Raw genomic sequence first — 72,089 nt, 5'->3', positions numbered from 1 at the left:
ATTTTAATCTTTGGAAAAATAGTTACAGAATCGACAGAAATAAACAATATTGTTTCCTTCCTTGGGAGCCAACAGTGCATCAGAGAGACAGGCATATCCATAACTAAATTATATTATAGGAGAGATTTGGGGCAATATTCTAATAGGTCCCCCAAAAGCACTTTAGGAGCATTAAGAGGGAGTGATGTATTCCAACTAATGTCACCGTTGAGGTTCCATGTTCAGTTATTCTCACCTTCTATAAAACATGTCTGCCTTCCCAGTTCATTTCCGTTGGATCAGTCCAAAACTCTTTCAGACCCATAAGGTTTTTTTTTTTTTTTAAGATTTATTTATTTATTTAAAGTCAGAATTACACAAGGAGAGAAGGAGAGGCAGAGAGAGAGAGAGAGATGCCTTCCATCTGCTGGTTCATACCCCAATTGGCCAAAATGACCAGAGCTGAGCCAGGAGCTTCTTCTGGGTTGCCCAGGCAGGTGCAGGGGCCCAAGGACTTGGGCCACCTTCTACTGCTTTCCCAGGCCATAGCAGAGAGCTCGTTCGGAAGTGGAGCAGCCGAGACTCAAATCGGCACCCATATGGGATACTGGCACTGCAGGCGGTGGATTTACCACTATGCCACAGTGCGGGCCCCAGGCCCATCAGATTTTTTGAAGTCTATTAAGACTAGTAAGGAAATTTTGATTATTTTTCCCCAATTTTTTGTGGAATCAACATTTATTGGACCTAAACATTGTAAAAATCTTACAGAACCAAAGACTGCCTGCAAGCAAATTCCTCCAAGAACTTCCAAGTTTTGTATTTTAGGGGCTTTCAAGTGTTCTTAAAGGCCAAATACTAATGCACATCTTTAAATCAATTGTACAAGCTTTTATCACAACACTAGTACAGTTCTGTTCAAACTGTAAGTGTTAAGAACCGGGTGATCTTTGATGCTTGAATTCTCAAAGTGCTCTGCATTTCCTTATGTACCTTTTCATACATAATTTATTTATTGAAGGGATGGTTTGTAAGTATTCAGAAAAGTGAAGAATGATGAAATTAGTTTCAAAAAGTTTATCTTCATACAAAATATTTTCAATTCTTGATAATTTTTAAAATTATTTTTATTTATCATTTCTGTTAATATAGAGAATAAATTTCATAAATTTCATAGATACAATTGTAAGAATGGAATGATATTTCCCTCCCTCCTGTTCTCTCCCATGATTTTTTGACGTAAAGTTTTACTGTGCCTCAATATGCATTAACTGTAGCCGTTATAACCTGCGAAGTTAAGATTCTGTGAACTAACAACACGAATAGGATAAGTAGAGGATTCACACTGGATTCTGAGCAAATCGCACACACACACACACACAATCAGTAAATATGCACATACATAAAAGCACTACGTGCTAAACAGTGGATGGTATTTACTTACTATCTCCAAAGGGTCATGACCGATAGGTAAACAAGTATAGATTCCAATCAAAAATAAGGGTTTGTTTTTATAGAGAAATGTCTTTATCAGTAGAAAACCATGTATCGTGAAGGTTCAGTGCCACTTCCAAGTTCCTGCTGGCCCTCATGCTTTGGAATGCCTCCTGTTAAGTGTCATGCTCCCACTAGAGCCTTGTAGAACGCTGGGCTTAGAAAGCACCTTAGAGGCCATCTGAGTTGGTCGTCACATCTGTCCATATGCCCACTTTTCTTTTACACAAACTCTTTCTTCCTTCTCTTGGGGAGGATGTTGCTGTGGCTCACCACATAAGCTCGGTTATAAGGCTGTACTTCTTCAACGGACTGCCCCAAGTGGGTCAAAGGGAAACCCAACTCAAAGGAGGTGGCGTCTTGCCTCACTGTGATCCTGTGGAAGAACATGCACTCTGCTCTGAGGAGCCAGAGAGCAGGGGAAGGCAAGCACTGAGGACTGTTTGCTCAGCCTCTGCCCAAGCAAGCCTCCTTTTTCCATTTGCTTTTCAGGATCTGGTAGTCAGCTCAGGGAACAGAGGCATCTGCTCCTATTTAAAAATAAGTTAGAGAGCATTAGACTCATCTTTAAAAAAATACAACTTTAAATTTGGAGAAAAACCCTTGTTTAATCACATTGTGTCTGTGTCACAAGCTGGAAAATGTCAGGAAATTCCAAGCTAAAGGCAGATACTTCGTCCATAACTCATGCCACGAGACTTATTTTTATTCTCTCATATGCCTGCTAACAGAGGATGAAGCATTAGGAAAACTGACTTTTTGTTTTGTTTTGGTCTTGTTAGTTCATGTCATAACCTTGGCATTACTCTCTCATTTTTTAAAATTTAATAAGAATATGAGATTATACTGTTCTCCTATTTTTTGTTAGTGCTGAACAAGCGCTTTTGGCACTCACAATTCAAATTACTGCCATGGTGCTCTGTGCCTCAGTATGTTTGGCTATGAAGTAACATGTCCTGACCTATCATCTATCTTTAAGCCTTGAGAAAGAAATTATTGTAGCATTCCTGCTCTTTGCTTATATATATAAATCTGTGATCAATGACATGTCTTCAGCTCTGAAGTTAGCACAAAACTATGAAGAATAAAAAGAGCAGAGGAGATGGGGTGGGAAAGGGGTGAGGAGTGAGGGGAAGGAGAGAAAAAACAACAAAGATTCCCAAGCAGAAGAGTATTAAATCCTGCTTTGTGCCCAGCAGCCATGAGTTCTGGATTTTATAAATGGGATGATGAATGTATGTAACTCCAAAAATATGTAGCTCTTTCTCTTTTGAATGTGGAAAGTGTTCATTTTTCAATCTGAGTGCCCTGAATTTCTGTATTGTTTTAGAGTTGTGTACTATGTAATAAAAAAAATGGATTCTTCCCCAGACATAGCATAGTTCACATCTCTAAAGATTTGAAAGCTTGATCACTCAATCATCTAGGAATAAAGGAGAAAAAATGCAACATTAACACTAGGGGTAACCTTTCCTGATTATGATTGTCAGTCATTATCACAAGAGCTAAACATATAGAGAATAGAAACAGGAATATGGCTTTGGTGAGTAGAGAATACTCTACGATGCATTACACTTTGCTTAAATGTTTGGTTTTTATTTGAGAGGCAGAATTACAGAGAGCGGAAGAGACAGAGAGAGAAAGGTCTTTCATCTGATCCTCCATTGCTTTCTCAAGCCACAACAGAGAGCTCGATCAGAAGAGGAGCAACCAGGACATGAACCTGCACCCATAGGGGATGCTGCTGCCACAGGTGAAGGCTTAGCCTACTCCGCCATAGTGCCAGCACCTGTAATGGATTATACTTTAAGATCAGTTCTCCACAGTTAGTAAGTATTTACTGAAGACCAACCATGTATTTTTCCTATTGCTTACTATAAGCATAAAGCATAGGACTTGCTTTTTATGAGTTTCTAATCTAATTGAAATATGGGAGAATCAGCTGTAGAAAATACTATGTAGGATATAGGACATAAGATATAGGGCAGTGCTCATATAGCCAACAATGCTTGGAAATCTATTTGTAGGAACTGGTCCTGGGATCCCTGAAACCACTACTGCAGTGGCTTAATTCATGATTCCAGGATCATGCAGATTTGATTTTGAAACATGTAAACTTGTGTTTCAACAATATTTACTGAGTGCCTACTCTGTCAGTTTCTGTGGTGGACACGAGTGATGCAATAGGAGTAGGAAGCATATACAATCCTTTCCTTTATGTAGCTTACAGGATTGTGTGTACCACGAATATTAGCAATCACATAAGCATACAATTCCAAATTGATTTAAACTCTGAAGGAATTGTGAAAGATGAAGAGGAGAATAGGACAAGGACTCAATTTAGACAGGAAAGTCGGGGAAGACGTCTCTAAGGCAGAAACCAGTGAGCACATCACCAGGCCTCCTGGATGTAAATGGGGCAAAGGAGGATCAGAGTCATGGAACACAGCTTAGAGACCAACATTTTCTTTAAAGTGACATGAATGGGATTGAAATGATTTCTGAAATTCAATCTTCTCATGAATGGAGTTGATATACTGATACTTACCACAGGTTTATATTAGAAAATAGATAACAACTGCTTCTTTACAGAGATAGCAGATTATCCTCGGAAAACTTACTGAAACCTTATCAAAATTAGGAAAATGCATTTTGAGGAACTCCAAAACGTTATAGAGGAAAATGTATAAAATATTTATTGTACCATATGGAGGAAACAATAAGGGGAAGATGTTATGCCAGTAGTGGGAGATAATTAATGATAGATTCTTTAGGAGGCTAGTACTTTTTTTAAGTTCAACAAAGTATTAGATTTATGAGGCAGTATGTTCAAAAGTTCACATAACTAAATACACAAACCGGCTTGTTTGTTTTGGATCACTCAGTATCTGAGAATGAATTATTCATTCAAGCATTAATAAATTAGAATTTTTCTGTTTGGCAGTTGAGAAAATTTACTTAAGGAAATAAAAGAGATATCCACCAAGTTTGGCCTGGCTGGTGCATTTTTTTTTTAAACTGGCTCAAATCTCCAGTCTTCAAAAGTAAAGAAAGTTCAAGTTATATATTAATATGTATCTTTTACTCAACTGATTTACAGTACATGTAAAAACAAATCCTGAGATTGGTTGGAATTAAAGTATGAAAGCAGCAAGAAGTCACCTGTATATTATCCAACTCATGATAACACTGCCTAAGGTCTGAGAGACTCTACTGTAAGAATCAAAACCGATGGAATTTTCCTCTATCATGGAATAACCCAACTCCCTTTCAATGTGTCATTCTATAACTCCTCCCCTCCCAAGCTTAAATATAAGTTTTCTTTTACATTCTCTGCTGTACTATGTTTTTGGTGACTTCATACTTCTGAAAACCATTACAGTTTGAGCCTATTCTTATACAGAGACAATAGGAAACGTACTTCAAACAGTCACCTTCAACAGGGGATATGTAGACAATGAATCATTAGAATCTAAAGTGTTCTTAAAAGAAAAATAAAAGATTGTTTATGTGGTACTCACCCAGCAAATCAAGACTTTTAAGTTCTTTTTTAAGATTCATTTGTTGATTGGAAAGTCAGTGTTACAGAGAGAGAGAGAGAGAGAGAGAGAGAGAGAGAAGTATCTACCATCCACTAGTTCACACTCCAAATGGCTGTAACAGTCAGTTCTGTGCCAGAGCCAGGAGACAGGAACTCCATCCTGGTCTCTGATGTGGGTGTCAAGGGCCCAAGTACTTAGACCATCTTTTTCTGGCTTCTCAAACACATTAGCAGAAAGTTGGATCAGAATCAGAGTAGACAGAACTTGAACTGGCACTAGTACATGGGATGCAGAGGTTGCATATAGGGGCTTAACCTTGTTGTGCCGCAACACTGGCCATTATTTCTTAGGTTGTAAGAGGAAAGATTTTCCACAGTGGCTGTAGCAATCCCACTACTGGGTATATATATATATATATATATATACACACACACATACACACACACAATGTGTATATATATATATATAATTAACTCAACCCTCTAGGAATTGTACTTTATTTTTCCTTTTCTAAAATATGGAAGTCAAACATGTAATTAATGAATTAAAGATGTCCTTAAAACAGGTACTTTAAAATGTCTAATTAGAATTACCTATCATCTTTTTAAACAACAAACCTGCACATTCCATTGGACAGGATATTCAATTTAAACAATTAAACCTTTTCCAAATGAGTGTTTATTAATTGAGCCATAACCTTACAGTGGAGTCCCTTTCTACTTCCTCTTGTCAAATGTACTGAGGATACAATGCGAGCTATTTGGCAGGTGGCCACACCATAAAGCAGCAGGATGTTTTCAGCAGACTACATGATGAGTTGCCAGAGTTTTGCCATTTGGCTTCCTAGCAGGTTTCTTCCTTTTCTTCTTTTTTTTATTCTTCCTATAAAAATTTATGTTTTCTTAGAATTATGATTCTTACCTATAATTAGCATTATGCTATTTATAAACAGTTAAATGGAAACATGACTTAGAAAATGTTTTTCAAAACACATGGAATACATTCAGGAGGATTTTCTCAAGATCATATAGATTGTTTCTAATGAAGTGATTAATTGTTATTGGTTATAATAATTGATTGTCAATGTCTGTTGTCTTGCAGAAGCCCCATTTATACTTCACATTAGTGCAAATTATATGATGTGTACTTACCAAGCAGACTAAAATTTTATTACTTAGTACTTTGCTTTCATTTTCTGAAAATATTTGTATTTACAATACTTTTAAAAGACATTTTTTGGTTTCCATTTGTACATATGTACATATTTATGGGGTACAATGAGATATTTTAATACATATATACAATGTGTACTGATCAAGCCAAGGTAATTAATATTTCCCTATTTTTTCATTACCTTATGATGGAAGTCTTGGATCCTTCTCCTCTGCTTGCTCAGAAAATATATAATAGGTTGTTATGATCTACAGTCATCCCGCAACAGTATGTAACACTAGGAACTTATTCTTTCTACCTTTGACTTGCTACCCACTATCCCTTTCACCCCTCCCAATCTCTAGTAACTACCATTCTGTTTTCAGATTGAGTTTTTTTTAAGCTTCCATATTTGAGATGGAACATGCAATATTTGTCTTTCTGTGTCTGATTATTTTACTTAACATAATGTCAAACAGATTCATCCATTTTGCTACAAATGACAGAATTTTATTCATTTTATAGCTGAATAATATTCTGCTGTGTATATATACTGCATTGTCTTTGTCCATTTTTCTGTTGATGGACACCATGTTTGATTCCACATCTTGGCTATTTTGAATAGTACTGTAATAAATATGATGGTGCATGTGTCTGGTATACTTATTTCATTTCTTCTGAGTATATAAATGGCAGTGGGATTGCTAGATCGTATGACAATTCCATTTCTAGTTTTTAAAGGGATTTCCATATGTTTTCCATAGTAGCTATATTAATTTACATTCTCACCATTAGTGTGTAAGAGTTCACCCTTCCTACAACCTTGCAAACATTTGTTACTTTTTGTCTTTTTTATAACAGCCATTCTAACAGCAATGAGTTAATGTCTCATTGTAGCTTTTATTTACATTTTCCTGATGGTTAATGATATTGAGAATCTTTCATTTTTGAGGTCACTCATATTTGCTCTTCTGAGAAATGTCTTTTCAGACCTTTTGCCTATTTCTTATCTGTATTTTAGTTGTTGTTGTTGTTGTTATTGTTGTTTTGAGGTTCTTACATATTCTGGATCATTTTCCTTTGCTATCTAAATACCTTGCAAATATTTTCTCCCATTCTGTCAGTTGTCTCTTCACTCTATTGATTATTTCTTTTGCTATGCAAAAGCTACTGCATTTTATATAATCCTATTTGTTTAGTTTTGCTCTTGTTAGTGCTTTGGGGGTCTTATCCAAAAGTTTAGGGGATATCTTCAGCTATTTCTCCTATATTTTCTCCCAGAAATTTCACGGTGTCAGGACTTATATTTAGGTCTTTTTATATCTTGAGTTGATTTTGAGAATGATGACAAGTAGGTATCTAATTACATTTTTAAGGATTTATTTATTTATTTGAAAGTCGGAGTTAGAGAGAGAGAGAGAGAGAGGAAAGAGACAGAGAGAGAAAGTTCTTCCATACACTAATTCACTCCCCAATTGGCTGCAACGGCCGGAGCTAGGCTGATCCACAGCCAGGTTCCAGGAGCTTCCTCCAGTCTTCCAAGCGGTACAGGGGCCTATAGCAGAGAGCTGGATCATAAGTGGAACCGGTGCCCATATGGGATGCCAGCATTGCAGGTGGCAGCTTTACCTGCTACTCCACAGCACCAGATATATTTTTCTTACATATATTTTGTTCTTGGGGCATGTCATGCTTCATTGCTTCTTCCTGTTTCTTGTGCTCTTATATTGAATATCTGTGCATGTGATACTACTTCTTTTAGAAGCAGTTTTCATTGTAAAGACTTTTTAATTAATATGGGATATGGGGTTTCAGTTGGGTAGTTTCTTTGGTTTTTATTCTAGGTGAGCTCATAAATGTAGGCTTCGTATGATTTCTCCAGCTATAACTAACGTCAGCAGTGTCTAAAAGTGTTGCAGTTGTGTAATCTACAGCAATTCATAGACAGTAGCGTGACATGGGCTTCCAGTGGTATGTTTCCTCAGTCCCCAAAGAATTGAGTGCCAATCACACTGGTGCAGTGAGACATGGAGAGGATTGTTTACAGAACCCAACAGGCGAGCATCAATGATGCTGGAGAATGAGCCACCAATAGCTGTAGAAGTGGATGCAAGCTTCCTCAGGTCCTGCAGGCATGAGTGATGCCAAGGTATATGGCACTACCAGCCGCAGTCCCAGCACTGGAGGATGCGGAGGGACATTACCCAGGGTCAGCACAGGTTACACTGGTATTTGTCCTCTGGAAGGCATGGCCCAGGGATGGAAGAGTGCAGATAGGGCCATACCCAGGTCCCACGGAGTGATCTCAGCTCATTCTGAGGAATATAGCAAAAACAATCACAGTCAGAGTGCTATTGAAGTTCAGCTGGGACCCACAGGGAGATAACAGGTTGTGCCCTGAGAGTCCTGGGGCTGGAACAGTGCAATGTAGATGGGGCTTCCCCAGGTCTCATGACATGGGTTCAGGTAACTATGGGACAAATACAATCCCAGAGTCACAGTGTATGGGGGTTATCATCGTAGTTCCCAGGGAATTAGCACAAGTCATGCTGAGAATTATTCACTAGTAGCTACAGGACTCCAATAGTGGGATGCAGACAGGACTTTCCTTCGTTCCCACAAAGCAAATGCAGGTTGCTCGGATTGTAGCTCCAATTTCCCAGCTGCAAGATAACTGCAAGTCCCACAGGGCATGCAAGGATGATGATACTTCCTTTGTTGTCCTGGTTCTTCTCTAGGGTAAAGGGCAGTGCAGGGCACCTATGTTCAATCATCCTGAATCCGTTAGCCTCTGAAATTACTTTTCTTCCTTTCTTTAAGGACATCCAAGTTTTAGTGAGTTTTATCTTTCATTTACATATATATACATAAAATATATATATAATACATAGTATATATACACAGTATATATACAATATATACTATGTAATATATATTATATAATGTGTATTATATAATATGTAATGTGTGTGTGTATATATATATATATACACACACACACAGAGGGAGATAGTGAGAGAGAGCGAGCCTGCTTTGATATCTGACCAAGAAAACCCTCACTTCTCTTGAGCTTTATATTTTAAAGAACCCTATATATCATAAATATAAAAGATAATTTATGAAAGAAAATGTGGGTGCCTATGTTATTCAGGATACAGAACTAAGGTCTATGGGTTCTAGTCCCGGTGGGGGCGCCGGATTCTGTCCCGGTTGCCCCTCTTCCAGGCTAGCTCTCTGCTGTGGCCAGGGAGTGCAGTGGAGGATGGCCCAAGTGCTTGGGCCCTGCACCCCATGGGAGACCAGGAGAAGTACCTGGCTCCTGCCATCGGATCAGCGCAGTGCGCGGGTGCAGCGCACTGGCCGCGGCGGCCTTTGGAGGGTGAACCAATGGCAAAAGGAAGACCTTTCTCTCTCTGTCTTTCTCACTGTCCACTCTGCCTGTCAAAAAAAAAAAAAAAAAAAAAAAAAAAAAAAAAACCCTAAGGTCTAGAGAGCCACACCTAACCCCCAAACTATCTGCTTTCTAGCTAACACTACCAGGGCCCAGGGAAATCTTTTCTGTAAGTATCTTTTTCATGGCAATTGTAACACATGAGGCACTTCAAAAAATAGGAATGGTATTTTAAGCTTGGATTGAAAAAAAGGGTAGGACTGGCACCACAGCTCACTAGGCTAATCCTCTGCCTGTGGCGTCGGCATCCCAGGTTCTAGTCCTGGTTGGGGCGCTGGATTCTGTCCCGGCTGCTCCTCTTCCAGTCCAGCTCTCTGCTGTGGCCCGGGAGTGCAGGGGAGGATGGTCCAGGTCCTTGGGCCCTGCCCCCACATCGGAGACCAGGAGGAAGCACCTGGCTCCTGGCTTCGGATTGAAGCAGTGCGCTGGCTGCAGCGTACAGGCCGTAGCAGCCATTTGGGGGGTGAACCAACGGAAAAGGAAAACGTTTCTCTCTGTCTCTCTCTCTCTCTCTCTCTCTCTCTCACTGTCTAACTGCCTGTCAAAAAAAAGGGTTAAAAGATAATATCTTTTTTGACAGCACAATGATATTCATACAAAGACATTCATCATTTCCTAAAGAATAGAAAAAAATGACTGCAGGTGGAATGACTTAACAATCAAACAGTGGATTCCAAAAGATAAAAAATTGTGCAAGAATGACAACATGATTTGGACCACTACAATGGAGAGAAGTTCTTTCTAGAAATTAAGACTAAATCCAAATAAAGATAGAAATTGCCGAACACTGTATTTTAATATTAAATTACAAAAATAGCTACCTAAAAACAAAGAATGGGAAAACACACACAGGGGATAAGGTATGCAGTTTGGTTATATCAAAATAACCTTCTATGAATTTTCACTTAACCCAGTAAATTATTCTTTTCTTCAGGTTTTATAAAAAGTCAAAATATATTCTAATAACCATGGAGTTTTATCTTGCTTTGTATGTTCTGGTCATTATGCAAGTAAAATTTTTGAGATATATTATCTTCATCTATTCAAAACTCTAATTTCTTCTGGCCTCTTGTATTTCAAAACACCCCATGAAAAATAGCTGATTTAGTTAGAGTGGTTGTTTTGTTTACTTTATTTGCTAACTTTGCCTGTTCCCTAATTCCCAGTGTGAATCTGCAACAACTGGCTGCCAGAAAGCAATCTAACACTTTTGCTAATAAGCAGATTTCACTGATTTACTGTTGGAAAGACTAAGAACTGATGTAGACGAAAAAGAAATTTCAATTTGAAAATTTTCAAAAAAAAAAAAAAGTTAAACTTCACATGACATTTTGGAAGAGCTAGGAAATGATTTCATCTATCCATCTTGTAAACATTAGTGTGCTGCATTGTTAAATGGGGATTCTTGATGTACTTTCATGTTACCTAATAAATAAAAGTACTATGAGGTTTTTGTTATTGTATGGTCATCATCATCAATATTGTTATCATCATCATCATGAATATTTTAAAAGTAACTGGACTGGAGTTGTGATACAACAGGTTAAGCCATTGATTGCAATGCAGGCATCCTATATGAGCACCAGTTCAATTCCTGTGTGTTCCACTTCAGATCCAGCTCTCTGCTAAAATGTCTGGGAAAGCAGCAGAAGGCGGCCAAAGTGCTTGGCCCCTGCTACCCACAGATGGAGATCCTGGCTCCTAGCTTCAGCCTTGTCCATCCATTTTTTAATTTTGTTTTTTTTACAGGCAGAGTGGACAGTGAGAGAGAGAGACAGAGAGAAAGGTCTTCCTTTGCTGTTGGTTCACCCTCCAATGGCCGCCGCGGCCAGTGCGCTGCAGCCGGCGCACCGCGATGATCCGATGGCAGGAGCCAGGTACTTCTCCTGGTCTCCCATGGGGTGCAGGGCTCAAGCACTTGGGCCATCCTCCACTGCACTCCCTGGCCACAGCAGAGAGCTGGCCTGGAAGAGGGGCAACCAGGACAGAATCCGGCACCCCGACCGGGACTAGAACCCGGTGTGCCAGTGCCGCAAGGCGGAGGATTAGCCTAGTGAGCTGCAGCGCCAGCCGGTCCATCCATTGCCATTGCTGCCATTTTGGGAGTGTATCAGTGGATGGAATCTCTCTCTCTCTCTCTCTCCTCCTGTATCTCTGTCTTTCAAATAAATGAATAAATAAATCTTTTCTAAAAGATTCCTAATGACAGTATAATTTATATGTCAAGTAATTTTGTTCACTATGTATGCATATGTATGTGAGTTATTATGACATAATTTATTCTTAAATTTGCTTTGAGAGCTGGTAATTATTCTAATGTACCACAATTCATTAATAGGGCCATTTAAGTTTAGCTTCATTATGTATATAAGTGTGAGGAACCTCTTTGGAAAATGTAAAGAAAAACGTTTTTACTTCACGGTATCAACATTTTATACAAATATTTCAATGCTATTCAGAATAGAAACTGATAAATATTTTCCCATACATATCTATATTTGTTTGGGGTTTGCCAGTTCTTCTAAAATAAACACTCTCACAAATCAATGTAAAGGAAGAATAATAATCATTTTTTATTATTTGACAGGAGGGTGGTGAGGGAGGAGAAGAAAGAACTCCCTTCTATTGGTTCACTCTCAAAATGCCAGGAGCTGGGAACCAAATCCAGGTCATTCATGCACTTGTCAGGAACTCAACTGCTTGAGTCATCATCACTGCCTCCCATCCTCCCTTTGTCAGGAGGATGCTGGGCCCTGGAGTTGGAGCTAGAAATTGAACCCAGGTGTTCTGAAGTGGGATGTGGGCAACTTAACCACACGGTTAAGCATCCATTCAAATAAAGATGTATTTCACAGAATAAAAAGCATACAGAAATTGTCATAACATTGAGAAATTATGTTTCCTTGGAAGAATCTGAATTATACTATGTTAGGATAATGTGTTTTTTTTTATTATTTTATTTTTTTTTTTATTTTTGACAGGCAGAGTGGACAGTGAGAGAGAGAGACAGAGAGAAAGGTCTTCCTTTGCCGTTGGTTCACCCTCCAATGGCCGCCGCGGCCGGCGCGCTGCGGCCGGCGCACCGCGCTGATCCGATGGCAGGAGCCAGGAGCCAGGTGCTTTTCCTGGTCTCCCATGGGGTGCAGGGCCCAAGCACCTGGGCCATCCTCCACTGCACTCCCTGGCCACAGCAGAGAGCTGGCCTGGAAGAGGGGCAACCGGGACAGAATCCGGCGCCCCAACCGGGACTAGAACCCGGTGTGCCGGCGCCGCTAGGCGGAGGATTAGCCTAGTGAGCCGCAGCGCCGGCTAGGATAATGTTTTTACATTTGTATCCCTTCTTCTTTCATACTCAAACTGTGATCTATCCATAGTCTGCTTATATTGCATTGTGTTTGTGATCAGTAAACACTGTTACTCAAACTATTAATTTGTAGACTTTGTAGACTTCTGATTTCATTTCTTATTACTTCTAAATCTCTTTGTTGTATGTCTACATTTAACTAAACACTGCAAATATGGACACAGCATAGACTGTGAACCATTTAGAATTTCAACTATGTATTTATAGTATTTCAACACCATAGCTTCACCCATACTCATTAGCTAAAACGTCATTCAAAGAAATTCAGTTAAACTCAGTGCATGGGGGATCATAAGTTCAAGTAAAAATACAATAACCTCTTTTAATCTTTATTTACTGGGAATAACAGTCATCATCATCATCATTTCATTTAGTTCCACCTTCATATTTAGGGAGATGCTTCTTTTATTGACAAAAATAAACCATCAAGGCTTGGGTTTCCATATATTACAAATATAAAGAAATAATATAATTTACATCCATTTCTTAAGTAATAATGCTAAATTCTAAATTTTATTTGATTAAAATGTAATTATTTGAAAATGTTAGTGATTATAAGAATAACAAGTGCTTGTGTTTCCTCTTATTTCTTCCAGGCACTTCAGGGTTACGATTGTCTAATCTGAAGCTATCGTATGGTATAATGTGTTCTCACTGTGCATAATAGTTATGCAGCTCATATCACATACGACCTTTCATAAAAGGCCAACAGTAGTCAAAATAACATACACCCTCTCTAGCATGGTAAGACATAAGCTCAGATATCATGATAAAGTTAAATTGCAGTAAAAGCTGCCACATGCCTACTCTGTCTCTGTATGTATTGCAGAACAACAGACAAAAAACTTTGCTGCCTGGCACCACTTCATTGACCACACTTTGACTAGTACTGATTTAGCCTGGCTTTCAGATCTGTTGAGTTCCTGAAGAGGGACGTGCAAGGCAGGACATGACAGAAAATGGAGCTGGAGAAGAAGAAGTCCTTCTTCCAGAGGCAGGCAAGGAATTGCAGCCATCATTCCCCTAACAGGAAAAGCAATTTGTTTCCTTTTTTGTGCTTTGCTTCATTTATGAACATATGTGAGTCAGGCGCAAAACCACCCATTTCACTATTACCCAGTCTGCTCTTAAACACCCAGCTGTTGTGACTCAGCTTCTCCTATGGTCCTTCACATTTCTGTTCTTCCTATCATTCGAAATCCTCTTTTGCATCTATGCATTTGTATACTTCAATTTACAAGTACAGATCATCCAGTTCATTGTCCTTCCAGAATGTGGTTTCTCTTCCTCAAACTCAATCCTCTCTGAAGTCCTGCTAAAGTCATTGGACTAGAAAGAGGAGAACAGGTTCTACTTTATCTAAGCAATTTTATTATCTGTAGGCAAGTAAGATTTCTTTAAAACATGGTGGGAAAATTTAAGTTAAAAGTTAGTAGAAAAATAAATGTTGGCTTTTTTCTATATTTTTAATGTCTACATAGCCTTCCCTACTGTACCTCCCACTATCATAAATAATCAAATGCCATAACTTTGTTGTTTGGTTGAATTCTGATACTAACTTCCCATCAAAAGCCTACTGACCTGAAATAGCTGTCTGCTTTCCTCTATGCTGATTTTCCTTTTAAAATCCACTTTATCAATGAATCCATCCACTCACTGTGGAAATAATTTGATCACTCTAAAGTGCTATTGATTTGTTTCTACTTTATGTCCTTTTCCATTTCATCAAGGTAGAAAGCTGGATGTTACCCTTTCTAATTAATTAATGTATTTATCTGTGAAGTTATACTACTTAAAGGCACAAGCATACATTTTATCAGGATGTACTTCTGGAAACTATGTCACAAAAAACAGACTATTTTTTAATGTCTGCTGTTACTAAATCTATCTACTCACAATAAGTTAATCAAAAAATAATTTAATCTTTTGAGACTTAACTAGGGATATGAATTTTTAAAAGCAAGCTTTGGAATCATTTTACCTAAAAAGCAATACTTTTCATTTAATAAAATTGGTGTAAATGGCCACCATCAAAAAGAAATTCAGCACATAAAAATATAATTTTATTGACTCATATAATCAGCTAATTCATATATTCATTTTCTGATTTACAATTCGAAACAGGTTTTGGATTTCAGTTGTGAGAACACACCATCTGAGATAATGGCCTTGCGGTTTTAACTACAGCCTTCTTTATCTTTGCACAAATGTCCTTAAAAGGAAAAGACTTTTGGGGCAACACTGTGACATAATAGGTAAAACCAGCGCCTGAAGTGTCCACATCCCACATGGGCACTGGTTCGAGTCCCGGCTGCCCCACTTCCAATCTCTGCTAGGAAGAGATGGCCTAAGTTCCTGGGCCCCTGTGCCCGTGGTAGGAGACCCTGAGGGGGCTCTTGGCTCCCGGCTTCAGATCCACATAACTGTGGCTGTTGCAGCCATCTGGGGCATGAACCAGCAGGTGGAAGACCTCTCTCTCTTTCTCTCTGCCTCTGCCTCTTTGTAACTCTGCATTTCAAATAAATAAATCTTCAAAAAATCCAAACTACACCCCCAAAGAACTATGAAAGCTGGAATAATTAGCACTAATTTGTTTTTACTTGAGGCTGAGAAAGCCAAAGAGAAAATAAAAGGCATTTTAACTGGTGATGTGAATGATAATTGGTCGGTAAGAAACAAGGGATGTGGTCAAATTCAAAGCCATAGTCAGAAACTAAGAAGTAATCCAACAAAATGCTGAAAATCACAGGCTCTACGTGCATTCTCAGTGGCCTCCACTGCTTCCACAGAACTGCTTCAGACTCTCCAGTACACGAGTAGAGTATGTCATAACGTTAGCAATTGTGTTGTTTCAATTTGTATGGAATGGCCAACCATTGCTCAGATTATTATTTAATTATGAAAAAAACACACATTTCTTGAAAAGGATGCCAAGCATTTTTATCAACATATAGAATGAACGATTTGACTTTGTTTCCTCTGACTTTTCGTGTTTCTCTCATATAACAGTTATTCTGGATTTCAGATTCTCCACTGAACCCCAGGCATCTCCAGGCGAAGATCATGGATCACAGCGTGGAATTGTACTCCCTGTGGCTTCAGCACCTCACCAGTGCCAACATGAATGAAGCGCTCAGAAATGTGTGTGGACTTGCTCTTTTCAAGTTCATTCCATTCCACAAATAGAACTCTTTCTACTCCATAATTGCCCACTCCTTCCTTTATTTTGTTTTCCAGTGTTATTTCCTCCTCCACCCAAAAGATAGCATTGATGAAAGTTTAAAATAACAAAAACCTGCTTATTTTGTTTCGAAGACACCCTGTGGATGGAGTTCACATCTTTGATCTATTTTGTTTTGTTGCTGTTGTTGTTGTTGTTCACATCTGTTCTCCACTTTCATAGAACGGCTCTTACAGGGCTTGATCTGCAACATAGATTCACCATTGTGCTGTTGTCTAAAGGTCCCCAACATGGAGCAGTGGCATCTGAGGTTTTCAAGGAACAAGTAAAGAGAAAATGAATTTCAAGTGACCTCCTAAAGAATGGATTAAATATTTTGATCATTTTTACTTTAGGGTAGGAGGATAGCTTTAGCAATAGCACAAAATTGTGTTTTGCAGGGCTGCATTGTGCATTCATTCACACTCAAGAATAGGTAAGAGTTACATCAGAAATTAAATGTCTGGTTACACAAATCCCTCGGTTGGGGGCTGGCGCTGTGGCATAGCAGGTAAAGTCACCTCCTGCAGTGCCAGCATCCCTTATGGGTGCTTGCTGGAGTCCTGGTGGCTCCACTTCCAACCCAGCTCTCTGCTGTGGCCTGGCAAAACAGTAGAGGATGGCCCAAGTCCTTGGACCCCTGCACCCACATGGAAGACCTGGGAGAAGCTCCTGGCTCCTGACTTCAGATCGGCACAGCTCCGGCTGTTACGGTCAATTGGGGAGTGAACTGGTGGATGGAAAACCTCTCTCTCTGCATCTCCTTCTCTGTCTATGAAACTCTGACTTTCAAATAAAATAAATAGATCTTTAAAAAAAATCTCTAGGTTAAGACACCATTCATCATCAAATTGTAAAATGATTGTCAAAAGTAGCTATTTGGCAGTCAAGTATGACATCAATACCATACCAATTTGTTGGTGTCACATGGGTTTATTTTTGCATGTTTATGAAAGCATAAGTTATGAAGAAAGAGAAATTAGTCAATTAGACATCCACTTGAGCAATCTATTATATATCTGAGTAAGTAATCTATTTGTGATTTCATAAAGAAAATAAAGACTCATAGCCAGTAATTGCTATAGCATTGCAAAAATATATCTTTTGAAGAGACTGGGTGTGTGCTTTCAAAAATTATTTACACTTGGCCTTCCTAGTCTTCAAGGTTACTGCTCACTTTGAATTCTCTGTTATGTGGACTCTACTAGAGACTTGGTATTTTAATAGATGATATGCTTATATAATATTATTTCCAGAACAAGAAGAAATGGTGTCCTCATTAGTCTCTGAGATTTTCTTTCTCATCCATCAAGGACTATCAACTAATTTAAATGATATATCATTGTCTTCATTCATTAACAAGACACTGTTGTAACACTGTAGCATTTGTGAGAAATGAGACAGGGGAAGAAAGGGGACTTTTTTACCTAGATTCAAGGGGTGATTTCACAGATCACTTTTCTTTGGGAAAGTGTTTAGAGCTCATCTCTAGAGAAACCTCCAAGAAAGACTATCTGTTGGTATGGTCCTATTCCCCTGCTAATTGTTATGTAAAGATACCCTAGTGAGATAACAAACTTAGGTCTGTAACATCAAGCTAGATGGAAAAGAACCAAGCTGTAGCCTAGCTTAAGGAGCAAAGAAATGTAGCCTACATGGTATCATCACCATTACCTCCTTTGACTCTTTGTATTCCTGGACAAGGGCAAATTGACCTCTACCTAGAACATGATGAGTAGTCATTTTTGCAAAACAGAAAATTCAGGGTGAAAGGAAAGATTTTTCTGGATTTCATCTCAAAAGAACTTTGGGAAAAATCCAGACAAACACTCAGATTCAGATTTGTTCATATGGCTGATTAAAACATGATTCTAGTGTGAACTTGTTGTAAGTTCATTATCACATGAACATGTTCCCTTTGCATAAATAAAAATTTTGCTTACCCTGGACAGCTGTCTCTCCAATGTGTGCTATTGTTCCTGGAACCATTAGGCACAAATATTGAGGAAAACTCATCTTCACTATCAGAAAATTAACTCAAAACACACATCTTATTTTCAAAACAATGAGTCATATTATTTTATAAAATGAATAACAAAAACATTAAAGCATCACTGTAGAGTTCATTTCTCTCTCTCTTTCTCTTTTTTTTTTTTTTTTTACTTTTTATCACCCTGAAAATTGCATAAACACACTTAGTTGCATCCAGGAAATTTTGAACTCAAGAATTTTGAACTCAATTTAGTAGTAATATCACGCAGTCCACATGTTTAGATTTAAGTGGAGAATGGTATGCTTCTTGCAGCTGTTATGTATGAATACTTCAAAGTACTTGCCTCTTGAATGATGAAGATTCCATGTCTTATTGATTTTGTTTCTAGAAAACTAGGAGATTTGTTATTTTCTATGAACTAGTGGCATTTGAGAAACACATGTGTAAAAGACTTGGAAAATTTATATGCACGTGCACATGAGGGCACTTTTATTGATCTCATATGAAGTAAAATACCCAGGTTGCTTTTTTTCTCCTGTGGAATTGCCATATTATAACTTTTTCATTCACGGCTTACAACATAGTAGAGAACTAAGTCAGTTATATTTATTTTTAAAAACAGCTGAAAATTATGCTGGCTAGATAATATAATATCTTCTAGGGACAGAAAAATGTGCAGTAAGAACTTTCTTCTTTTTTTTAAATCCTTTTAGAAAAGAAATTGGCTTTGAGGACTTGGGATTATTGTGCATGTGTATTTTTTTTTCTTTGCCTTTTCGCAATGGTGTGGGGGAGGCTTGCTTATAAAGATGAGAAACAGGACTTTAAGGTGCTAAATTGTGACTGTTGAAGGCCCACAATGCAATGCGGTCTAAGCAAAGTTCAAAGACAGGAAAAACATCCCTATATGCGAGGTGAGTGTAGTTTATATCACCAATGCAATGCCCCATGTGTTATTCTGAGGGTTGCAGTTCTTTTCTGGATTTTGAGTTTCTGTTTTTATAAAACAAAAACCCTCAATATAATAATAGGAGAAATTCCTGAAACCACTCTGTGTTATTCAGAGTCAGTAAAAATCAGTCTCATTGGCATTGCTTCCCTCACTGTTTGTGCTTCCACACTCACTCCCTCAAATCTGTAGGCTTTTAAATGTTTTCCTACTTGTCTACATTGAAAACAGAAGTTTCATCATCAAACAATTTAGCACTTGTTTCCAGAAAACAGATTTTCCAAAACAGGATAGATTGTCAATCATTTAAGAAGGTAAGAGTTGTCCTTCTTGGAATCAGGCAATTTAATTCATTGTATTTGAGTATCTTTAACTTTTTGAGTCTGTGTTATGAATCTAGAAGTTTAGTAGACCTACCTATTCAAACTTCACAAGAAAACTCAACCTTTGTGTTTGTTATTGCAAGCAATTTGGATGACTAGAGCAGAGATTACAATGAAAGTCGAAATGCACAGAAAGCTTACTCTGTACCCAAGGGTCTTCTGTGCTTCATATTCATTTAATTTTCTTTGAGTTAGGTACTTTCGTTATACTCTGATTGTGGATGAAGAAATTCGGGGGTCCAGTGCTGTGGTGTAGCAGGTAAAGCCGCTACCTGCAGGGCCAGGATCCCGTATGGGTGTTGGCTCAAGTCTTGGCTTCTCCAGCTCTCTGCTATGGCTTGGCAAAGCAGCAGAAGATGGCCCAAGTCCTTTGGCCCTGCACCCACATGGGAGACTCGGAAAAAGCTCCTGGCTCCTGGGTTCAGATCAGCACAGTTCCAGCCATTGCAGCTACATGGAGAGGGAACCAACAGATGGAAGACTCCCTCTCTCTCTCTCTCTCTCTATCTCTGTGTGTGTGTGTGTGTGTGTCTGTCTGTCTCTTTCTGCTTCTGCCTTTCTGTAACTCTGGCTTTTAAATAAATAAATAACTTTAGGCCGGCGCCGCGGCTCACTAGGCTAATCCTCCGCCTAGCGGCGCCGGCACACCGGGTTCTAGTCCCGGTCGGGGCACCGGATTCTGTCCCAGTTGTCCCCCTTCCAGGCCAGCCCTCTGCTGTGGCCAGGAAGTGCAGTGGAGGATGGCCCAGGTGCTTGGGCCCTGCACCCCATGGGAGACCAGGAAAAGCACCTGGCTCCTGGCTCCTGCCATCGGATCAGCGCGGTGCGCCGGCCGCAGCGCGCCAGCCGCGGCGGCCATTGGAGGGTGAACCGATGGCAAAAGGAAGACCTTTCTCTCTGTCTCTCTCTCTCACTGTCCACTCTGCCTGTCAAAAAATAAATAAATAAATAAATAAATAACTTTTAAAAAATCAGGCAAAAATACCTTAGTTAAGCAACCTGTAAAGCAGTAGGGTCAGAATTCCAACCCAGACAGTGTGGCTTCAGTACTATGACAATTAACTAAGATCCACCAATGTTCATATAAGCTCATCACTCAGGTGCTTCTGACCTTCTCAAATGATGGAAGGGCATAATGAAGCCATCCTAGTTCAATGTTTGGTGGACAATGCTTACTGGTGGGTGCTATATATGCTAGAAAATATAGAGATCTAGAAGACAAGGAGTAAATGTGTTGGTCGCATTTTTTATTTCTGGAAAAGTAGCTCCTGAAAAACTTTTGGTTGACAATCCTAAGACAATAGTCTCTGATACATTAGCATTGTGTTGTCAGATACGATAAGCAATAGCAATGTGTGGCTATTTCAGCTCATTTTAATTAAGATCAAATTGATTTTTTTTAAGATTTATTTATTTATCTGAAAGTCAGAGTTACACAGAGAGAGGAGAGGCAGAGAGAGAGAGAGGTCTTCCATCTGATGGTTCACTACCCAGTTGGCCACAACGGCCAGAGCTGTGCCGATCCGAAGCCAGGAGCCAAGATCTTCCTCCAGGTCTGTCACGCAGGTGCAGGGGCCCAAGGAGTTGGACCAACTTCTACTGCTTTCCCAGGCCATAGCAGAGAGCTGGATCGGAAGTGGAGCAGCCGGGACTCAAACCGGCACCCATATGGGATGCCAGCACTTCAAGCCAGGGCGTTAATGCGCTGCGCCACAGCGCCAGCCCCTCAAATTGAATTTTAAACTTGGTTCTTCAGACACACTGGAAACATTTCAAGTGCTTGGTAGTTACATGTGGCTAGTGGCTACTGTGTTGGAAGGTGAAGATGCACTTGCATTATGATGAAGATGTCTGTTGGATGGCATTTGTGTAGGGTCTGAGAGTAAGGGGAATAGAGAATCTGTGTGATGGTTGTGATGAGTAAACAAAGGGCCAACAGTGGCTGTGTTGGGGACGGCTTCTAACAAGACAATGCTGCAACCTGCAGCAAAACCCCTACATGTCACTGTCTGTTCTCTGAGCCTGATTCTGGAAGTTACCAATAAATTTCTTTCTTATTTAGTCAGCCCTCATTGTTTTTTGATAGTTGAAAAACAAAAACAACAAAACTGTCCTGATAGGATATCCTTTTTTTAGCATTACAGAAAACTCAACAACCCACAATTGAAGAAATTATCGATGTTACATATTAATATAATTGCCCTTGAATCTTATAGGATACTTAGGAAAAAGAAGATTTGCGATTAGAAGTATGTCAGCCTGACATTAATGGGGAGGGTAAATAGTTCTCTCTGGCGCCCTCTCGTCCTCCCCCTGCCCCCACTTTCTGTGACCTAGCAGTTTTGGAACTCAAGGGCACTCTGGCTGGTGGAGGTGAATTAACTCTGCCACAATAAAAAAGCCAGGGATTATAAAGGAGGTGCCTCCAGAGAGTTCCATGTCCTGCAGGCTTCAAAGGAATCCATATTTCGTAATAAATAATCTCATGCTTTTGCTAACCAAGGGCCTAATTTTTTCCTTAAACCAGGGAAAACCAAGAATATCCATTAAAATATTTGGGATTCTGTGGCTTGTGCTCTAGAGAATTTCTTGAAGATTTTGTTCTACACTTAAAATGCATAGCCAAATGAGTAACAGTAGCTTCACAATTGTAGCCATCAGTAACAGCCAGCTGCATCCGTCATCTCATATAGACCGTCAGAGTTAGAAGCAGTAACACGCCAACTTGATAAAAGAGCCAGAGTGAAGAATGCGTTGGATTTGTTTGAAAGCACATGTGAAAAAGAGGAACATAGAAAGTATGTGAGAAATGTTATGAAAAGACACACTTGCTTACAGTGGCCTATAAGGACTGAAAGTCATCATATTTGGCGTTGTTTAAAATGGTTGTTATTTTTTAAATTTATTTTCCTCTTCATAAAATATAGAGAGACACAGAGAGAGGGAAATAGAGAGATATCTTCCTTACACTGGTTCACTGGCTGTATGTTTATAGCTTAAGGAGTTGGGCTAGGCTGAAGCCAGGAACCATTTGGTAGAACTCCATTTGGGTCTTCCACATGGTTAACAGGGACCCAAGTATTGGCGTCATCATATGCTGTCTCCCGTGATGCATTGACAGAGCTGGGTTGGAATCAGGGTAGCCAGGACTGGAACCAGTGCTCTAATACAAAATACGGTCTCCCGAGCAGCATCTTCCTGCCCTGCGCCACAACTCCAGACCTGTAGGTTGGGTTTTAATGAAAACACAATCTTTTTTTAAACTTTTATTTAGCAAATATAAGTTTTCAAAGTACAGTTTATGGATTACAATGGCTTTTTCCCCCATAACCTCCCTCCCGCCCGCAACCCTCACAACTCCCGCTCCCTCTCCCATTCCATTCACATCAAGATTCATTTTCAATTCTCTTTATATACAGAAGATCAATTTAGTATATATTAAGTAAAGATTTGCATCAGTTTGCACCCAGTTTGCATTATCATCAGATAATGACAGAACATAAAGTGTAAAATACTGTTTGAGTACTGGTTATAGCATTAATTCACATCGAAAAACACATTAAGGACAGAGATCCTGCATGAGGAGTAAGTGCACAGTGACTCCTGTTGTTGACTTAACAAATTGACACTCTGTTTATGGCATCAGTAATCTCCCTAGGCTCTAGTCATGAGTTGCCAAGGCTATGGAAGCCTTTTGAGTTCACCAGCTCTGATCTTATTTAGACAAGGTCATAGTCAAAGTGGAGGGTCATTCCTTCCTTTAGAGAAAGGTAAGAAATGTACCTCCTTCTTTGATGGCCCATTCCCGTTCTTTCTACTGGGATCTCACTTGCAGAGATCTTGCATTTAGGTCCTTTTTTTTTTTTCCCAGAGTGTCTTGGCTTTCCATGCCTATAATACTCTCATGGGCTCTTCAGCCAGATCTGAATGCCTTAAGGGCTGATTCTGAGGCCAGAGTGCTGTTTAGGACATCTGCCACTCTATGAGTCTGCTGTGTATCCCGTTTCCCATGTCGGATTGTTTTCTCCCTTTTTTATTCTATCAGTTAGTATTAGAAGACACTAGTCTTGTTTATGTGATCCCTTTGACTCTTAGACCTATCAGTGTGATCAATTGTGAACTGAAATTGATCACTTGAACTAGTGAGATGGCATTGGTACATGCCATCTTGATGGGATTGAATTAGAATCCCCTAGCACATTTCTTGAAAACACAATCTTAACAAATATTCACAGGCTGAAATGCAAACAGTATTGGAATTATCTAAGAAAGAGCTTTCTTTACCATTAGAAGTTTTCAACAGGGAATGGGCTGACTTGTCCAGTCACTTGTCACTGGAAGGCTTTGGTTAGAGAGTGGATGAACAACAAATAGCCACACTACGGAAAAGATTTCAGAGTATGTGGGATTTCAAAAGCTTCCTTTTACCTAAAGACTTTATGAACCTATGATTATAAATATAATACACTTTACAAACAATGCAGTTTTAGACTGCAAAGATGGCAAATTTTTCCTTAAGACCCAGGGAGAACCCCAAGAAAATCCATTAAAATATTTGAAATTTTGTGGCTGAATTCTCCAACTCAATTGCAATGATTCCCAACTCTTACCATTTTCTTTCTGTTTCCTTTACATATAAAATAAACTGTGGTTTTGACTAAGGTGGAAACTATTAAAATGCTTTAGAGGAAAGGTAAATGATTCTTAAAACTGTTAGAATCTTAATCAGAATATAGCAAACAATTCTTGGGGAATACTAATCCTATAGGCTACAAAGTTTAAAACCTTTCCCTCTAAAAAAAACAATCATATAAATTGTTTTGATTTCCACAGTGTTCCACAGTGTTTCCAAGAATGTTTCAGTCAGAGGCTGAGTACTTGGGGAAATAGAATTATGGCTGGATTTTCCAGGACAGCCACATGTGTGACCAGCTCTGTGCCTATGCCTGGAATCTGTTCCTGGCTCAGGATCAGATGCATGTACAAACTCATACCACATTTCCCTCCTATCAGTTTCCAAGAGTAATTCTTCACAAATGGTGGAAGCCTGCTGTATGTTCTACTCATTTATTAATGACTCAAATAGTCTGTAATTTTTCATACCTTTGAGACTCTAGGTCTAACTTAATCTCTGCCGGTGCTGCTTTTCTCATTTGGTTTCTCTTTTAAGTTGTCTTCTCTCCTATCAAGTACTATAAAGAAATAACAAAATAAAACATTCTTAAATTTTACCATGCTTCCCACAGACTTGCTCAACATTTATTTTAAAAACTGAAAAAGAGAGATGGAGATGCAGACTGAGATAATGACAGAGAGAGAAAAAATCTTCCCCAAAATATGAGATCTTCAAAAAGTTCATGAGATGTGCACATTATGAGAAAAAAAATTGCATGGATTTCACAATTTTGCTAAAAGAAACCCATATTTTAATGACATTTTTCCACAAACTTTTTGAGTACCCCCGTAAGTTACCACTATGTGGGATTGCTTGAATCATTGTATGTGTGCCTATTTTTTTTTCAGAGTTATACTTCGCCTCCACAACCAAAACCTCTTTGAGAGGGAAAAAAACATCTTGTGTCAAAGTCAAATGTTTTCAGATACTGTAATTGCTCCTGTATTCATTCTGTCACTTAATCAACAAACATCTATAAGGAATATGAAATTCACGGGTGCTCTGATATTGGCTATTATCCATTGTAAATTATGGTCCCCAGAACTGAACAGACCATCCCAGACATGATGACCACCATAGAATAGAACAGGATTTGGAATGCATCTGGCTTTAAACCCAGAAGATGCCTTCTTCTCCATATTATGCCATCATCCTCTACTGAGAGTTTTTTTTTTTTTTTTTTTTTGACAGGCAGAGTGGACAGTGAGAGAGAGAGACAGAGAGAAAGGTCTTCCTTTTGCCGTTGGTTCACCCTCCAATGGCCGCCATGGCCAGTGCGCTGCAGCCGGTGCACCGTGCTGATCAGATGGCAGGAGCCAGGTACTTATCCTGGTCTCCCATGGGGTGCAGGGCCCAAGCACCTGGGCCATCCTCCACTGCACTCCCTGGCCACAGCAGAGAGCTGGCCTGGAAGAGGGGCAACCGGGACAGAATCCGGCGCCCCGACCGGGACTAGAACCCGGCGTGCCGGCGCCACTAGGTGGAGGATTAGCCTATTGAGCCACGGCGCCGGCCCTGAGAGCTTTTATGAGAAATATTTCTATAAATCCTGTTCCAAGATTCACTGTAAATGCATTTACATACAAGTCTTTCTGACAAGGCCAAAGAAAAACCACCCTCTGGTTGCACATCAGAAAGAGCTATACTTCTTGTGGATGTTCTACTCACTTTTACTGCATGGACATTTTTGAACATTGCAAAGGATTCTATTCCAAGTTATCCTCTGGTAACCCCTTCTCTCCATATCATAATACAACTATACCCACTGTCCCACCCAATCGGTCATGCAGAGATGACCGATTTTGTGCTAGGCACATGTTGTGCTTAGCTCCTCTTATTGTCCTATGTTGCCTTTCTCTGTGCTTCAATTTCTATTTGTTTTTCACTTACTTATCTTCTTATAATCTGTATTTCTTCATGAATTACTTATATCCTGTCAAAGGCAAGATTTGGAGGATATTGAGATTACCTTAATATCCAACAAGATAGGGTATGTTTATGTATATATATACACACACACATACATACACATATATGTATATATACATATATACACACATGTATGTATATATACACATATATGTATATATACACATACCTATGCACACATATATATACACATATACACACAGACAGAGATACAGAAATAGCCAGTACTTTAAAATTCCTTTACTGCGGGGCCTGCATTGTGGCACAATGGGTTAAGTCGCCAACTGCAACATCAGCAACCAATATGGGCATTGGTTCAAGTCCCTGCTGCTCCACTTCAATCCAGCTCCACACAAACGCCCCAAGGAAAGCAGCAGAGAATAGCCCAAGTACATGGTCCCCTTCCACCCATGTGGGAAACTCAGAGAGAATATCAAGCCCCTGCCTTCAGCCTGGCCTGGTCATGCAGCCTTTTGGGGAGTGGGGAGTAACCAATGGATGGTCTCTCTCTTTCTCTGTAACTCTCCCTCTCAAATAAATAAATATATTTTTAAAAATTCCATGAGTTTGATACTACATATCTATTATTATTGACTAAAATTTCACCTACTTACAGTTATAGCCATTACTGTCATCTTCATTGGTATGATCCTCAGCCTTGTGTCACTATGCACCTAAAATAAAGTCACTTTTATTTTCCTTCTTGAATGATTCTCATAAACTCTTTTTTTCTTTCCAGCTTCATTGTCACTGTTCTTTTCTAAAACTCAGGGCTGGGCTAAGGCAATGAGTCTTCCAAATGTCTTTGTAGGGAATTCAAATTAAGTTTTCTTCTCTACTTACAGTGATTCCCACAGTGACTACCTCTATATCATACACACTTTTTTTGAAAGAAACTTCTCTTCCCCCATCCTGGTGGGCATGTGTTCTCAGTCATAGCTGTCAATTTTTTTTGCTTGACCTCACCTCCACGACACATTAGTTTAACTTGAGATAACAAAATGTTTACGGAGATATTTGGCTGCAAGTAACCAAAAACCGTCTAACAGCGGTTTGATCCAAAAGAAAAAAATAAAAAAGAAATGTATGTGATTCTCATATAACAGGAAGGTTGTAGGTAGATAGCTGTGTCCATTGGTTATAGCAACTCAGAACATTAGAGTCCTTGTCTTCACAAGTCCCTTGGAATTCCCAACATGTGCCTTAATGCATGGTTACCAGTTGGATACTTCAGCTCAAAGCATTTTATCTGCACCAATAGTAAAAGAAAAGCAGCAGAAAGAAAGAGGTACCTCACCAAGTCCAACTCTTCCTTTATCAAGAGACAAAGTTATCTTTTGAAAGTCCTGAAGCACTCTTTCCCTTTTTTTATAGAAAGCTTTTATTTAATAAATATAAATTTCATAAGTACAACTTTTGGATTATAGCGATTCTTCTCCCCAATACCCGCCCTCCTATTCCCAAATCATCCCACCTCCTACTCCCTCTCCCATCGCATTCTTCATTAAGATTCATTTTTGGCCAGCACCGTGGCTCACTAGGCTAATCCTCTGCCTGAGGTGCTGGCACTCCGGGTTCTGGTCCCGGTTGCTCCTCTTCCAGTCCAGCTCTCTGCTGTAGCCTGGGAAGGCAGTGGAGGATGGCCCAGGTCCTTGGGCCCTGCACCCACATGGGAGACCAGGAAGAAGCACCTGGCTCCTGGCTTCGGATCAGCGCAGCGCGCTGGCTGCAACACGGGACCATAGCGGCCACTTGGTGAGGGGAACCAACGGAAAAAAGGAAGACCTCTCTCTCTCTCTCTCTCTCTCTCTCACTGCCTAACTCTGCCTGTCAAAAAGTATTCATTTCAATTATCTTTATATACACTGCTCTAAGCTCTGCTTAGTAAGAGCACTTTATATACAAGAGTGCTCTATACTACGTACTCTTCCTTTATGATCTCAATGGCATTAAATGGGTTTTGAGAATTACTTGAGTTACCAAAAAGATATTTGGAAATATAAAGAGCAACATTATAAGGCTTAGCTTGAATTAATAATTTTAAACAGCATGGGCTTGGGCCACAATGTCTCTACTGAAACTCATGGTTCTGTTATCAATTAAAAAGTTAGAAATAGAGACTGGAAAGACAGGTGAGCCCCAATCCTATGGAAACACGTTATGTCCCATGACCTCAGCGATGTGTCAATGGATTGGCACAGGATCCAGGCTGGACAACAGAGCTAGGACACAACATTATTTAAAACTTCTGGCTATCGTGTTGTCTGTGCTTACAGATTAGCCTAATAAAGAATCTTGCATCATAGAAGGGAGCTGGCATAGAACAATGTAAAAGCAAGAAATGAAAAAAAAAAAAAAAAAAAGAAAATCCTTATAGCACTGGTTCTTATGGAGTCATTGTTAAGGGAAGTTTCACTCTTGCTTTTGGCTAGAGGATACAATCAATTCTCTATTTCACTCAAACTAGATTAAGTTAGACTTGGCCATCTGCAACCAGAAACTCCTATCTAATCTGTTTAACACATTTCCCTGCTTACAGCATCTTCCAATTTCAATCAATTTCTCAAACACAAATCAGGTGATGCAACAATTAAAAATCCATGATATTTTCTTTATAATCAGTAAGATGAAGTACAAACAATTGATTTTATTAATACTGTTGCTCGGACACCATACACAAATCCGTATGAAAATTTTCAATACCTCTAAAACATGCCATGCACTTCCATGCCATGAGTTATCTGGGATGTACTTTTCCATCTTGTTCTAGTAAATAGTCCCAATTTGTTCTTTAGGACCCATCTGCATAACTTTGTCTCTATAGCTCACTGGTCCATACAGGTACCCTCATACCAACACATATTCATACCTGAAAAAAGAATTACTCGTTGTGTCCTTTTCTCAACTACAATAGTCCCTCTTACACACCTTTATCACATCAAGGTCATATCATAATAGAGCTACTCCTTGTTAGATATGAGACCCTCAAGGACAGACTGAGAAAACATAATGAATATTGTTTAAAAGAAATATTTGTGCAAGAGAAGGAAGTAAGGAACTCTTAAAATCATCTGAATTTTTCTCCCACTTGGCTTATATTTGATTAAATTCCTCAGTGGTTTTTTTTTTTTCCTTTAAACTGTTCTTATCATTAGCTTCCCTTCCTTGGATAACAGTGGTATTTGGTAATTGAAAGGTAGAACTTTACAACTATATATCATAGAGCCAGCTCTTTTTAGATTAATTTTACTGCTATAAAGTATTTGACAATTACATTTTAAAATTGCAACCTATCCTCCCACACTTATGCATGTCTTTAATAACTACTTCTTATGCATTTCTGTAAATGTATTGATAATATGTTATTTTTTAACTTTTATTTAGTAAATATAAATTTCCAAAGTACAGTTTATGGATTACAATGGCTTTCCCCCCCATAACTTCCCTCCCACATGCAGCCCTCCCATCTCCCATTCCCTCTCCCATTCTATTCACATCGAGATTTCATTTTCAATTCTCCTTATATACAGAAGATCAATTTAGTACATATTAAGTAAAGATTTCAACAGTTTGTACCCACACAGAACATAAAGTGTAAAATACTGTTTGGGTACTAGTTATAGCATTAATTCACATTGGACAACACATTAAGGACAGAGATCCCACATGAGGAGTAAGTGCACAGTGACTCCTGTTCTTGACTTAACAAATTGACACTCTTGTTTATGGTATCAGTAATCACCCTAGGCACTTGTCTTGAGTTGTCAAGGCTATGGAAGCCTTTTGAGTTCAGCGACTTCGATCTTATTTAGAGAAGGTCATAGTCAAAGTGGAAGTTCTCTCTTCCCTTCAGAGAAAAGTACCTCCTTCTTTGATGGCCCGTTCTTTCCACTGGGATCTCACTCACAGAGATCTTTCATTTAGGTCCTCTTTTTTTTTTTTTTTACAATCAACAAAACAGTTTCTGAGAAGATATATCAGCTGTTAAAACTTACAGAATTGATAAGTGAGAGAGTCAGGTAGGCTTTCTGATTCTAAATTCAGTGATCATTTTATTATGCAACATCCCCTCAGTTGAGACTCTATCAAATGTCCTGTTAAAATGACATGCCATGCTTATAGCATTCTTATTTACTACTCTGCAAAGTTCATCTAAATATGAAATTCTATTTCTCAGTTATCCTTTTTTTCAATGATTCCATATAATTTCTGAACAATTATTTCTTCTTTTTCAACATGGTTATTAACCATCTGTTAATAATGTATCTTAATCCTAAATATATCTTCTGGTTAGGCAAGATATCTTAGAATATTGTTCACCTTCTTATAATCCCAGAAACTATAAGCCTTCTTCCAATTTTTTGCTTTTGTGAAGTTTTTTTTTTTTAATTTGGCACATGTATAATCCTAGGAGGCTCAATGCAACTACAGAATGATCAGTGAAAAAGCTTAACATCAACCGCAACTCATTATTTTTAAACTAGGATATACTCCCTCCATGCTATTGACTGTGGCAATTTCAGCATTCCTATACATAAGAAGGGCTTACAGGCAAAATCAATTTGGTAGAAAGGGATTACATATTTGCCTTGAGTTAACAAGCATGCCATGTTCACTGATTGTTTTGTTTAGATTTTATGTGCATTTGGTATGTTTGGAGGATTTACAGAGCTTGGGGTAGGGAGTAAAACACTGCTCCCACCACCATCCTTGTTGTTGCCACTGGATCCTGGCCAGTTACTTCGTGTGCTTGAATTCCCACCTCAACCAGGTAGCAGGCTTGTTCTGCAGTCACAGCACTCAATTATGACCAACAGCTGAACAGAAGCTTGCTAATTGTCCAGACCATTCATGTCTGCCCGCCAACTGGCAGTTTCCCCTGGAACAGTAGTGCACTGCTCAGTGAGAAAAATCACAGCAGACCAACCTGAGACACTTCCATGCCCCAAGGGGAGCACAACCTAGAACTCAAAGACTTTGCCAACCAGAAGTCTGAAGACTTAATTTCTCCAGGGAGGAGTAGCCTGCTATGCAAATCAATAAAATCACAAACCAAGAAATCCAGACTATAAAATGTGTCTCCATAAAATCCACAATGTGATGGAGGTGGAAAGATTAGATCTATGCTAAAATCACCATGATTTGAGATAAACAAAAAAATGAAGCTTTATAAAGTAGACAGAAAAAGTTAACATTTGTGTTTTAATTGAAGGCTTCCCTGAAGAACAACTGATAAGTCCAGCCCTGGTACATATTATACCTCTTGTTTGAGTTTACCTACATGTTGGACCTTTGGTTACATGAAGGGTCTACAAAAATTCATGGAAAATATATTATGGAAAAACTATTCATGCATTTCAAATTATTTGCACCAAAATATACTTATTTTTAAATTTCATTGTTTTCACAAACTTTTTGAAGAACCCTCATATATATTTATAGATGTATGTACACATTATATAATAACTGATTATGCATTTATAGATACATACACTTTGAATTAGTTGGGAAGACAACATAAAATCTCAGCTGAAGCCAAAAGGATTCCTGGTTGATACATACACTTTGAATTAGTTGGGAAGACAACATAAAATCTCAGCTGAAGCCAAAAGGATTCCTGGTTGATTCAAACAAATCTTCATACAATTTTACACACTGCAGGTACTTCCATCACTTGATTGTATCAAAACCAACTCTAGGGTGAGGCTACTGCAAGTATTGCTCTTGTGCCCACTTTAATTAAATCAGGTTAATATTATTTCTTGAGTTTCGGAATTCCATTCTCTTGGACACAAAAGATACCACTAAGATTAGGAAAATGAAGAAATGAGAAGGATAAAGACTCTTTGTTTTGATTAGGGTAGATGAAGTAAAGAGACCATGAATTCATCTACTGCATGTGGGTCTTAAAGACTGATAACGTGTCCTGTAAACCAATTTCCTTTTGCTTTATAATCAATATCTTGAACACTAGCATAGGAGACCCTCTTAAATGGCAATTCCATAATGTAGGGGTGATCCTAGATAGATTTTTATAGTTCAATCAAGAAATCAAAAATTTTCATGCTTTTTCAGGACTTATAAGTGACGATACCAGCTAGTTAATTGGTCATCAATAGATGGAGCCAGTGTTGTGGTTCAGTGGGTTAAGGCACCACTTGGGACACCTGTATCCCATATCAGACTGCTGATTCTATTTCTGGCTGCTCCACTTCCAATCCATCTCCCTGCAAATATACCTGGGAAGGCAGTGGAAAATGGTCCAAGTGCTTGGTCATGTGCCACCTGTATGGGAGATCTGAACAGAATGCTAACTCCTGGCTTTAGCCTGGCCCAACCTTGGCTTTGTGACAATTTGTGTAGTGAACCCAGTTGACAGAAGATTTTTCTCTCTTTCTCATCTCTTTCTAGTTCTCTGATTTTCAAATAAATAAATAAATCCTTTTATAAAAAATACACCAGTCATGTTTGCTTTCAGTATCATTATAATCTTGCTTCAACTTTCTCCTATTTTTCTTCAAGTTCCAAAATTAATATAGTGAAAAATTATTGAAATAAAGCATTCAAAGGCACAAAGTTTTAAATGTCACTCTGTTTCCTTGATGATTATCCAATAAGAATGTTATTTGCCTGAATTGAATAGAAACTGTAATACCAATGACATACTGTAAATGTTCTGAGACAAGGGCTTTCCTTAATGTGGGAACTAAAGAATTAGACTTTCAACTCTCACAGCATTCTTTTTTGTCTGTCCTGTAGGTTTGTCCACAGATTTAAACACTTGGAAAAACATTTTACAAAGAAAAATGCAAAATGTGCATTCATGGGAAATTGTTACTCCACCCAGGAAGATAAATGGTACTTAAGAACTACTCTTCCCGAGTGAGATGTTTATTGAAATAAGGGAGGCTAATTGTCAAAAATGATGAGAAACAAATGTGAAAAGCCCTCTGTTTGGAGCTCTGGCCACATGGAGCGTTTAAACAAGCATATGCTGTATTTCAAAAAAAGAGGCATAGTTTTGGAAGTTGCCATTTTTTGGGAAAAAAAAAATGTTCAACATTAAGATTAAAAGAAGAACATGGCTGCTAACAGCAGTTCAAGAACATAGAACAAGAAACATAGAATGTGATTGCCAACATTATGGTCTCTGCAAAGTTGTAGTTCCACTTTATTATCAGTTCAGCTTATTTATAATCTTCACTGACATCGCAGATTAATTTTTATGGACACATGTGTTAAGGGGCTGGTAGTTGAGATTCATGAGAGATAGGACAGAATTCTTTGTATATATGAAATGTATAGCTCCAGTTGGCCAAGTTCTCAATTTTTCCAAGGTTTCACATTAATTTTAAGAGCATTGTATAGCAGGGTTTCTCAAAATCGTCATTACAGATAATTTGGACAGTAATTCATTGTTGAGAAAGAACTATCCTATATGTTGTAAGATATAGTATCCTTGGCTTCTATGTATAAGATGCTAATGGCACTTCCCATTTGGTTGTAACAACAAAAATTCTTTCTATATGTTCAAATATCCCTGTGGAGATGCAAAGAAGGGTAAAAAAAAAAAATCCTCCTGATTGATATCCACTGTTCTAGAGGATGTAACATTTATTTCAGGTTGTCAGACAGACTGTGTGCTGCATATTTACAAATGTGTCAACAAAGGTGTAAGCTTCATTGTGCCAGAACAAAGTAACCCTCTGCTTAACTAGATCCCCAGAAAATTCGTGGTATTTCTATTTCTTTCAAGCAGTAAACACTATTTTGATGCTTCTACAGATCATTTGCATTCTGAGGTACTAGAAATGTGTACAGGCAGGTTTTAGAGTCAGATTTACCTGGATTTTAGTCCTGGCTCTTTAACTTACTACTGATGTGACCATCTGCTTGTTATTGGACTCTTCTGAACCCCAGTTTTCCTTGCCACAAAACACGACCAATACTGACCTCAGAGGATTACTGTAAGGATTATTAATTAAAATAACATATCTTAATGCTCACACTTGGTAATCCTTTAATAAATGCTCATTTGTTATTACATGGGGTAATCATATTCAGGCTCAATGAATTAAGTATATCATCCCTTTTGTTTAACCACTAAACCAGTCATGACTGACAGATCTCATTAACAGGAACACATTTAAGTAATCATACGGTAGGACCTACAAGTAATTAGATCTCTTTACAGCTTTTATTTTTACTTGCCTTTCATTACCCACACGTTAGATGCATATTAGTCACTTGTATCCCTGCCATGAGCCCAGTTTTCGTATTCAATGGAAGTTCCCAAATAGTCCATTTCAACAGTTTGACAAGCCAAGTAGTTGTTTTAATAAACACACAACATTCTGAACTGTGTGATTTGGGAATGGGCAAATATTGAGCAAAAATATCCTAAGTGGGTGCCCAGCCACTGCCCCAAACCCGGTCAAAGCATTCCCCAAAAATCATGAAGAGAATCAGATTGGTCAAAGCTTCACTTTAAATAGAAATACACCAGCCACAGGAAAAGGATAGGAAGACTTTCCAAGCAGTCATGAGCAGATAAGACATTGCTCAAATGACAAGAAGAAACAGGCTCATCTGGGATGTCTCCTGCTCATTTTGCCTGAATTTTTTCCAAAGACCATGCTGTTCAAAATTGTGAAAAGGAACCAATGAGTTTTATGAGAAACAAAATACTCTTCTTTATAAAAGCTTCCCAGAGGATTGAGATGTTTACAACACTTGGAAAATGCCAAAGCCAGCATGTCTTCCAGCACAGCATGAAGAAGTGATCAAGTCTAATTTATATGCTATGGTTTGTGCACAGAAAAAGCATGCCAAGTGGTATCACCTGGAGAGCTTTTCGAAGGATTCTGTGAGGGGAAGATAATGGCTCAACCACAATCATCAACCAGTTGTGCAATCTCCAGAAAGCCTCACCTGGAGCCCTGAAGAAAATATGTGGGTTCTCCAGCTCAGCCTAACCAAGTGAGTCAAAGGAGTGACTACTGGGTCCTCCTACCTTTCAGTCATGTCTCCCGCTCAGCAGTGCCTACCCTTTGAATTGGCAACACTCTCCTGGGAAGAAGAAACAGAAAAACAACACACACTGGTTTGGGTCAAAGACAAACTGATTCACTTAATAAAAAGAAGAGTTGACCCAGGATGGGGACGACTTCCACTCAAATTACAGAAGAAGCTCAAACTCCACATCATAGTGTGAATGTGGAGCAAGCATTTTTCACACGGGAACCGCTGTTCTGAGCATAGAAAACAATTGAGGTCCACTCCTCCTTTCAGTCACTTCCCACAGATAATCTTGATGTTTAGCAGTGTCACTGTTTTAAATCAGGCTTGCTTTTGTAAACAGAGCTTTACTGGATATAGCCAAGCCTATTCATTTACATATAATCTGTGGCTCCTTGAGTGTGCAATGATGAAGCTAAGTAGTTGCGTTAGAGACTGTATGATCTAGAAAACCTGTAATATAGAAGAAAACATGCTAACCCCTTCTTTAAATCATGCTCTGAGGTGATATCTAGATTGAAATCCAGCTTAAGTAAATCAAAAGTGGTCAAAGGGTTGTCAAAATTTCAGGTGACTATTTTCTTTTTCTTTTTAAGATTTATTTTATTTGAAAGTCAGAGTTACAGGGAGAGAAAGTGAGACAGAGAAATCTTCCATCTGCTGGTTCATTGACTAACTGGCCACAACAGCCAAGACTGGGCCAGACTAAAGCCAGGAGTCAGGAGCTTCTTCTGGTCTCCCATGTGTGTGCAGGAGCCTAAGAACTTGGGCCATCCTCCACTGCTTTCCCAGGTGCATTAGCAAGAAGCTAGATCAGAACTGGAGCAATGAGACTTGAACCAGAATCCATATGGGATTTTACCTGCTTTGACACAACGCTGGTCCCCCTAAATATTTCCATTGAAAGAAAATTGATTATGTATTTATTGCTTTACTGTCCCAGAGACATTTAATTTTTAATACCTCCACCTTTTAAAGACTAAAACATATAAGGCAATATATTTGCATTATAAAACTTATCTTGCATCGTGTAGACTTAATAATTTATAAACCAATAACTGGATTTTCTGTCTACTCTAAATGTTGAAGAATCCAATGGTTTATGGCTGTTTTTCCCAACTATTTTTTGTTACTTTTGGTTTTGTAACTAGCAAATTAATTTCAAGTCACACAAACAGATAAAATAATCCCTTTATACATTTGAATATCTGACACAGAAAGTCTGGACAAGACTAACAAAAGTAAATGCTTACAAGCATAGTCTTGCTGATATGTTATATATTACTGATATCTATTGTTGATGTGATTTTTATGATATATATGTAATATGGTTACAGTAATTGTGATTTTTGTCATCTGACTTATACACCCTGGTACTAACAGGTTTGTAAGAGACTTCCCTTTAGTCCTCCATGTTCTCTTTGTAATTGTTGAAATTGCTTGGTAAAACGAACAGAATTGTTAGTTCATGGGAAGGTTTTGTGGGTTTTCTAATGATCTAGGGAGTCCGTGTTGTATTTCCTCTGAATTTTCCTTATATCCTATAACTTAATGACAGAACAAAGAGAGGCAAAGAAATAAATAAGAGCCCTGGAAAAACATTCTATTGTTTTTTTGTCTCTAGGTATGTTCTTGATGCTACAGTTGGGTTATTAATAATTCTAAACCTTGGGGTAGGCGCCATGAAGCAGTAGGTTAATTTTCCGCCTGCGGTGCTGGCATTCCATATAAGCAACGATTCTTGTCCCGGCTGCTCCTCTTCCAATCCAGCTCTCTGATGTGTCCTGGGAAAGCAGTAGAAGATGGCCCAAGTGCTTGGGCCCCTGCACCCACACGGGATACCAGGAAGAAGCACCTGGCTCCTGGCTTCAGATTGGTGCAGCTCAGGTGTTGCAGCCATTTGGGGAGTGAACTAACAGAAGGAAGATCTTCCTCTCTGTCTCTCTCTCTCACTGTCTGTAACTCTACCTCTCAAATAAATAAAATAAAAATCCTTAAAAAGTTCATGGAAAATTAAAAGATGTTTATTTAAAAAATAATTCTAAACCAATAGTAATTTTCTAAAGTTTATTCAATTTCAAAAACGGCCAAGCAACCAACCAAAGAGAACCCTGAATCAAGGGCTTGAGTTTTCCACGAAGCACCTGCTCTATTCCAATAAATCCAAGAGTACTTATAAGAATGTCTAAGACACTTTAATCTTCCATGAAAACTCCCAGTCTTGGGGAAGAAAAACAGACAACTAATCATAATGCCAATAAGATCCTGAAAATAAGGGTTTTATTTTCCCTAGTAAAAAAGCATTTATTAACCACCTATTACATACTGCTGTCTCCTTTAAAAGGTATCTGCTTTGAAAACATGTGAGTTGAGCTCCTTCAGCCAATGAAACTGTCCCTTTTATTACAAAGGTCAAGAACTAGACTAAGGCTTAGGGTTTTTAATGGGAGAAAAGTAAGCTGCTGTGAAAACTGTGTAGGGAGTGGTTAATTCCAAATAAGAGAGGAGACTAGGGTGTCCTGATAATGTTTCACATTACAGAGTCTTGAAACTACTATATATATATATATGTATAAAGGTGGGAATAAGGGATCTAGTTCACTGTACTTCCAGAATATCATGAACAAAAGCAAAGATAAATGTTCACCTCTCTAAACTGCTTACCATATTGCATTGAAATGACTTGTTACTAGGCCTGCCTTTCTCACCAAATCTTAACTGTCTAAGAAAGGGTAATAACCTTATTGCATTATCCTTACCTAAATAATAGCAATTTAATAGTACAGTATATTCAATGTCTCAGATACTCAGATTCCTAATCCACAAACTGTGAGGCAGGGGTATGATCACTTTAACAATTAAGATGGCATTTTTACCGCCTAGGTTAATGAGATCTAGGGTCCCATGACAAGCTTTTAAACTGTACCCTTATAAGTAAGTCTAGAAATATATGCAAAACTATACAGCTTTACAGTTACAAACTCCTCCCTCTCTTATTCCCACTCTTATTTTTTACAGAGTTATATTTCTAATTGACTTCATACACATATGATTAACTCTATGTAAAAGAAAAGAGGTCAGCAAATTGTATGAAGAAAACAAAAAAAAAAAAAAGAAAATGTTCCTCAACAGTCAAGACAAGGGCAGCTCAAATCATCCATTCAAGTGTCAATTTCACTTCTACAGATTTGTTTTAGGTGCTCTATTATTTCTCACAGATCAGAGAGAACATGTGTTATTGTCCCTTTGGGACTGGCTTATTTCACTAAGTATGATGTTTCCAGATTCAACTACTTTGTTGCAAATGACTGGATTTCATTTTTTAACTGCTGTGTAATATTACATAGTTTACATATCCCATAATTCCTATATCCAGTCTTCAGTTGATGGGCATTTAGGTTGATTCCATGTCTTTGCTATTGTGAATTGAGCTGCAATAAACATGGAGGTGCAGATAGCTCTTTTGTTTACTGATTTTATTTCCCTTGGTAAATAAATTCCAAGGAGTGGTATGGCTGGGTCATTTGGTAAGTCTATATTCAGATTTTTGAGGTGTCTCAATACTGTCTTCCATAGTGATTTTACCAGCTTACATTCCCACCAACAGTGAATTAATGTACTTTTTTCCATATATTCTCACCAGTATTTGTTGTTTGTTGATTTCTGTACAAAAGCTATCCTTACTGAGGTGAGGTAAAACCTCATTGTAATTTTGATTTGTATTTCCCTGACGGCTAATGATCCTGAACAATTCTTCGTGTGTCTGTTGGCCATTTGGATTTCCTCTCTTGAAAAAATGTCTGTTTAAGTCCTTGGCCCATCTCTTAAGTGGGTTGTTTGTTTTGTTGTTGTGGAGCTTCTTGATCTCTGTAGATTCTGTACTATAGATTTTGGTTATCTGTAGATTCTGGTTATTAATCCGTTATCAGTTGCATAGTTTGCAAATAATTTCTCCTGTTCTGTTGGTTGCCTCTTCACTTTTCTGTTTCTTTTGCTGTAGAGAAACTTCTCAATTTGAGGTAATCTCATTTGTTAACTTTGGCTTTGACTGCCTATGCCTCTGGGGTTTTTTCCAAGAAATCTTTGCCCATGCCAATGTCTTGTAGGGTTTCCCAATGTTATCTCATAATTTGATGGTGTTGGGTTGTACATTTAGATCTTTAAACCATTTTGAGTGGATTTTTGTGTAAGGTTTAAAGTATGGGTCTTGTTTCATACTTCTGCATGTGGAAATCCAGTTTTCACAGCAACATTTGTTGAAGAGACTGTCCTTGCTGCAGGGATTGGTTTTAGATCCTTGGTCAAATATAAGTTGGTGGTAGATGCTTGGATTAATTTCTGGAATTTATATTTTGCTCCATCCACCTGTTTTTGTACCAGTTCCAGGCTGTTTTGATTATAACTGCCTTATAGTATGTCTTAAAATCTGGTATTGTTATGTTTCCGGATTTTTTTTTGTTGTATAAGATTGTTTTAGCTATTCAAGTTATCCTGTGTTTCCATATGAATTTCAGCATCACTTTTTATAGATCAGAGAAGAACATCTTTGGTATTTTGATTGCTATCACATTGAATCTTTAAATTGCTTTAGGAAGAATGGATATTTTGATTATATTAATTCTTTCGATCCATGAACATGGAAGATTTTTCTATTTTTTGGTATCTTCTTTTATTTCTTTATTTAATGTTCTGTAATTCTCATCATAGAGGTCTGGACATCCTTTCATAGTGATGACCAAGTTTCTGTGTGCAGCACATTCTTAAGCATCTTTTGCAGGGCTAGACAGGTGGTGACAAATTCTTTGGATTTCTGTTTGTTTTAGAAGGTCTTTATTTAACTTTCATTCATAAATGAGAGCTTTGCAGGGCATAATGCTCTGGCATTACAATTTTTTCTCTTAATACTTGGAATATATCTTGCCAGCTCTTAAGACTTGGAATATATCTTGCCTAACCTGTAGGGTTTCTGATAAGTTTGTTGTGAGTCTAATTGGAGATCCTCTGAAAGTAATCTGGCATTTCTCTCATGTACCTTTTAGAATCTTTTCTTTATGTTTTACTGTGGGGAGCTTGATTACAATGTCATGATGAAGATCTTTTCTGGTCATGTCTATTAGGGATTCTATGAGCCTCCTGTGCTTTGATGTTCCTTTCTCCAAATAAGGGAAGTTTTCTGTTATTATTTCACTATAAAGGCCTTCTAATCCTTTCTCTCTTTCCACACCTTCAGGAACTCCTAGAACCCATATTTTGGGTCATTTGATAGGACCCTATAGATTACCTACAGTGTTTTTTAGTTTTCTAATTTCCCCTTCTTGTTTGGGGTTTGACTGTATAATTTCTGCTTTGTCTTCTAAGTTGGATATTCTTTCTCCTGCTTCACCGATTCTGTTGTTAAAGCCTTCCTCTGCATTTTTTATTTGTTCTACTGAATTTTCATTTCATTCTGTTTTCTCTTTAAGATCTCAATTTTGTGAAAGAAATTTTCTTTCGTGTCATGTACAGATTTCAGTAGTTTGTACATTTGCTTCCGATTACTTCTATGGAATCTTATGATCAATTTTTAAAATTCCAGTTCTGGCATTTCTTCAACCTCATCGTCTTCACAATCTAGTATTGAAGTGTTGTGTTCTCTTGCAGTGTCATGTTTTATTCCTTATTCTTATTTCTTGAATTGGTGTGTTTGTTATTTAGCATTTGAGGAGATACTCATTGGTTTATTCCTTGTTTTTTTTTTTTTTTTCCTCTGGGTGGCTTTTGTCTTTGTACTGTGCCTCTGTAGGTAAACAGAGTGCTTTCAGTGAATATCTGGAGGCATGTGGTGGGTGTGGCCAGGGAGCTCTGTTCAGTTTTCCAGGGTGAAAAACATATCTAAGACGACACATCTAGGTTTGGCATGGTAAATATCCTCTTTTTTTTTTTTATTAGAAAGGAGGTTTATTCTGTTCATCTGATTGCTTCTCCTCATCGGAGACCAGCATCTGAGTGCTAGGCCCCGTGGGTATAATATTTGTCTGTTCTGCCCTGAGGACTACACAAAGGATCTGTGCAGTCCTCAGTATAAGCTGATTCCCCACCAGTCCCTCACCAGGTAACCTGGAAGCCCTGAGCATGTGGAGTCTCCCACAGTGACTGCCCAAGGTCCCAGCCACACTGTGAGTCCTCCCACACACCCTCAGATTTTTTTGTTTTGGTCTCAGCACACAAGCCTCCCAGAGTCACCAGTACACAGCCCCCACTAGTTTTCCCCACCAGAGTCAGGAGTCTCCACTCATTTGGTTGCTGGGTGTGGGCACAAGATGACACAGCTATTACATATGTCCAAAATGGCACCTGCTTATCAGCTTGTTACAGGGTGCTGTTGTAAGGTGATCAAGCAGAGAGAAACATGTCCATCTTTTTTTTTTGTCCTCTAGTTTGGCAGATACTACAGCAGTAAATTCCCTCCCTACTCCACTATCTTGGAAACTCCATTTATTTTCTTTAAGAATAACAGGGGTTGGAGCTGTGGCATAGTGGGTAAAGCTGCCACCTATAGTGCCAGCACCTCATATGGGCACTGGTTCGTGTCCCACTTGCTCCACTTCTGATCCAGCTCTCTGCTATGGCCTGGGAAAGCAATGGAAGATGGTCCATGTCCTTGGGCCCCTGTGGTCTCCCATGTGGGAGACCCAGAAGAAGTTCCTGGCTCCTGGCTTCAGATAGGCACAACTCCGGCCATTGTTCCATCTGGGAAGTGAACTAGCAGATGAAGACCTCTCTCTCTCTCTCTCACCCCCTCTCTCCCTCCCTCCCTTCCTCTCTCTCTTTCTCTGCCTCTCTGCAACTCTGCCTTTCAAATCAATAAATAAATCTTTTAAAAAATAAAAAGTAACAACTGTACTTTCTACATGCTTAATGCTAGCATAGAATTTTCGGAAATTGTCCCAAGAACCTGATCCCTCCATGAACTCTTCCAAAAAGTATTCTGTGGTTGAAAGCATTTGGGGTTGCTGAATTCCATGGTTCCCTCTGGGGAGTTACACTACATACATATCAGTACATTAAAGATTGAAGCAATTGCTGCAGTAAACATCTTAAACATCTATGTTTACTGACCCCAAAGATTTTCAAACTTATTTGAACCCAGGCTTTTTCCCATGACACTAGCATCCATCAAGACACTCTACAAATTCACATCTCAAGAGGGCTTTGTGGGTTCATCACTGCCCATCTGCCACCAATCTCACAAATACTTTCACTCTAATTCATGTCTAATTCTATAAATCAGTAGAAGTATTAGGAGGAAAGTTTTTTCTTATTTTGCTTTTGTTTTCTGCCTCTGAAATAGCTATTTTACTACATTGCTTGTCCCATTCTCTAAAATCTGAATTAAACACTTCTTTTTCCAGGAATGTTGAGCATCTTTTGGCTCTTATTTATGCAAAATAGTTAAGGGTCATGTTATTTTAAGGTGTAGGTTACAGTTTTTGTACTCCAAATAAACCTGGGATGTTTAGATTTATGAATTTATTTTTAATGCAGAGATAAAACAGTATCAGGAAAATATCTTTAATAACTCACACCACCTGCACAGATGTCTGTTTCTTTAAAATACTCACCTAGACTTGCATATTCCTATACCCTGCTACCAACCCTGAAAACAACATACTCCTGTTATCATTTGTCATTCGACACTAGCTAATACGTCTGTGTTGGAATCAGACTTCTTTCATCACACTTTCAGTTTTTACTTATTTTACGTCTGTGATTTTCCATTAGTCCTAGCCTAAGGATATTTTCATCTTGCAAACATAGCCTATGTAATAATGATACCTCTTTTCTCACAGTGGAACTAGTAAAATAAAAATACTTCTCTCATAAGTTCAGTATGCCAGTAAAAATTGCCAGAAAGCTTTTCTTAAAAGAAATAACATAAAACACTAGTAGCATAAAATAAACACAGAAATACATTTTTTAAACTTCAATTTGAAAATACATTTTCCTTCCACTTCTTCTGCATTAGTCTCCTGCTTCAAATTCTAAGCTTCTCAGATGACTGAAAGACCATCCGATTTAGCTATGCGTTTTTTTTTTCATCTCAGAGCTTTACCACAATGTCATTTATATGCCCTCAAATATTGATTTTAGAGCTAGATTTTTGCTCTTTAAATTTTCCAATGGGAGTTGTTTCCAGGAATATCTGCATCTATGAAGAGTATTAGACTCTAATTGCTTATCAACTTACTCTGTTTTCACCTCAGTAGAAACTGAGTAAGTCAGTGCAGGCAAAAATTGTACCAAATATACTAAAAGATGAGCCATTCTTGAAATTTTAAAATAGAACATACTTCCTAATCCACAGGCTATAGGGTATGGATCTGTCTTTTGGGAAGGCCATGTTTGAACCCATTACAAAAAAAAAAAATTATGATTGTGAATTTTTATGTGCACACAGCATATTTCAGTCAATTCGCCTCAATATCTTTTTTAATTGGCATATAATAATTATAGATACCTATGGAGCATAGTGTGATTGATAACTCAGTGGATACATGCTTTAGTGATCAAATCAGGGAAATTAACATTTTTTTTTTCTCCTTAAACATTTATTGTATTTTTCTCTGGAGTCTTCTAGCTTCTCTCTTCTGGTTCTTCATAAAAGATACCTTTTTAAGGGCTGATACACTTATAAGGTGCAGGGGGCTAAACCAGAGCTTGCAACATGAGCATCCCTTATTGGAGTGCTGATACGAGCCCTCACTACTTCACTTCTGATGCAGCTTCTTGCTAGTGCATCTTGTGAGGCAACTGAAGGTGGCCCAAGTGCTTGGACTCCTTGCCACCTTTATGGGACAGCAGGGTGGAGGTCCTGGTTCTTTGCTTTGGCCTAACACAGACCTGGCCAGTGTGGCCATTTGGGGAGTGAACACCAGAGAATGGAAGATTCTCTCTTTCTCTCTCTCTCTCTCCTCTCTCTGTCTCATTTCCAAGTAAATAAACAAATAGATCTTAAATTAGATTTTAAATACATATAAATATACAGATTATATAAACTATAGTTATTCTATTGTCTATGGACAACTCAAATTTATTAATCATACCTAACTGTATTTTGGCACACATTATACAACCTCCCTCTAACTTCTTTTCTACCTAGAGTTCCTGGTCTCTGGTCATTACTATTCTAGTCTTCTAGGAGATCCACATGTTTAGTGTTCAATATGAGACAGAATATGTAATATTTGTCCAGCTGGGCCTGGTTTTTCACCCTTAACACCTTGTTCTCTAGTCCTATTCATTTTACTGATACAGGAGCCCCTGGTTAAAGTTTCCAGAGGGCCTGGATACCAGGCCAAGTGGCCCAGAACATTTGTAGCTGGATGGCTGTACAGCTTTCTACAGTTGCAAGCCTCTCACCTGGCCATCACTAATTGGTTCCCGCTTTTCAACAAACCCAACCTAGCATGAACCTATCTGAGCACATCCTTATCTTCTCTATGTAACATAAGCTCTAGGTTATGCCACTGTTGATTGTTTCCCAGCTGAACCAACCACATCCAGGCTCTGCCAATGCCTGAGTGATTCATGCAGCATACCTCATTAGTGTATGCTTAAATCAATCAGGCAAAATTCCTCCTGTAGAAACAGGTAGAAATCCTGAGCCAGGAAATCCAGGCTGGGAACCCTGTAAGGCAGCCCTTCTCAGCTGCTAAAGGCTTTCTCTGCTTCTTTCAATAAACTTACTTCTCTTTGCTCACTCTTCCTTGTTTGTTTGCCTCATTCCCCTTCCCCATGGTCATGAGACAAAGAACCTGGCAGAGAAGAGAAGCTGTAAGACAGAAGACTGTAACACTCCTTGGCAGACAGGAGACGCTGTGACCCAATGGGTGAGGAACACCTGTAACATAGAGATCTGTGACACACAGAGCTCTGGCACCAAAGAACTGGAACATGGGAGTCATGCTGTTTCTAAAGAATCTGGAGAAAATAATATGCTACCTGTCTTTGTGATGAGACACAGACTCAAATGAGTGAAGTCACAAACTCCTCCTGCCACTACTGCAATATTTCCACAAGGGATATGATTTCATTGTTTACAGCTGAATAATATTCCATTGTGTATATGCCACATTTTCTTATCCTTTTATTTTTCAGTAAGCACCTTGGCTTATTCCATATTTGGCCATTAAAGAGGAAAGTGCTGTTATCTCTTTGATGCATTTCTTTGGAATATACACACAGAAATGGTAGTGCTGAATCATATGGTAGCTCTATTTCATTTTCAGTTCCTTCTTTCTTTGCTTCATCTGGGTATTGAGTCTCACAGAAGTGACATTCTATGGCAAGCAGACAATTTTTTATCCAGATGAATTGACTCCCTTGTAGTCTGATAGTACCACATGCAACAGACTTAGGGGAGGCCTTTATCTTTATTCAGGGTCCTACTCTGGAATAGGTGTTGGTCTCATAGTTAGTGTAGCCCCAGGGTTCACCTTCTTTGGTTGATACTACTGGTAAAATGCTTCATTATCCTGTTCACTCAAATTTGATCCCTGCTGTGACAGTGAATGAGAGGTTCAGCTCCTACTGATATCTGCACTATATCCCTGAGAAATACTCATTTTGGCAAAAAAATAAATAAAAAGGTTTTCATTTACTCTTTTATCACAGTTTACCCCTCCTCACTGTATTTTCTGAACCTAAGTTCTCTTATGAGCAGGATTTCTGATCCAAGTTATTTGTATGATAGCAACCTCTCCTTATTCTCCCCTCTGGCCATTTTGATTGGCAGCACAAGGCTGTGGGGAGGTATTACTAAGTTTTGCTATGTGATGGGGACATTTCTCTGTGCTGTGTCTGTGTGGAGGTTGTAGCTGTAGAGGAAGATGCAAGAACGTAGTTGATATGGTTCCAAAGTTGATACTTCTCCATAGCTGGACATTCTTTTCAGTCTGTCACTGAGCTATTGATCAAGACTGTCCAAAGTTTCTCACACAAGCAACATTTCATGTGTGCTGAAAGTACTGAATCTGTTCATCCACTTATGGTAAATCAAAATTCACATGTTCAGTAAAACATGCTTTCAGAAAAAACAACTGGAGTAACATACTTTATAGGAGGCAGATCAATATCTTTCCAGAGATGATGAGCATTATTTGCTGTTCTTAGAATCCTTGAGTTCTCTCTGCTTGGCACCCCCCCCCCTTTCCCAAGCTTCCCAATAGGAAGGAGGGAAAGAGGGAGGAGAAAGAACTTCCTCCTCCTGGGTTACACAATGGGCGGGATCTAAAGAATGATTAAGGCTCTGCAGAAAGAGAAAGGGGAGCAGATGCCCCTCTCTCCCAGTCTTCCCTTGAAAATCTCCCTTGTCTCAATCACTTGAAACATACAGATTATTTGTATACTAACTTCACTTCTATTATTCTTTATTAGCTCATAACAATGAGTACCCAATTTCATTTATATGGTACCAGATCAAAGTGTCAACTTTCAAAATAACTTAAGAAAGTGAATTCTTAGTCAAGAAAAAGGTTTTCCAATTGTGAATAATCATTATAAAAGAAAAGTTCTGACATTTTAACTGGCAAGAAAATGTATCTCAATGACTGTCTTGGAAGAAATGTTTTGACACTAGACTGAGCCAAGGACATTACAAGTTAAATACTGTCTTCTTCAGTGATTTCTCATCATTTATGCAGTAACAAACAAATGAGAGTATGAATCTGTACAGCAACTTCAGGTCAACTGGCATATGAAACATCCGCATTATAGAATTATAGTCTTGGACTTTTTAAAACATGTGTGTTTATTTGAGAGGCAGAGTCAAAGAGAAAAAGAAATAGAAAGAAACAGGCAGCCAGAGAGCACTCCCACCTGCTGACCAACTCCTCAAATGCCTACAATGGCCAGGATCAAAACCAGGAACTGGAATCCTACTCAATCTTACTCAACCCAGGTCTCCCACATGGACACCAAAAACGTGATTACATGAGGCATCACTGCCGAACCCCAGCATTTGCATTAGCAGGAAACTGGAGTCAGGAGTCAGAATCAGGAATCCAAATTAGGTACTCCCATATGGAAAGCAGGCATCCTAATTAGAGGGTCAATGGGTACGTCAAATGCTTGCCCCTTGGATGTTACAATTACTTAAAAATAACAATTCTTATATTCATGTTTATTCTTCTATTTCCAAAGAAACATTTGATTAGTCTGGCTTTATTTTCCAAGGTAGCAAAATTTTTGTATTTCTTTTTAAGAGTCTTTATAAAACAATTTTTGAATCAAAGTGTCTTTCTCCTAATTTTTAACTAAAAATTTTAGTTTGGCAATTTGCTCCATTCCTTAGGAGTTTTTTCTACTAGGTTCAGTTGCCAAGATGTGTAATACAGCATTTGAGTAGAAAAATCATGCACCCAATGCCTATTAATTAGGAAGCTCATGGAAAATGAATTGTGACATTTTCTACAACTACACAGTACCTCTCCTAATCTAATTTTTAAAGTCAGTTTGTAACCAACATAATTCATTTACTGGTTTTGTTTTTAGTCACTAAAAACTTTCCATTAAAAATCGTTTTCATTACTTTATATTCTGGACCATTTCCTATTATTTCCAAGTTGTATTTTTCACATGGAAGTGCAATCATTCTGTCAGAGAAACTACCACTCTATCTGAACATGTCATCATTCAAAGTGTTCTATGTGAACAAACAGATAGAAAATAGAGCAAAATGTCAGGTACAGCAAAAGAACTGGGTGACAATTTGGAATATGGCTTTTCTTTGCAGAAAAGATATGTTAGCTTTCCAGAGCAGGGGTCAGATAGGCATCAGGTCACAATAACTACCATATAGAGTTATTCCAAAGAACCAATTTCAAAGCCACTAAGTTTTTTGACTTTTGACAAGATAATGTCTTTTTTTGGACACAATTTACTAAAACTTAAAGTTAATGCAGTCAGAACTCATGGAAATTACTCACAAATACCCAGCTATCTTGCATGATGAGATCTAGTATAATTTCTGTTTTACTCTGATATGACCAGCCTTTTCTTCTGAGATGTCAATTTATATGAAAGGTTGAATTTAGAAATAAATCAGAAAGTATCTTTGAGGCTTGGAAAATTTGCTCCTCTTAAAGGGTTTTTTGTTTGAATGATGGTTGTTTGTTTTTTTAATGATTTATTTATTTACTTGAGAGGCAAAGTTACAGACAGAGAGGGAGAAACAGGTCTTCCATCCGCTGATTCACTTCCCAAATGGCCACAGCGGCCAGAGCTAACGTGATCCGAAGCCAGGAGCCAGGAGCTTCTTCTAGGTCTCTCATGTGGCTACAGTGTCCCAAGCACTTGGAACATCTTCTACTGCTTTCCCAGGCCATTAGCAGGGAGCTAGATCAGAAGTAAAGCAGCCAGTACCTGACTCGGCACCCACATGGGCTGCCAGTGCCACAGATGGATGCTTAATCTACTACACCACAGCACCAGTCCCAGTTGTTTGATTTTATTTTTGTTCCCAGATCCTCTAACTGCTAGCAAGACCAAAAAGAGTTAATAGCAATAAAGCAGTTTAAAGAAAATCTTTAGAGCAGCTAATGTTGTGGCCCAGTAGGTTAAGCTTCAGCTTTTGACACCAGCATTCCATATCAGAATTAGTTTGAGTTCTGGCTGGTCTGCTTCTGATTCATCTCCTGCTAATGTGCCTGGGAAAGTAACAGAAGATGGCCCAAGTACTTGGGCCCCTGTCACCCACAGGGAGACCAAGATGCAGTTTCAGAGTTCCCACTGGGGCCATTTGAGAGTGAACAACAGATGGAAGATCTCTTTCTGTGTCTCTCCATCTCTTTGTCCCTCTACCTTTCAAACCTTTCAAATAAATTTTAAAAAATCTTTGGGGAAAAAAATCTTTAGATTATCAGGATGGCTGTTAGTGATGATAATAATAATGATGGTGATATATTACTAGTTTACGGTGCCTTTCATGTGATATCTCAGAAGGCATTACTGATACTTTGATTACTACCCAAATAACCTCAATTTTAGCATTTGGACCATTTTTGCTTTTAATTAATTTGAAAAATACGTGTGTACTTTTTGGTGTTCTGGAAAGAAATTGTTTCCTGGCACTGATATAAGGGTTTCTCAAAGCTAAACCTCTATTACTGTAAGAGATAACAGAATAAATATAGACATATGCATTTTTTTTCTACAAAAGGAAGAGAAATTCTTATTTATTTTATTTTATTTTTTTGACAGGCAGAGTGGACAGTGAGAGAGAGAAACAGAGAGAAAGGTCTTCCTTTTTCTGTTGGTTCACCCCCCTGTGGCCTCTGCGGCTGGCACGCTGCGGCCAGCGCACCGCACTGATCCAAAGCCAGGAGCCAGGTGCCTCTCCTGGTCTCCCATGTGGGTGCAGGGCCCAAGCACTTGGGCCATCCTCTGCTGCCTTCCCGGGCCACAGCAGAGATCTGGACAGGAAGAGGAGCAATCGGGACAGAATCCAGTGTGCCGGCGCCACAGGCGGAAGATTAGCCTATTGAGCCATAGCGCCGGCCATGGAATAGAAATTTTAATCACTACAAAAAGCAAATTTGGGGAAAATTTGTCTTACCTGAAGAAAATGTAGGCTTTTTGGTGTTTTTCAATCTGAATATCTACATAGCAAAGTCTTCTGTTTAAAAAAAAAAATACATACATGATTACAATACAGTTGACCTTCATATCTGCATGTTCCATCCACATCTAGAGATTAAGAAGCAGTGTGTCTGTACTGAACGTATACAGCTTTTTTTTTTTCTTGTCATAATTCCATCAACTTTACTGGGTAAGGGATGGGCCTGCATCAGAGTACCTGGTTTGAGTCCTGGCTGGTCTGCTTCCCATCCAGCTCCCTGCTAATGTGCCTGTGAAGACAGTATAGGATGGCCACAATACTTGGGCCCCTATCACCCACATGGGAGACCATGATGGTGTTCCTGGATTCTGACTTCAGCATAGCCCAACCTTGCCTTTTGTAGCCATTTGGGGAGTGAACCAGCATATGGATACACACACACACACACACACACACACACACTGCAGTTCAAATACATACATAAATATTTTTAAAAAGATAAACATTTTTAAGTATAAACCTTATTTCTCAACTTAGGCTCTGTCAACTTCAAGACACTTTTGTAAATGATTTCAGCCACTTAATATATCCTTAAAGAATCCACGAATCTGGAAACTCTTTTTAAAGAACAATTTTATTTATTTTGAAAGAGTTACAGAGAGAGGAAGAGACAGAGAGAGTGTGTGTGTGAGAGAGAGAGAGAAAGAAAGAAAGAGATCTTCCATCTACTGGTTCACTCCCCAAATGGCCACGACAGCCAGCACTGGGACAGGCCAAAATCAGGAGCTTCTTTCAGGTCTCCCCAGTGAGTGACAGCAGCCCAAAGACACGGGCCATCTTCTGCTGCTTTTCTCAGGCCACTAACAGGGAGCTGGGTAGGAAAAGGAGCAGCTAGAACATGAACCAGAGCCCATATGGGATGCTAGTGTCACAGGCAGGAGTTTTACTTACTATGCCACAATGCTACCTACCTCCAAGGAATATGGAAACTTAACATGTTAATGCAATCTTCTAGATGATTTTTCAAAAAAATATGGATGCCTTTCAAAGTTTTTTTAATATTAGGAAACAGAAGGAAGTCAGAAGAAATCAAATCAGGATGGTAAACTAGAAGCCTAATGATTCTACATCAAAATTCTTGTACCATTGTCATTGTTTGATGAGAATGAGCAAAAGAATTGTCATGGTAAGAAACGACTCTGGTGAAGCTTTCTAAGGCCCTTTTCTTCTAAAGCTTTGGCTAATTTTCTCAGAACATTCTCTTAGTAAGAAGTTGTTATCATGTCTTGGCCCTCCACAATGTCAATAAGCAAAATATTTTGTACAGCTGAAAAATCTCTTAACCTGTCCACTTTCGCTTTGACTGGATGACTGCCACCTCTTGGTAATGGTGGCTTGGATAGTGCTTTGTGTTCAGGAGCATAGTGGTAAAGCCATGTTTCATTTCCTGTTTCAGGTCTTCAAAAAATACTTCAAAGTCTTGATTCTACTTGTTTAAAATTTCCCTTCATAGCTCTGTTCTTGTCTAAAGCCAATCTAGGCCCAATAGCTTGATCTCCATTAAACAGAAAGCTCGCTCAACTTTGATTTTTTAGTTATAATTGTATAAACTGAACCAAATGAGATGTCGATGGTGTTGATTTCTACTAATAGTAGAAAATCAGTTTTCTTCAATAAGGGCATGAATAAGATTTTTTTTTTCAAAAACTGATGTGAATGGTATGCTGCTGTAGGGCAAGGTAAATATGGAGAGTGGTTCCTAGGACTTGTAAAGTAACTTACAGCTTGAAAGCATTTATTATGAGTTAAGATATAATTCATTTCCACTTCTGAGATAAAAACAACAAGGTTCTAAGTGTTTAAATGGCTGGTTCAATTTTCAAGCTAATAATTCTAACTGAAAATCCTACATTCCAACTTAGCTCTTTCCAAAGGCCAAAGCCCAGCTCTCCTCCTCCACAATACACTCTAAAAAGGAAATCAAAAATCAATTGTCTCAACTGACATAGTTCTGCATTGGGAGCTATTAGAGCATCTGAAAACAAATGAACAAAAACCTTCTTTACCCAGATGTGATCAATAGACCCTCAATGGGACAAAACCAGCTAAGTGATGTTTCACCTCTGGCTGCATCTTCTAAGGTTACCTCTAGAGGATGGAGAGTTAGGATGGATGTGGTTATTATATTTGTTATTCTCAATAACCTCTCAAAACACAGATTTTGAATGAATTATTCACCAGAAGAAAATATTTTTCTCCTATGTACCCACTTTAGTGTGTCAAAGTATTAGTCAATTCTGTTCCTAAATCCAAGACACCTTTCTTAGTTTCAGTCTTCTCCATCTAATCCTGTTACAAAACTTCCTAAGGGTATTTTTCAACTATAATTAACTTGCTATATTTTTACCAGATCAATCTTTCTAAAACAGGCCAGATGGCATTAGCCCCATACCCAAAAACACTTTACTGAGCATGACCTAATACAGAATATTACTGAGGCCTTCTATAAATTGGATTCAACCCATCTCTTCAATATCCATTTCTGCTCCCCTATACCAAAGATGACAAACATGTGGTACATGTATCATTATTTCCTTCCCAGGCTCATGTATTTATTCAATAAATGGTTGTTGAATGCCCACAATGTGCCATCTACTCTACTGTGCTCCAGGAATATCACAAGTATGTTGCTGCTAACCTCACTGAGGTCATAGTTAAGTGGAGAAGGCAGACAATTAGAAAGAGAATTAACTGTAAGCACTACTAAACAGTAATGTGGTTTCTGAAATATAGAAAATGGAAATGGGGCTTATGGAGGACAGGAAGAGAGCTATCCAAATTGGATAATTAGAGAAGGCATTGCAGAGAGGATGACATTTAAATAAAAGAAAATCATCCATGCAGAAGAGAATTCCAGATTGAGGGACCAGCATGTGTGGAGAGCCTGAGGTAGAGAAGAGTTGGCAAAAACTAAGCAGCTTTTTAAGGAAGGAAGCCGGGGATTGGGACAATGGCTTCCAATGGAGCTGATCCCAGATCATACTCAGAGGCCATAGAAAGAATTGATTTTCCCCCATATGTAATAGAAAGCCAATAAAGAATTTTATTGTATGGATAACATTTAAAAGCAAGGAGGCACTGATAGCTAAGATATGCTTCTGCCTTCCCAAGGAATCTATGACAGTAATAAACAACATGAAAAGCACAAGTAAGGTATCAAACAAAAAACAAACATAAAATCTTGTGCAAATATGTCCTTTTTTTCTGTTTTTATGCTAACAAAAATAAGTCTAGAAAATTTTACAGGATTCATTTTAGGTCTATAACCATCTCAAATCTTTTATTCTTCAGGGTCTACTAAATAACTGGAAGCTACTTCAGAAAGTTTGTGGGGAAGTGAATTAAATAAGGAGTTTATTTTGGTGCAAGAAAACTTTTAGCATTTAAAAATTTTTTAGAGATCCAAGATGGCTGTACAGTGAGAAGTCTCACTGACCTCAGTCACAGAAAGACACCAAAACAAAGGAAAGACCATGTTCCCAGTGGACTGAGTGACAGAAATTTCCAGTGAAGAACAGACAGAACAAAACATAAAGAGACTCTGAGGAGCAGCAAGGAGAAAGGACAGTCACACTGCCATCTGCCATGCTGCCTTCCACTTCTACTTCTATAGAACTGGCTGCCATCTTGCCCTTAACTGCCATCTTGCTGGGATAAGCTGAGAGGAGTATTCTGTAGCTGTGGTCACTGTGGCTTTGACTAAGGGAGAATTCCATGGTTTCCACTGGCTTTAAGTTCAACCTGAGGATCTGGCAGGGATCTGTGCATTTACTTTGCTCCATGAAAGTAGGCCAAGTTCCCTCCATCCCCTACCCTCATCAAAGCACCAGACTCAGTTTGCTGTGGTGGAGATGGAGCTGAAATTTGTCCTGAGTCAGGTAAGAGAAGACAGTTTCATCACTACCAGAGGCCACTGAGCTGGAGCCAGGACAGAATGTAGGAGACCAGATTCCCTGTACCCTCAGACTGTTGGAGTTGTGGACACAGGCCAGGAGCTGAGAGGGTTCTATGTTGCTGCCATGTTCACATGTGCCCATTAAGTCTGACTACAAGAACTCAGAGCTCCATACATGGGGAGTGGATCATGTAGAGGAGTCAGGGGACACACTATGGAGTGATCTGATGTTCTGGGTGGAGCCTTCAACCAGTGGTTCACCCTGGCATAGAAAGGGGCTTGGTTGGTGAACACATCGGCCAGCCACAACATCACCTCCTTCACCACTGACTGTAGCAAGACGATGGTCATCATGCCAATCTGAGTGTCATTCTGAATGCTTGGCCTACCCAGAAACTGTGGCCAGAGCTCCCTGGCCCCACCAAGTACATATCCATGGAACTCAAGTGTAAGCCTTAAGCACTGAATAAAGCCTTCGATTAAAAAAAAAAATTCTTCCCAAGAACATAGAAACAAGAGATCCCCCAGACACACAAAAATCAACATTGGAACACAAGAAACATGAACAAAAAAGGCAATATGACTCCACTAAAGAAACACAATATTAGTATTAATATTAGCCTATGAAGAAGGATAAATTATTGAAATTTCTGAAAATAGAATTCAAAAGAATGACTGTAAGATCACTCAAAAGTACAGAGAAATAGATGAAATAAGAAAAATCAGTATATGACGTGGTTGAGCAATTCTGCAAAGAGATAGAAACATTGAAGAAAAAACAAACAGAAGCGTTAGAAATGAATTAATCAATAAGTCAAATAAAAAATACAATAGAAAGCCTTAAGAACAAGCTTGGTGAGGCAGAAGAAATAATGTCTAATCTAGATGGCAGGTCTTGAAATGTCTCAAACAACAAAAAAAGAAGCATTTGGAAAGACTGAAAATAGTGATTAATAACAATGGGGTGCCATTAAACTACAAAATATATAAATCTTAGGAGTTATTGAGGATACAGAAAAGAAAGAATGGCTTAGAAAACCTATTCAGAGACCAGCTTTGTGACATAGTGGTTTAAGCCACTGCCTGTGAACTGGTGTCCCATGTGGGTTCCAGTTCAATTTCCAGCTGCTCCACTTCCAATCCAGCTCCCTGCTAAAGCCCTGGAGAAACAGCAAAGAATGACTCAAGTGCTTGGGCCCCTGAACCCACATGGCAGACCCAGAAGAAGCTCCTGGCTTTTGACTTCAGCCAGGCCCAGCCTTGACTGTTGTTGCTATCTGGGGAATAAACCAGTGGATGGAAGACCTTTCTCTCTCTCCCTTTCTCTCTCTCTCTCTCTCCCCCCCCTCTCTCTTTCTCTCTCATTTTCAAATAAGTAAATAAATATTTTTTAAAAAGAAAGAAAATGTATTTAGTAAAAAACAACAGAAAAGTTCCCTAATTTGGAGAAAGACGTGGGCATCCAAATACAGGAAACACAGAGAATCTCAAATAGACATGATCAGAAAAGATCCTCACCAAGACATGTTATAGTCAAACTTTCAAAAGTAAAACACATCAAGAATATGATACAATGTTCAAGAGAGAAGTGACAGATAAACTTTAAGGAAACTACTATCAGATTAACAGCAGATGTCTCAACAGAAAACCTATAGGGCAGGAGAATATAGACAGACATAGCCTAAGTCCAAAAAAAAATCATTATGTAATGATGCCACAGATAGGAAATTTCACATCTAACCTCATGTGACAGTCACATTCAAAACACGGGTGCACTACAAACATTATATAAAATTAGCTTCAGGTATGTGAATAAGGTGTATAGGAAATATAAATCAATTTTGTGCTTAGACTTTAGTTACATCCACAAGACATTTCATTATGTATGTATCAATATTCCAAAATCTGAAAAACTCAAAATCAGTCGCACTTGTGGCTCCAAACATCTCAGATCAGTGGTGCTCAGAAATTTGGATCTATTCATACATATGTACACATACATATCACATTAGTCCTGTGAGTTGAGGACAATAACTGCTTAGGGTAAGATTAAGTAAAAAGTTAAAAGAATGAAAATGACAGTAGGATGGTTTGTTCACAGGCAAACATTGTGACTATGGTATTTATTCAAGTAATTAATACCGGTGAAACACGCCATAAATCTGATTCACTGTGACACTCCTCAAGTAATAAGAATGTAAATTGAAAAACATTTAAGGTATTATTTGATTCATTAGGATAAAGCTTGACCTGTACATACATTCAAGTAGAATCTGTAAGTAAAGTCAGTAGATGCCTCTGAAATGTGAAAAAAAAAAGGCCACAGAAATCCTATCCAAGGCTGTCATCTAGTCTTTATATGTTCGCAGTCTAATATTAGAGATTCTTTTATTTTTGATGTAACATTTTATTCTTTGGCAAATATGTACAACAGACCAGAGTGACAAATAGATTTTAAACAAACATATTTTAGAAGCAAGCTGAGACCTAGCCAGAAGGCAGATTTGCCACATTAAGAGTCTAGGCTGTGTTTTCAGACCTCTGAGGCCTTTTGGGGTTGCATTCGATCTTCTTTCAGTTGCACCTGAACTGTCCTATATGCGAATGCATAGCATCAGGCAGCCGACCCATCCCTGAAACTCCTGCTTGGGTTGATGTTGAACTTGCTGGCCTGGTGGCTTGGATTTCGAAGCTTCTAGTGTTTACCCTCTAGTTCTTGTGGCTCTGGATCAAAAACTTCTTTTTTTTTTTTTTTTTTTTTCACAGATGCTTCTCTTAAAAACATACAGACAAGGTTAAAAAGAGAAAATATACTTTTTTCAGAGTTTCAAAATGTTATTGCTTACCTTGTAGAACATTGATTTGAGATTGTGGCTATGTGTGGTAAGATGTGTGGAAACTGACAATATAATCTTCTAACAACACTGTCTAGGAGTTCCAAAGCCTAGGAGGGTGAGTGATGGTTTATTATTTGTTGACTCTCATGACCAGTTCAAAATCTGCCTTGTATCAATGGAGCAGTTCCCCAGTTCATAATATAACTACCTGTAATATTCAGGGTGATATAGGATGGTGATTAAGTTCCATGCAATTGTTGTCTTTATAAAGCTAACAGAGGATGTCGCCCTGACTTAACTACCTTAAACCTTCTTTTGATCAAATTCCCAGTTAGCTACAGTAATTCTAAACTGCTGCCAATTGGATTTGAAGATGTTACAAATAATCATCTTCAAACTGCTACAGTACTGAGAGCAATGGTTTCCTATTAAGCCCATTGGGCCTTTTAGAGCACTTTTAAAAGCCTTTTTAAGAGTCTGGAACCCCAAATCATTGCTGTACAGCTCTTGCTGAAAAATATCATCAATCCAATGCAATTTGCTTAGAATCTAGCACAACAATGACTTGAGACAGCAGCCATTAAAAGGAAACACTGAGGAAAGATATTCAAAATTTCATTCCACATATTTTATATCAGGAAAATTTTTTTCTAGCCTTAAATATCTGTATTCCCTTTAATGCAATCATCTTTTCCTGATAACACTGATAGGCTCCAGTTCAGCCGGGAGGCTTGAGGCAGCAGCTGCCATCCCCGATTCTTAGGAGCAATCCATCAGAGGAGACGCAGCCTTCCCAGGGCATGCTGCCGCTCACAGAAATAAATACCAGCGAACAACATCAGAAGTTTATCTTCCTTAGGAAACTACATGAAGATGAAAGGCCCTGTTTTCTAAGCAGGAAAAGAAAACTTCAATTGGAACACAATGTTACTAACAACGTAGCAAGCTTAGAAAAACATGCAATCAAAAAATAAATAAATTCAAAATATGTCCTCTGTTAAAACTCACTTATTGAAAATCTTTTTGCCTCATCTCATTTCTCTTGTAATAATATTGTGCAAAATATCAGACTTTATGCTTTTAAAATTCTTTCTCTGGAGCCAGACTACTTAGATTGAATCCTGGCTGTACAATTTATTAACAGTTAAACTTAGGCAACTAAATTTGCTGTATTTGAGTTTCTTCTGTAAACTGGAGGAGGACTTCAGTTCTATTGGAACTTCATAAATTGGTGGAAAAGCTAAATAAATTGATATGTTGATTTCATAAAGTTCATGGAAGTGCATATTATGAAGAAATTGTACAATTTTTCAAAATTTTTACACAGAAGAAACTTATCTTCAAATTCCATTTTCCACGAACTTTTTGAAGTATCCTCATATGTGGAAGACTGGAATACCCACCCTACCATAGAAAGATCTACAGTGATAGATTCTGGAATAATCATAGATTAATCATATTAGATGCTATTAGTATTATTGCTTCATTATCAGTACAGTCATTATATAATCATCATCATATTATTATTATTGTAGTTGTTGTTGAATTTCCATTGCAAAATGATCCATGGTCAATGTGTCCCTGTATATAGATAAAATAAACCAAAGTTTTACAATGAAAATATTTAAGACTTCCCAACTGGTTAGAGCAGAGCCATGACTAAAATCTTAAGCTCCTCACTAACAGTGCTTATTGGAGCATACTGTTGGAGAATGGACTCTAACATCAGTTAGTGCTCCTTTCAGTAACACCCTTGTGCCTTTTTCCCGTTACTGGTAACAAATTCCATGCCCCCTCTCCTCCCTTCTCCTGAATTCACTAGGTGTTTCAGGAAGAAGTTACAGCCTATAATATCCCCTGACCTATATATGCCAGTCATTGGTCTTTGCACTCACCTCTTTCACGTTGTAATCCCTCTTATACAATATGATTTTCATACTCATTGTCTAATTCTTCCTCATCCATTTTTTTTCCTTTTTTTTTTTTTTTTTTTTTTTTTTTGACAGGCAGAGTGGACAGTGAGAGAGAGAGACAGAGAGAAAGGTCTTCCTTTTGCCGTTGGTTCACCCTCCAACGGCCGCCGCAGCCGGTGCGCTGTGGTGCACTGAGGCCGGCGCACCACCCTGATCCGAAGGCAGGAGCCAGGTACTTCTCCTGGTCTCCCATGGAGTGTAGGGCCCAAGCACTTGGGCCATCCTCCACTGCACTCCCTGGCCACAGCAGAGAGCTGGCCTGGAAGGGGAGCAACCAGGACAGAATCCGGCACCCCGACTGGGACTAGAACCTGGTGTGCCGGCTCATCTTCAGATGAGACCAGAACCAGTGCCCATATGAGATGCCAACCCTTCAGGTGGATGCTTAGCCCACTACGTGACAGCACTGGCCCCTCAACATCCAGTCTTCCTTGTCAAACCTTCACTTTCCACTGTGACTTTTCATTAATTCCCACTAAATTCCCTGACAACAGGGGCCCACAGTTCTCCTTATTCACCATCATATCCTGTGATCCAACACTTACATTTGTCCAGCTTCTAGAAAGCTTTGCCTGAAAGTCACCAGAAAGCCATCTGTTATTGTGTCCATTCCCTCTTCTCAGCTCTCACCCAGTATTGCAGGTCATTACACCATGAGCCTGTCTCTTGTATTTCTCCCCTGGGTTTCACTACATTTCTTCTCTACTGATTTTCCACCCAGACACTCCTCATCCTTCACATTTTCTCCTTTAATACTTGCTTTCATTTTCTCACCCCACATTTTTCTTCAACTAAAAAAAGCTGTCATTCTGAAGGACTTGACCTTAATCTCAATATCCTGTCCCTTTTTTATTTCCCATCTGCAGTATGGATCAAGAATCCTCTGTTTGCTCCCTGAATTATTTCATTTCTTCATGACTTCCATATTTTTAATCCTACTCATACACAGCTCTTGAGTGGTTATCACAAGGAGCCAGAATGTGGTGCAGTGGTTTCAGCTGCATCTTTGAATGCCAGCTCAAGTCTCAGCTGCTCTGCTTCTGATCTAGCTCCCTGCTAATGCACCTGGGAAAGCAGCAAATGATAACCCAAGTCCTTTGACCCCTGTCACCCATGTATGAGATCCAGATGGGGATCCTAGCTCCTGACTTCAGCCTTGTTTGCCTTAGCCATTACATAAATTTAAGGATTGAACCAGAGGATTGAAAATCTCTCTCGTGCATGCATGCTCTGCTTTTCAAATAAATAAATGTATGTTAAAAATAATTATCTCTTTAAAAAGGCATCATGAGAACAGAATTTAAAAAGTCTGGGACTAAACATTTGCTTTGTCATTTACTACACCACTCATTAGAAACCTCTTAACTTCTCTGAACATTGACTTCCCATCAAAAAAGCTGCGATTGCATGAAGAAACCATAAGTAAATACAGTGCCATTCCCTGAGGGAGGTCCTAAAATGTTCTCCCACTACAGACACCACTTCCTTAATCCAGACTTCCAGCACTGAAATCACAAAACTAGATCTGATCCCCTCCCCAGCCTCATCTCACATATCCTGTCTATCATCAAATGCACTTTTCCAGTATCAACTTTCTGTGTGTTTCCTGTATCATCTCCCAAGCACAAGTACTCACTGGTCCCTACTGTGTGTTCATGAAAGTCTTCTGTCTAGCTTCACTGCCTTCCATTTCTCCCATCTTTCAACTTCTCTTGGACAATGACTCCAGACTAGTAGTCTAACTTGTTGCTTCAATGCTTTACTTTCTTAAGGCAGCTGAGCTAACAAATAAAAGGCTCCCAAAGAGGCAAGCTTAATCTGCCCATGAATCCAGATCCACAAATGGAAGCCTGTACTAACTTTGCAACAATGGCTGTGCCTGGAATTAAAAACCTTCATGATCTGACCAGCACATATTTCCAAGCTTTCCTTCCATCAGACTTACACACCAGGGTTTGATTTGCTCACCCTTCCTAAATAAACACTTTAGCTTTTAAGATGCTTTCAGCTATGAGTATCAAACCAACTCAAGTAGTCTACAGCCATACCACCCTGAACACACCCGATCTTGTCTCACTTAAAACTTGAGTTTTTTTTGTTTGTTTTGTTTTTATTTATTTGAAAGAGTTATGGAGAGAGAGGGGGAGATACAGAGAGATCTTCCATCTGCCAACCCACTCTCCAAATGGCTGCAATAAACAGGATTGGGACAGGCTGAAGCCAGAAGCCATGAGCTTCATGTGGGTCTCCCATGTGGGTGGTAGGGGTCCAAGGATGTGGACTATCCTTTGCTGCTTTCCCAAGCACATTAGCAGGGAGCTGGATAGGAAGTGGAGCCCTTATTTGGATGCCAGCATTGCAGGTGGTAACTTAACCTATTATGCCACAATGCCAGCCCCAAAACTTAAGAGTATTTGTTAGACCATATAGCAAACCCAAAATGGGACAGTCCCAGAGATATTTAGCACCACAGTTTAACATCAAATGTACAACCTAGATTCCTTTTACTTCCCATTCTGCTACATTCTGCATAATTTTGAACTACTTTCCTGATTGCAAAATAGTCCTGCAGTTCCAGAAAGCAAGACAACACTTAGATGGGGAAAAAAGATCCCAGATCCATATTGCATGATGCTTTTGAATGGAGAATCTTTATGTATGCATGTGTCCCTACCCCTGCCTTTCCTACCAGACTTCCCTCAATAACTTACTGACTAGAGCTGTATTATCATTGATTTATAAACCATGCAGCACGAAATCCGAAAGATTCATCAAATTTCATTCTCTGAAATAGGATCACAGTGAAAAATCACATTGTATATCCCTGTTCATTGCACACATAAACGGAAATGCACATGTAAAACACAAGTGAAAGCTTGTAAGATAATGTCTGTACTTATTTTACAGTGTATTCAGATATTTCTTATTCTACTTTGCTCTCTATACTACTTTATTCATAATTTTTTAAAATATTCCAGTTGCAAGTACTAAATTCATTTTAGAACCACTAATATACTGTTATCTGAACTTTAAAAAACATTGGCTTATATTCACCAGTAACCCAAGTCATGTTGGGAAGGAGCAAACTCAGGAACAGTATCAGAATCATTAATCATTATGGTAGAAGAGGAAATAGATCCCCAATAGTTCCCCACTTTTATTCATTTTAGATTATATATTTATGTTTTATACATGTCTGTGACACCTGTCATTCAACTCTCATTTGTTAACATTGGGATGTTTCAAATGCAGCATGTTTCCACTTACTGCTGAAAAAGCTAGAGATTTACTTATAATTTAAAAAATAAACTGACATTCTTTAGTAGTTTGTAAGTCACAGAAAATAACCATTTTTTTTTGACAGGCAGAGTGGACAGTGAGAGAGAGAGACAGAGAGAAAGGTTTTCCTTTTGCCGTTGGTTCACCCTCCAATGGCCGCTGCGGCTGGCGCACTGCGGCTGGCGCACCGCGCTGATCCGATGACAGGAGCCAGGTACTTCTCCTGGTCTCCCATGGGGTGCAGGGCCCAAGCACTTGGGCCATCCTCCACTGCACTCCATGGCCACAGCAGAGAGCTGGCCTGGAAGAGGGGCAGCCGGGACAGAATCCGGCACCCTGACCAGGACTAGAACCTGGTGTGCCGGCACCGCAAGGCGGAGGATTAGCCTAGTGAGCCGCGGCGCCTGCCTGAAAATAACCATTTCTAAAAATTCATCTAATTTCTTTTAAAAATATCAAAATGTGACAGAGAGATTTTCCATTAGTCAGTTCATTTTCCAAACAGTGCAACAACAAGGGTTGGACTAGTCCAAAAGCAGGCGGGAGCCAGGAGCTCCATCTGGATCTCCTTCACGGGTGGTAGGGACCCTGGCAGTTATGCTACCATCTGCTGCTGCCTCCCAGGGTGCACGTTAACAGGAAGCTGGATTGGAGGTTGAGATGGGACTCAACCCCAGGCACTCAGATAAGGAATGTGGATGTCCCAAACAGCTTATCTTGCTGAGCCACAATTTCTTTTGATGATATTATTAGGGTAAAAGGTCAGAAGTGTTCATTAATTTACTTTAAAGTTATCCTTCTAAATGCTATCCAAAGGATAAATGATCAAAGGTTAACCAGGGAAGACTGATTCTTTCCTTGTTTAGAAAGTCTAAGGATGTGGAAGAAGCTGGCTTCATCTCTGTCCTCTTTCCCTGATTCATCTTGTGGATGACCCCCTGGAGAGGTCATTCTGTCCCTAAATCACATCAGCCTGCACCTGGAGCCTGCTGTTTTCTCTCTGTAATCATCCCACCCTTGGAAACCTTGCTGAGCTAAGGCAAAGGCCTTAAAGAGCCTGAGCTTTGTACCTCCCAGGCCAGCTTCTCTCCCTGCTGAGCCAGGCTCTTCCCAGACCTATGATCATTTGTATTTTTGCAGTAATGTCCTGATGGATCCAATATGCCTGACCATCTGCTGGGTATAATGCACTGTGCAAGGCTGCAGGGAACCCCACCATGTGAATAAGCTGTTTAGAGTCCAACAGGAGATAATCCAGCAAACAACTGCACAACACACCATTTAATAATGCAGCTTTCCAAGAAGGGCTGCTGACCAGCATTTATGGAGAACACACTGACTTTCAGGTACTAGGCCTTTTATGTAAATTGTCTCATCAAAAAGCTGCCATAATTTTGCAGTATTATTATCTCCATTTTGCAAATGTGCAAGCTGAAGCTCAGAGAGCTCCGTTAATTTCCATTAATTCTTCCAATAGGATATCACTAGTAAGTAGCAGAGCCCAAGTATTGAAAGAGATCCTTTAAACTCCAAAATGCTTGGGTTTTTTTGTGTGTCATTTTTGTTGCATCCCCAGAATTAAAATAATTTTACTGAACTGAAAGGAAGATATTTGTAATAAGCCTTTGAAATGGAAGGAACCTATTTGCCTTGGTGATAGTGGGTAGATCACGGGTGCCAGGTGCACAGGGCAGCCCTTTCATGAGTCATGGAGGCAGGAAAAAGCAGGCTGGGTTCAGGGGCTGCTAAGGAGTAGAGTTTGATAGCCACAGGAGATGTACTTGGGGAAGTGAAAGAAAGGAAGTCTGGAAAAAGGAATGGGATTTTGAAGGTGCCAAATTCCAATTTCCCCAGATTTTTTAATTAGGGAGAGGTTTCCTGGATGAGGAAGCTCCTTCTGTAGCTTCCCCATGAGATTGAATCAGGAAGTCAGAAATACATGAACAGAGGTGACCATCTCAGAATGGGAACAAGTGTTCTATTCTTTGTGCCCTCCCCTCCAGAGAAGTCCAGAGCTTTACAGCCAGTAAGTCTGCAGTTGATATGTATTAAATGAATGAAAGACAAACAAAGGAGAGTACTTATTCTCTCTTGACAAGTTCCTCAGGGAATGGGTCAAGGCAAGTTGTTGGATAGCGGGTGGAAGAACAGGGACTGGGTGAGCAAAAGTCTGGAAAAACTTGACTCTTCCACTGTCCAAGCCTCCAACTAAGTAGTCTGAACAGCATGATTGTCAGTTGAGTCACAGGTGAACCCTTCTTTTGTTATGTACTAATTGCATGCTAGAGGGCAGATGATATTCTGGAGATGAAAAAAGACAAAAGGTAGAAGAGACAACTGTTTTAAAAGATTTACAATAGGATCTCCATAGAAAATAATTCCATAGCTCATACTATCATACCTCTAGGTCACATTTCTTACAAACCGGTCTGTACTTCACATTCAAGAAGAAAGCAGCCTAAATTCCTGAGGCACTTTGTGCTTTATGGGTTAGGTGAGGAGACAGCAGGTACCACTGGTGTGGCTATTAAGCAGTGTGTGGTGCAGCCTTGTGCAAAAGTTCAACTTCAAAGTCGTGCCAATTTGTTAGTCTAGAGATTAATTCCAATTAAGAAGAGACTAAGCCATGAGCCAGAACAGTTTTTGCAAAATCAGTTTGCTCAGATTTACAGCTGGATAAAAAAGAGTTCTTTTGCAGACATAGTCACAGCAAAAGCAGAGTGAGGCCAAAACTGGAGGGGTTAGGAACAAGGATCAGAAAGAGGGCAAGCAAGATATTGAGAGGAAGTTATGCCTTAAAGAGACACCTGTTTCAGGTAGAATGAAAGTTTGAGGTTCTTAATAAATGGCCGCCTAAATAATGATCCTGGCAGCAGCAGCAGAAGTGACAGTCATATGAAACAGGAAGTTGTAATGACCATTGCTAACAACTGAGAACATCTTCAATTAGCTGTATACAAATCATTATGCAGTATGATGGTGGGCTTGCCATGTATAAGGTTGCAAAGCTTAGGTGGCAAATGCCAGAGACTGGGGCCAGTGTTGTTGTTCAGCTGGTTAAGCCACTGCCAGCAATGCCAGAATCCTGTATCGGAGTTCCTGTTCAAGTTGGTTGCTCTACTTCCAATCTACCTCCCTACTAATGCACAGGGAAAACAGTAGCAGATGGTCTAAGAATTTGGGACACTGCAACCCAAGTAGAAGACCCAGATGGAGTTCTAGGCTCCTGGTTCAGCCTGGACCAGGCCCTGCTATTGTGGACCTTTGGGGAGTATCCCATTGGAAGGAAGATCAATCTCTCTCTCTTTTTGTCCGTCAAATAAATAAAATCCTTATTAAAATACCAAAGACTTCCATGCTAGTGTTATCCAATAAATAGTGAAAACAAATATTGGCTCCGTTGGCTTTGGAGGAATGTACAAAAAGTCTACAACTCTGATGTCCGGAGATGGACAAATTGCATAGGGCAGCATGTTCAGGGCTTGGGGCTTATTTTTGTGGTGATGTCCTTTTGGGAACTAGTTGAATCTGGAAGAGTATCATAACTGCCAGTAAAGTAACTCCTCCACTGAATCACGTTGTGGCCAGCACTACCACAAACAGCTGCAGAGAAGGAAAATATCAATTTCAATCCACAGTGGGGAAAAATATCAATTTTATGAAGATCAAATCGAGTCTTCTATGGATTTTATGATCAGTGTGCATTGATATTGTAAATACTCAGTGTATGTTAACTGCCATAGTTGTTCATAGAATAAGCAAAAAGGTGATTAATAAATATTAAGAAACATGTTAACGCTAAAAAAATTACAATGTGAGGGAATATGTGAGCCAATAAGGTCAATGAACAGATATCCTCTTCCAAGTTCTCATTTTTTAATATAATCTTAAAATTATTTCCACCTTCAAGCTGGAGATATACACTAAATTCTGAGACTGCAACACAACAGTTGATCTCTCTATTTCTCTCTCTCTCCCTGTGATTTCATAACTAAGCACATATATAAATGTATTCTCAGATACAACAAAATTTAACTCAAGAAAGCTGGTTTCTTAGGAAATTCAGATTCTATAACTAAAAATGGGATCAATTTCCAAAGTATATCAATATAAATATATAATATTTTCTTATTCCTGTTTTATTTTGGTTTGCTTCTGATAGAAAATTTTAATGCATATTCAATATTTAATGAAACATATTGCTTATCAATTATGAATCAAACAATGCATGTATGGAGGTATTTGGAGAAACTGTCTTCCCTCTCCCGAACTTCATTTGTGAAATATTCACTCTCTGTTCTAAACTATTTGAATGAACAGATTCTAAAGCTACAATGGGGTGATTTTTTGATACTGACAACCACAAGATGAGATGAAACATTTCCTTGGCCACTGAGCTTTCTTTATCCATGTTATGACTCTTAATAGAAGGACAGTAAACGTGGAAATGGGAGGCAGGCTTCACAGAAACTTCAGTTTGTACAGGATGCTAAATGAATGAATGTGTCTACCTTACTTCACTGGTGAGGAAATTCCAGCCCCAAACATTTAGGAGACTTTACCTAAGGCCCCATTAGGAGTAAAGCCAGGGTTAAGAATTTCTTTGTTAATGCTTCATGGACCTGAAGTTTATCCCTTATGTAACTGTATCAATCTGTTTTCTGTTATTTTTTGGAGGGGGGGCTACCCTCTTCTTAAATATTTATTTATTTGAAAGGTAGAGTTACAGAGAGGCAGAGGCAGAGAGAGACAGAAAGGTCTTCCATCTGCTGGTTCACTCCCCAGATGGCCACAATGGCTGGTGCTGTGCTGATCCGAAGCCAGGAGCCAGGAGCTTCTTCAGGGTCTCCCGTGCAGGTACAGGGGCCCAAGGACTTGGGCCATCTTCTACTGCTTTCCCAGGCCATAGCAGAGGGCTGGATGGGAAGTGGAGCAGCCAGGACTAGAACCAGTGCCCATATGGGATGCCAGCACTGCAGGCGGCAGCTTTACCCTCTACGCCACAGCCCTGGCCCTCCATTTTCTGTTATTATAATGAAATATTTGAGGCTAGGTAGCTCAAAAAGAAAAGAATGTAATTTAGCTCATAGTGTGGAAGGTAGAAAATCTGAACAACACAGCTTTGGCTCTGTGAGGGGGCTCCTTGGCCACATCACAGGGGATGGCATCACAGAGGCAGCACATGAGGGAGGGAGCAATCACATCATGGAACAGTAAAGCCATTATGGGAGTAGGAACCCGTGAAAGCTACTTAATGCCTTTCAAAGGTGTGTTCCAGCAGCCTAATGGTCTTCTGCTTGGCTCCACCTCACCAAGTTTCTACCATCTCATTGAGGACCAAGCTTTCAACATGAGAACCTTTGGGGAGACAAACAGCATCAAAACCATATTAGTCAAATGATGCAAAGAAGCAAACGAAATCTTGTCATAAAATCATGGAATTTTAAAGCAACTCACAATAGAGCAGATAAAGTTAACATGTTGGGCTTAGCACAGGTATTATCCTTCTCGGAAGATTGTCTTGAAGTGTAAAATGTACTTTGGATTTCAGAACCATAGCATGAAACAGAAAGCTGGATGACTTATTAGTAATTTTGTATCTATATGTTAAAATTACAATTTTTTAGATATTGGAGTATTGAGTTTAATAAAAATTATTATTTAAATTAATATGATCTGTTCCTTTTTACTCTTTAAATATGACTATTAGAATATTTAAAATTATGAGGGAGGGAGGGAAGAAATGTTATTTTCTTAGAATTTTATCTGTGAAATCTGTTCTCTTTATACTAGAAAAAAATTAAGAATAAAATTACATGGGTGGTTAATGTTGTATATCTATTGTACAGCACTGCTATAAGATTTTTTGATAAGGTAGTCATGTATTTATGTCAGGTATAAGAAGGGCATATTAAAAAAGTGCTATGGATATTCAGATATCTTAAACAACATGTGATAAATAAGACATTTGCCCACCAACAATGAGCGATTTTTAAGACCATCCAACAAAGACCAGTCATTTCTGTCCTCAGTGGGGCCAGAACCAGCACTAAATCGCAGCATATCTTGGCTAAGTAAGAATAAAGGTTTGTCTTTCAGAAGCTGAGAGAACAGAAACAAAAAGGCACAAGTAAAGCAAAATGTTAACACAAAATAATGTTGGCAATAAAAGTTCTAGCATACTTGCTCTTTTGATTTAATTAATTGTATCATCCAACTAACTTTTTGTTTATCCAATCCATACTCTACATTTTCTCTTTGTGTTACATGTCAGGTTCCTTGAAATGAGGGTTATTGCACTAACAATGTTTATACAAACAATGGCGTTAATTTCCGTGCCTCCTTTTTACTTAATAATCAAATGCTTCTTCAGCTCATGCTTACTCTCACTAGAGGCAGTTTAGCCCAGTGAAAATTTACAGGTTTAGATTCCAAAACAGAAGGAGGCAGAAAATCTATTTCTAATTTTGAATTTTGATCTTTTCCTAGGCTAGTGGCATCCAATGGGATACTTTCTTGCAATGCTGGGCAACTCCCAGTCAGCCACAGGATCAGGATGATGAACAACATGCACTCTATAGTGTACTGCATTACTCTGCATTACTACACTATGATGTTCAGTAGGCTAGATGGAGTAAATGCATTTTTATTTATGACACTTTGATGAAGCGCTCATGGAATGTAACACCTTGGTAAACCGATGAAAATCTATATTGTCAAAGTCTTTTCCCAGTTTGCTTGCATATTACAAACTTCAAACCACTCTGTGTCTCATTTCCCACCAGCGGCATTGAAAAACAAGACCCTGAGTGCCTTTTTGAATACACACACACGGTGAGAGAGACAAGCACGCACACAATGAAACTTTGCTTGTAATTTAACTTATTATTGTTAATCATCTGAAAATACCAAATGCTTACAAACACTCCAACGTACTGTAATTGTACACCATCCACATAACTGTTTTCAAGCACTGGAAGGGTTCTGCATACTAGCAATTGGGTTCCTTCTAAACATCCTTGAGAATGTTTATTTGAAAAGATTACCTTGTTTTCCTTCAGGATTAAGACATGGTCACTGCAGAGAGAGATGATTTGGAAAGATGGCAAGCAGTTTTTCATAGTTCCTTAGAGATCACCCTTGTTAAATGAATATGTCTATATAAAAACAAAATACATTCTAGCCCACGCAAGTTAGAGACATTTTTCAAACACCTAGATTAGAGAAGATAGGTATTACAAATAACATATTTGTTGGAGAGAGTGAAGAAATCACAAACTCGCTTGGGTAAACACTATTAAATGCATACTTAACCAGCCGATTGCGACAGTTCCCCCTCTGGCACTCACTGAGGATCTTGACTCCAGCTGTAAATTAGGTTGCAAAACTTCCTTGTCAGAGAACTCACCCTGTTAGGACGACTCAGCCCTGGCTTTGAATCCGCAAGGACAGAAAAATCAATGTGACAGAAAAGCAGTTGCTTGTGTCAGGCCCAAGCAAGGAGAGAAAGGGTTTTAAATTAATCATGATTTAAGGATGCTGGCAAAACAGTGTGCAGGCACATTCCTGATGTCCCTGAGAAAAGGAAGAAAGAGGAGCCTGGAGCACTTTATGTATGCAACCCGCAGAATCTGCCCTTCTGTGATAAACAACACTCAGTGCTTACTGTGGGAATGGGAAAGCACTGTCAACCTCATGTAAACAAATAAAATGCATCAAAATCTACAAGATTTTGGCTGAAGTAATTATACACTGTGTTTGTTCATGTGCAGAGTGGGAATAAATGCAGGATTCATCTTCTTTGAGAATATGTGAATGGTGAACTGAAGTCAATGTCTCGGAGAATTTCAGCTTATATGTGGGTACTTAGATTCATGGACACTTGAATTAAAAGATAAGTTTATTTTGATACAAAACATTTTGAGGAGCCGGCACTGGAGCATAGAAAGTTAAGCCTCTGCCTACAGCGCCAGCATTCCACAAGGATGCTGAAACCAGCTGCTCCACTTCCGATCAAGCTCCCTGCTAATGCGCTTAGGAAAGCAGTGGCAGACGACCCAAATGCCTGGGGCCCTGCACCCCTGTGGGAGACCTGGAAGAAGCTCCTGTCTCTTGGTTTTGGACTGGCCCGGCCCCAGCCATTGCAGCCATTTTAGAAGTGAACCAGCAGGCGGAAGATCTCTCTCTCTCTTTCTCTCTCTCTGTATTTCTGCCTTTCAAATAACTAAATCTTAAAATATATTTGAATTCCATGCCTTTTTTTCTTTAACAATACGTATTCTATATGTAGTTTTTAAGACTCTCGTGTATTAAATTTTAATTTCCCACCAAAGTGAAAGGCTTGTATCTGCCTGTTACCTGGAGAGAGGTGAACTTCACCTTCTGGAGGTAGGTGCCATTTTTAATTCCTCGTCCACCCTGACAGTAGGGCATCTGGATGGCAAAATTCAATGTTTATTGCCTGGGTTATGCTTTGGACAGGTTTTCTTCTTTGCTTTAAATTTGTGTTATTTATTTGAAAGAGTTACAGAGAGAGAGAGAGATCTTCCATCTGCTGGTTCACTCCTCAAATGGCTGCAGTGACCAGAAGCCAGGTGCCAGGAACTCTCCCACATGTGTGACAGGAGCCCAAGCACATGGGCAATATTCTGCTTCTCTCCCAGGTGTATTAGCAGGGAGCTGGATTGGAAGTGGAGCAGCTGGGATTCTCTCAAACTGGTACTTTTATGGCATGCTTAAAAGACTGTTCACCATTTAGGGCTAAGCAAGGACAGAGGCAAGCCCTACTTCGACTGTCAATCTCTGTTGGCCAAGCAAGGCCATTTTGATTAGGAGATGTCTGGCTCCGTCACCAGTTTAGGTAGTTGAGTCTCTGAGTTACAGAGAATGACGTCCTGCTACCTGACTTCAGAATGGCTTCATTCTTCTGCCAAGTAGCAAACCTTTCTAGCTCTGGCACCGGGAGCCAAGTCCAGAGCCAACTTCATTTATTTCCACAAGTCATCTCTGATTAACAAGACTGCGATTTTGCAGGACTTTTGAAAATTACTGACCTTGGCTACATGCATTATTTGTCATGATGATCCAATAATTATTCCGTAGTTCTTCACTATTTAAGTGGACAGACATCTGATGAAGACCCAACAGCACCAGACCCTAATAAAAAGGTTTCTTTAGCTCTACTTACAGCATCATATTCATCATCAAAATGCAATGAGAAAGCATAAGATATTTCACCAAGTGTTAATACAAGAGAATTATGCATCGCTGTTCCTGCCCATTAGGGCTTTGGACAGAAACCACAGAGCACTTAATCTACACGAATGTGATAAGAACATACACACAACAGAATACAAATGATGTCAGTGGAAAATAGGAAATATAAATATCTACAGAAACCTTAACTGTAGGGATGGCTAATATAAGTAAATATGGCTATTATATACTTCTTATAAATAAAGAAATTTTAAATCTAGAGAAAAGGGAAAGAAAGAGTTGGTATACTTAAACTGCTCCATCCCTATCGTGGTCCTGAAAGCAGCACTAGAGACATGCCAAGCTAATCCATGGTGGTTTCGTAATTGGCTTGTTTAGGTAACATTTGGTCACAATTCCTTTTTAAATTTTTTTGTAAAGAAGAATGTGCAGCCAACAGAGCAGTCTCCTTTAAAATGAAGAACAGCTTTCAAGGGGAATTACCAGGAAAGTGTGTAGACATCCTCTTGGGAGATCTTCACAAACAGCATAACTTTAACCTGTTTTGTGTGGTTTACTCAGAAAGCAGATAATAAACCAAAAAATCCTCTTAAAATTCTCTTTATTTTTGTCATTCTGGGTTGTTCTCCAATCATTCTATGTGTTTGTCTTTTCCCTCATTTTGCAGTCCACAGTCTTGAGAAAGGATAATTACAGAGGAGGAAGCAAACAGGCTTCAGGGTCCTAATATAACATTAGAATAATTAATAAATATTTAAAGCTTTCTTTATCGCTAGAGCTACTTAGTACTCATGTTTTCAAAAAGAAACGAATAAATATTTCAGTCTTCCTGTCTAGGCCCAATCCACAGCCAACAAAAAACTTGCCTTGTGCCAAATCCTGTGCTGAGTATTTTACATGAGGGATCTTTTTCAGTCTCCAAACAATCCTGTAAATCGGTATTGCAATTATTACCATGTTATAGATGAGAAAATGGTGTCTTAGAAGAATTATCTTGCAGAAACTAACAGAACTAGGGTCTGTTTGACCTATGAGTAGTGTAATTTATTCCCTATGGCAGCTGTATTAAATTATAATGAATTTG

At 38.9% G+C, this 72,089-nt stretch overlaps 2 long non-coding RNA genes across 3 annotated transcripts in view; both read right to left on the bottom strand.

The window, feature by feature from the left end:
- LOC127493233 (uncharacterized) overlaps window positions 1–1,871 on the bottom strand; it is a 14,071-nt gene extending 12,200 nt beyond the window's left edge. The window contains exon 1 of the long non-coding RNA XR_007923348.3: window positions 1,424–1,871. This is a non-coding gene — a long non-coding RNA (uncharacterized LOC127493233). The remainder of the gene's footprint in view (window positions 1–1,423) is intronic.
- Window positions 1,872–20,770: 18,899 nt separating this feature from the next.
- On the bottom strand, window positions 20,771–69,430 carry LOC149126513 (uncharacterized). 2 transcript variants are annotated; one of them, XR_016233792.1, is made up of 3 exons: window positions 69,198–69,430; window positions 24,631–24,719; window positions 20,771–22,749 (listed from the first exon to the last, which is right to left on the bottom strand). It is a non-coding gene; the product is annotated as an uncharacterized LOC149126513 (long non-coding RNA). The 2 variants fall into 2 exon arrangements; XR_016233793.1 differs by lacking the exon at window positions 69,198–69,430 and adding an exon at window positions 68,836–69,136.
- Between the last annotated feature and the right edge of the window lie 2,659 nt (window positions 69,431–72,089).

Source organism: Oryctolagus cuniculus, chromosome 5 (genome assembly GCF_051225735.1).
Source record: "Oryctolagus cuniculus isolate XC-2025 breed Fujian yellow rabbit chromosome 5, ASM5122573v1, whole genome shotgun sequence".
In the NCBI taxonomy this organism is placed as follows: Eukaryota; Metazoa; Chordata; class Mammalia; order Lagomorpha; family Leporidae; genus Oryctolagus; species Oryctolagus cuniculus.
Note: the sequence above shows the minus strand (reverse complement) of the source record. Positions and strands in the feature narration are given on the sequence as shown.